Raw genomic sequence first — 72,089 nt, forward strand, 5'->3', positions numbered from 1 at the left:
CCCCACTTCACCGACGGCTCGCGAGGCCTAGATCGGACCCGCCCCGGGCTACGCCGGGCCCGAGGAGGCCCGCGCCTCGCCGCCTGGCTAGATCTTCACCGGCGCCTTTACTGGAGCTCTCCGCCGCCGCATGTCCGCCGTCCTCGCCGCCTCGGCTTCCGCCGGCCACAGCGCGCCATCACCCGTGCTCCGCATCACGCGCCCGCGCGTCTCTACCGCCCTCGCGACCGAGCTCTGCCATTCGACCTCGCCGCTGCTCTAGCAGGCGCTCGCCGGAGCACGCCTGCGCCAGATCCGCTACCCGCGCGCTCCACCGCCGCCGACCTCCACCTCTGCAGCGCCGCCAAGGCCCACCTGCGCCAGATCCGCCCCGCGCCGAGTTCGCCGGAGCCGCTTTCCGGCCGCCGTCGACCACATCGGCTTTTTCCCCTCACCCGCTGAACCGCATGGACCGGCCGGTTCAACTGAACCGAACCGGCCCGACCGAGCCGCCCCAGTTTTCCCAGCTCGTCACCGAACCGGCCCAATGGGCCCTGGGTGAGCACCGACCATCTATCCTCCGCCCGTGTGCCATTTAGTTATCGAGTGCTCGTTTTCAACTTGCCTATTTTTCTCTAAGTTCCAGTTCTGTAACTTTTTATGCCCCTGTTCATCATGCCATAACTCCATGGTCGTAGCTCCGTTTCATGCACATGATATATCAAAATGTTCTTCATGATGTGCTCTTCATTTTGGTCCATTGTGGCATGCTTGTTTCAGTCCATCTTGATGCCCAAATCGTTGATGCAAGAGTGCTATAAATTGTTAGGTGCTGATTCTTAGGAGAGTATGAGCATTTGTCATTTTTGCTACATTTGTTGTGTGCTGCATATGGGCATGAGCTCTACATGTATTTTGATCTATGCCATGCCATCTTTACAGGGGCGCTTGCCGTGTATTTTTATGATCTTTGTGGTGACCAGCACAAGCATGCAAAGTAGCCTTCATGTTATTGATGGTTTCAGGATCTCAGGATTTTGGCTAAGTCTTTGTCTGCTGTTATTTTGATGCCATGTAACCATGTTGCTACAGTGAGATGCATGCTTTATTTGAGTTGCTTAAGTAAGGATGATTTGGACATATGGTTATTCTCTATCCATCCATGCCCCTGTTTGCAATTATGGAGTACCCTAGCATGTCTTAATCTTGCTCTACTTTTGCTATAAAATGTTCCTGGCAGATTGTTTACATGTTAATCAATTTTTCCATGGTTGTTGTAGTTGATCCATGCATGCTATGAACTTGTTCTTGCCATGATTAGTCTTACGAACATGTCTTCTTACTGATGCTATGCTTATCTTGTCATGCAATGCCTTGTGTTGAGTGAATCGAGCTCGCAAAGATGCCTTCATAACTCTGTTTGCCCATGCCCAGTTTTCTGTTAAGTTTGAATCTGTTAACGAAACTTGCTATGTTTACATGGGTGCCATAATATCTTCTGTGCCTTTTTGGCTCTTGATCAGTAAGGGCCTTTTGTTCTATGTTGTGACTAGATTCATGCCATGCCTTTATTTGCTATGATATGTTCCTGTAGCATGTTGTTTGCTTGCTCTAAACATGACTTCCCGATGTTATTCCTGACATGTTAATATTTTCACAAAGTCTGTGATGCTGATATCTTTTGCACTTTTTCCATGCTTGTTTGAACCTGCTCTTGTGTGATTTAGCCGTAGCTCAGTGTTCATATTTTGTCAAGCATCTCAAGTAGATCACTGCAATGTGCTTTGTTGCTATGTTGGAGTGCAGTAACTTAGTTTCTTGTTGCATTCTAGGTGGCATCGTGCTGTTAATCGCAGAATTGTGCCATTCTTGTTTTGCTTGCCATTTGCAAACCGTGCATCCAATTTCGGTGATCTTTATATCGATTTTGACCAAAATCATCTCATCTTTCCAGCGGCACACTTGCTTTTGCCAAGTTGAGGCCTGGTTCAATCTTTCCATTCTGAAGCATGCATAGGCATTGCATATCACATCCCGCATGGCATGTCATGTTTTGCATCATGTTGCTTGTGCATTGCTTTGTGGTTGATTGTGGTTTCCTTTGCTGGTGTTCTTGCCTTGGGTAGAGCCGGGAGACGAGTGCGTGATCGAGGAACCCGTTGAGTACGCTTACGAGGATCAAGCTTTCGTCAACTCTGAGAAATTTGTAGGTAGGATGACCATACCCTCGAAATCACTTCTTTCTTTGCTTGCTAGTTGCTCGCTCTATTGCTATGCCGCGATACCTACCACTTGCTATATCATGCCTCCCATATTGCCACTTCCTATATCATGCCTCCCGTTTGGCTATGTTACTGCTTTTGCTCAGCCCCTCTTATAGCGTTGCTAGTTGTAGGTGAAGTTGAAGTTTGTTCAATGTTGGAATATGGATATTGTTGGGATATCATTATTATATCTTATTTACTTTAATGCATCTATATACTTGGTAAAGGGTGGAAGGCTCGGCCTTATGCCTGGTGTTTTGTTCCACTCTTGCTACCCTAGTTTCCGTCATACCGGTGTTATGTTCCTTGATTTTGCGTTCCTAACGCGGTTGGGTGTTATGGGAACCCCTTGACAGTTCGCTTTGAATAAAACTCCTCCAGCAAGGCCCAACCTTGGTTTTACATTTGCCTAACAACCTATCACCTTCCCTTGGGTTTTGCAGACTCAAATATCTGTGAATAAGAATTGTTGTAGGAATTACCATAATTATTAGAGGAATTACAAGGAAACGACTTAGAAATAAAATTGCCTCTATACGCGTTGTTACCAAAATTTCTCCTACCAACAAAATTCACATCCATAGATTCATTATTATTCTCAATCAAAATAGACAAAGGCATATCATTAGGATCAGTAGGAGCACTCTTATTAGCAAACAATTTCATAAGTTCATCCATCTTTCCACTCAAAACATTAATTTCTTCTATCGCATGCACTTTTTTACTAGTAGATCTTTCGGTGTGCCATTGAGAATAATTAACCATAATATTATCTAGGAGTTTAGTAGCTTCTCCTAAGGTGATTTCCATAAAAGTGTCTCCCGCGGCCGAATATAAAAGATTTCTAGAAGCAAAATTCAATCCGGCATAAAATTTTTGTATAATCATCCAAAGATTCAAACCATGTCCAGGGCAATTACGTATCATTAATATCATCCTCTCCCAAGATTGTGCAACATGTTCATGATCAAGTTGCTTAAAATTCATAATATCGTTTCTAAGAGAGATGATTTTAGCGGGAGGAAAATACTTAGAGAAAAAAGCATATTTGCACTTATTCCACGAATCAATACTATTTTTAGGCAAAGACGAAAACCAAGCTTTGGCACGATCTCTAAGCGAAAACGGAAATAGCTTAAGTTTAACAATATCATTATCCACATCTTTCTTCTTTTGCATATCACACAAATCAACAAAGCTATTAAGATGGATAGCGGCATCTACACTAGGAAGGCCCGTGAATTGATCTTTCATGACAAGATTCAACAAAGCAGCATTAATTTCAGAAGATTCAACATCGGTAAGAGGAGCAATCGGAGTGCTAAGATAATCATTGTTGTTTGTATTGGTAAAGTCACACAATTTAGTATTATCTTGAGCCATCGTGACAAGTAAGCAATCCAACACACAAGCAAACAAGAAACAAGCAAAAAAGGCAAATAGAAAAAGAGAAGGGGAACGGAAAAAGAAGGCGAATAAAACGGCAAGGGTGAAGTGGGGGAGAGGAAAATGAGAGGCAAATGGAAAATAATGTAATGCGAGGGATAAGGGTTTGTGATGGGTACTTGGTATGTCCTGAGTTGTGCATAGACTCCGGCAACGGTGCCAAAAATGGCTCGTTGTTAGGAGTCAAATCTTGACTTGACTTGGCACGAATCTCCCCGGCAACGGCTCCAGAAATCCTTCTTGCTACCTCTTAAGCACTGCGTTGGTTTTCCCTTGAAGAGGAGAGGGTGATGCAGTAAAGTAGCGTAAGTATTTCCCTCGGTTTTTGAGAACCAAGGTATCAATCCAGTAGGAGATCACGCTTGAGTCCCAGCACCTACACAAACAAATAAGAACCTCACAACCAACGCGATAAATGTTGGAAATATGCCCAAGAGGCAATAATAAAATGGTTATTATTATATTTCTTTGTTCATGATAATTGTCTATTGTTCATGCTATAATTTTGTTATCCGGAAATCGTAATACATGTGGGAATACATAGACCACAACACGTCCCTAGTGAGCCTCTAGTTGACTAGCTCGTTGATCAAAAGATAGTCATGGTTTCATGACTATGGAGATTGGATGTCATTGATAACGGGATCACATCATTAGGAGAATGATGTGATGGACAAGACCCAATCCTAAGCATAGCTCAAAGATCGTGTAGTTCATTTGCTATAGCTTTTCCGAATGTCAAGTATCATTTCCTTAGACCATGAGATTGTGCAACTCCCGGATACCGTAGGAATGCTTTGGGTGTGCCAAACATCACAACGTAACTAGGTGACTATAAAGGTACACTACAGGTATCTCCGAAAGTGTCTGTTGGGTTGGCACGAATCGAGACTGGGATTTGTCACTCCGTATGACGGAGAGGTATCTCTGGGCCCACTCGGTAATGCATCATCATAATGAGCTCAATGTGACCAAGTGGTTGATCACGGGATCATGCATTACGGTACAAGTAAAGTGACTTACCGGTAACGAGATTGAACAAGGTATTGGGATACCGATGATCGAGTCTCGGGAAAGTAACGTACCGATTGACAAAGGGAATTGTATATAGGATTGATTGAATCCTCGACATCGTGGTTCATCCGATGAGATCATCGAGGAGCATGTGGGAGCCAACATGGGTTTCTAGATCCCGCTATTGGCTATTGACCGGAGAGTCGTCTCGGTCATGTCTGCGTGTCTCCCGAACCTGTAGGGTCTGCACACTTAAGGTTCGGTGGTGCTAGGGTTGTTGAGATATTAGCATACGGTAACCCGAAAGTTGTTCGGAGTCCCGGATGAGATCCTGGACGTCACGAGGAGTTTCGGGATGGTCCGGAGGTGAAGATTTATATATAGGAAGTCAAGTTTCGGCCATCGGGAAGGTTTCGGTGGTAATCGGTATTGTACCGGGACCACCGGAAGGGTCCCGGGGGTCCACCGGGTGGGGCCACCTATCCCGGAAGGCCCCATGGGCTGAAGTGGGAGGGGAAACAGCCCCTAGTGGGCTGGTGCGCCCCCCATGGGCCTCCCCTGCGCCTAGGGTTGGAAACCCTAGGGGTGGGGGCGCCCCACTTGGCTTGGGGGGCACTCCACGCACCTTGGCCGCCCCCCCCCCTTGGAGATTTAATCTCCTAGGGCCGGCACCCACCCTAGGGGTCCTATATATAGTGGGGGGAGGGAGGGCAGCCGCACCCTAGCCCCTGGCGCCTCCCTCTCCCTCCTGTGACACTCCTCCCTCTCCCTGAGCTTGGCGAAGCCCTGCCGAGATCACCGTTGCTTCCACTACCACGCCGTCGTGCTGCTGGATCTTCATCAACCTCTCCTTCCCCCTTGCGGGATCAAGTTGGAGGAGACATCTTCCCAATCGTACGTGTGTAGAACACGGAGGTGTCGTCCGTTCGGCGCTAGGTCATCGGTGATTTGGATCACGACGAGTACGACTCCATCAACCCTGTTCTCTTGAGCGCTTCCGCACGCGATCTACAAGGGTATGTAGATGCACTCCTCTCCCTCGTTGCTAGATGACTCCATAGATTGATCTTGGTGATGCGTAGAAAATTTTAAAATTCTGCTGTGTTCCCCAAGCCAACAGTGGTATGAGAGCCAGGTTTATGCGTAGTTTCTATGCACGAGTAGAACACAAAGCAGTTGTGGGCGTGGATATTGTCAATTTGCTTGCCGTTACTAGTCTTATCTTGATTCGGCGGCATCGTGGGATGAAGCGGCCCAGACCGACCTTACACGTACGCTTACGTGAGACTGGTTGCACCGATTGACGTGCACTAGTTGCATAAGGTGGCTAGCGGGTGTCTGTCTCTCCCACTTTAGTCGGATCGGATTCGATGAAAAGGGTCCTTATAAAGGGTAAATAGAAATTGGCATATCCCGTTGTGGTTTTGGCGTAGGTAAGAAACGTTCTTGCTAGAAACCTATAGCAGCCACGTAAAAACTTGCAACAACAATTAGAGGACGTCTAACTTGTTTTTGCAGCATGTGCCGTGTGATGTGATATGGCCAAAAGGATGTGATGAATGACATATGTGATGTATGAGATTGATCATGCTCTTGTAATAGGAATCACGACTTGCATGTCGATGAGTATGACAACCGGTAGGAGCCATAGGAGTTGTCTTTATTTATTTATGACCTGCGTGTCAACATAAACGTCATGTAATTACTTTACTTTATTGCTAAAGCGTTAGCCATAGTAGTAGAAGTAATAGATGACGAGACAACTTCAAGAAGACACGATGATGGAGATCATGGTGTCATGCCGGTGACAATGATGATCATGAAGCCCCGAAGATGGAGATCAAAAGGAGCAAATGATATTGGCCATATCATGTCACTATTTGATTGCATGTGATGTTGATCATGTTTTGCATCTTATTTTCTTAGAACGAAGGTAGCTTAAATAAGATGATCCCTCATAATAATTTCAAGAAAGTGTTCCCCCTAACTGTGCACCGTTGCGAAGGTTCGTTGTTTCGAAGCACCACGTGATGATCGGGTGTGATAGATTCTAACGTTCGAATACAATGGGTGTAAGCCAGATTTACACACGCAATACACTTAGGTTGACTTGACGAGCCTAGCATGTACAGACATGGCCTCGGAACACGGAAGACCGAAAGGTCGAGCATGAGTCATATAGAAGATACGATCAACATGAAGATGTTCACCGATGTTGACTAGTCCGTCTCACGTGATGATCGGACATGGCCTAGTTGACTCGGATCATGTTTCACTTAGATGACTAGAGGGATGTCTATCTGAGTGGGAGTTCATTGAATAATTTGATTAGATGAACTTAATTATCATGAACTTAGTCTAAAATCTTTACACTATGTCTTGTAGATCAAATGGCCCACGCTAATGTTGCCCTCAACTTCAACGCGTTCCTAGAGAAAACCAAGCTAAAAGATGATGGCAACAACTATACGGACTGGGTCCGGAACATGAGGATCATCCTCATAGCTGCCAAGATAGATTATGTCCTAGAATCACCGCTAGGTGACGCACCCATCCCAGAGAACCAAGACGTTATGAACGCTTGGCAGTCACGTGCTGATGATTACTCCCTCGTTCAGTGCGGCATGCTTTACAGCTTAGAACCGGGGCTCCAAAAGCGTTTTGAGAGACACGGAGCATATGAGATGCTCGAAGAGCTGAAAATGGTTTTCCAAGCTCATGCCCGGGTCGAGAGATATGAAGTCTCTGACAAGTTCTTCCATTGTAAGATGGAGGAAAATAGTTCTGTTAGTGAGCACATACTCAAAATGTCTGGGTTGCATAACCGCTTGAATCAGCTAGGAGTTAATCTCCCGGATGACGCGGTCATTGACAGAATCCTTCAGTCGCTTCCACTGAGCTATAAGAGCTTTGTGATGAACTTTAATATGCAGGGGATGGAAAAGACCATTCCTGAGGTATATTCAATGCTGAAATCAACGGAGGTGGAAATCAAAAAGGAACATCAAGTGTTGATGGTGAATAAAACCACTAAGTTCAAGAAAGGCAAGGGTAAAAAGAACTTCAAGAAGGACGGCAAGGGAGTTGCCGCGCCCGGTAAGCAAGCTGCCGGGAAGAAGTCAAAGAATGGACCCAAGCCTGAGACTGAGTGTTTTTATTGCAAGGGAAGTGGTCACTTGAAGCGGAACTGCCCCAAATACTTAGCGGACAAGAAGGCCGGCAACACTAAAGGTATATGTGATATACATGTAATTGATGTGTACCTTACTAGTACTCGTAGTAGCTCCTGGGTATTTGATACTGGTGCGGTTGCTCACATTTGTAACTCAAAGCAGGAGCTGCGGAATAAGCGGAGACTGGCGAAGGACGAGGTGACGATGCGCGCTGGGAATGGTTACAAGGTCGATGTGATCACCGTCGGCACGCTACCTCTACATTTACCTACGGGATTAGTTTTAAACCTCAATAATTGTTATTTAGTGCCAGCTTTGAGCATGAACATTGTATCAGGATCTCGTTTAATTCGAGATGGCTACTCATCTAAATCCGAGAATAATGGTTGTTCTATTTATATGAGAGATATGTTTTATGGTCATGCTTCGCTGGTGAATGATTTATTCTTAATGAATCTCGAGCGTAATGTTACACATATTCATAGTGTGAATACCAAAAGATGTAAGGTTGATAATGATAGTCCCACATACTTGTGGCACTGCCGCCTTGGTCACATAGGTCTCAAACACATGAAGAAGCTCCATGCAGATGGACTTTTGGAGTCTCTTGATTACGAATCATTTGACACGTGCGAACCATGCCTCATGGGTAAAATGACCAAGATTCCGTTCTTAGGAACAATGGAGCGAGCAACCAACTTATTGGAAATCATACATACTGATGTGTGTGGTCCAATGAATGTTGAGGCTCGCGGTGGCTATCGTTATGTTCTCACCCTCACTGATGACTTGAGTAGATATGGGTATGTCTACTTAATGAAACACAAGTCTGAGACCTTTGAAAAGTTCAAGGAATTTCAGAGTGAGGTTGAGAATCAACGTGACAAGAAAATCAAGTTCTTGCGATCAGATCGTGGGGGAGAATACTTGACTCACAAATTTGGCACACACTTAAGGAAATGTGGAATAGTTTCACAACTCACGCCACCTGGAACACCTCAGCGTAATGGTGTGTCCGAACGTCGTAATCGCACTCTATTGGATATGGTGCGATCTATGATGTCTCTTACTGATTTACCGCTGTCATTTTGGGGCTATGCTTTAGAGACTGCCGCATTCACTTTAAATAGGGCTCCATCGAAATCCGTTGAGACGACACCGTATGAATTATGGTTTGGGAAGAAACCTAAGCTGTCGTTTCTAAAAGTTTGGGGATGCGATGCTTATGTCAAGAAACTTCAACCTGAAAAGCTCGAACCCAAGTCAGAAAAATGCGTCTTCATAGGATACCCTAAAGAAACTATTGGGTATACCTTCTACCTCAGATCCTAAGGTAAGATCTTTGTTGCCGGCAAGATCTTTGTTGCCAAGAATGGATCCTTTCTAGAGAAAGAGTTTCTCTCGAAAGAAATAAGTGGGAGGAAAGTAGAACTTGATGAAGTATTACCTCTTGAACCGGTAAGTGGCGCAGCTCAAGAAAATGTTCCTGAGGTGCCTGCACCGACTAGAGAGGAAGTTAATGATGATGATCATGAAACTTCAGATCAAGTTGCTACTGAACTTCGTAGGTCCACAAGGACACGTTCCGCACTAGAGTGGTACGGCAACCCTGTCTTGGAAATCATGTTGTTAGACAACGGTGAACCTTCGAACTATGAAGAAGCGATGGCGGGCCCAGATTCCGACAAATGGCTGGAAGCCATGAAATCCGAGATAGGATCCATGTATGAAAACGAAGTATGGACTTTGACTGACTTGCCCGATGATCGGCAAGCCATAGAAAATAAATGGATCTTTAAGAAGAAAACAGACACGAATGGTAATGTAACCATCTATAAAGCTCGGCTTGTCGCTAAGGGTTATCGACAAGTTCAAGGGGTTGAGTACGATGAGACTTTCTCACCCGCAGCGAAGCTGAAGTCCGTCCGAATCATGTTAGCAATTGCCGCATTCTATGATTATGAGATATGGCAAATGGACGTCAAAACGGCATTCCTTAATGGTTTACTTAAGGAAGAATTGTATATGATGCAGCCGGAAGGTGTTGTCGATCCTAAGAATGCTGACAAGGTGTGCAAGCTCCAACGCTCGATTTATGGGCTGGTGCAAGCATCTCGGAGTTGGAACATTCGTTTTGATGAGATGATCAAAGCGTTTGGGTTTACGCAGACTTATGGAGAAGCCTGCATTTACAAGAAAGTGACTGGGAGCTCTGTAACATTTCTCATATTTTATGTGGATGACATACTGTTGATGGGAAATGATATAGAATTCTTGGAAAGCATAAAGGCCTACTTGAACAAGTGTTTTTCAATGAAGGATCTTGGAGAAGCTGCTTATATATTAGGCATCAAGATCTATAGAGATAGATCGAGACGCCTCATTGGTTTTTCATAGAGTACGTACCTTGACAAGATATTGAAGAAGTTCAAAATGGATCAGTCAAAGAAGGGGTTCTTGCCTGTATTGCAAGGTACAAGATTGAGCACGGCTTAATGCCCGACCACGGCAGAAGATAGAGAAAAGATGAGTGTCGTCCCCTATGCCTCGGCCATAGGGTCTATCATGTATGCTATGGTGTGTACCAGACCTGATGTAAACCTTGCCATAAGTTTGGTAGGAAGGTACCAAAGTAATCCCGGCATGGAACACTGGACAGCGGTCAAGAATATCCTGAAGTACCTGAATAGGACTAAGGATATGTTTCTCGTTTATGGAGGTGACGAAGAGCTCGTCGTAAAGGGTTACGTCGATGCTAGCTTCGACACAGATCTGGATGACTCTAAGTCAAAACCGGATACATGTATATTCTGAATGGTGGGGCAGTAAGCTGGCGCAGTTGCAAGAAAAGCGTTGTGGCGGGATCTACATGTGAAGTGGAGTACATGGCAGCCTTGGAGGCAGCACAAGAGGCAATCTGGGTGAAGGAGTTCATTACCGACCTAGGAGTCATACCCAATGCGTCGGGCCCGATGACTCTCTTCTGTGACAACACTGGAGCTATTGCCATTGCCAAGGAGCCCAGGTTTCACAGGAAGACCAAGCATATCAAGCGTCGCTTCAACTCCATTCGTGAAAGTGTTCAAAATGGAGACATAGATATTTGTAAAGTACATACGGACCTGAATGTGGCAGATCCGTTGACTAAACCTCTCCCTAGAGCAAAACATGATCAACACCAGAACTGCATGGGTGTTCGATTCATCACAATGTAACTAGACTGTTGACTCTAGTGCAAGTGGGAGACTGTTGGAAATATGCCCTAGAGGCAATAATAAAATGGTTATTATTATATTTCTTTGTTCATGATAATTGTCTATTGTTCATGCTATAATTGTGTTATCCGGAAATCGTAATACATGTGTGAATACATAGACCACAACACGTCCCTAGTAAGCCTCTAGTTGACTAGCTCGTTGATCAAAAGATAGTCATGGTTTCCTGACTATGGACATTAGATGTCATTGATAACGGGATCACATCATTAGGAGAATGATGTGATGGACAAGACCCAATCCTAAGCATAGCTCAAAGATCATGTAGTTCGTTTGCTATAGCTTTTCCGAATGTCAAGTATCATTTACTTAGACCATGAGATTGGCAACTCCCGGATACCGTAGGACTGCTTTGGGTGTGCCAAACGTCACAACGTAACTGGGTTACTATAAAGGTACACTACAGGTATCTCCGAAAGTGTCTGTTGGGTTGGCACGAATCGAGACTGGGATTTGTCACTCCGTATGACGGAGAGGTATATCTAGGCCCACTCGGTAATGCATCATCATAATGAGCTCAATGTGACCAAGTGGTTGATCACGGGATCATGCATTACGGTACGAGTAAAGTGACTTGCCGGTAACGAGATTGAACGAGGTATTGGGATACCGACGATCGAGTCTCGGGCAAGTAACGTACCGATTGACAAAGGGAATTGTATACGGGATTGATTGAATCCTCGACATCGTGGTTCATCCGATGAGATCATCAAGGAGCATGTGGGAGCCAACATGGGTATCCAGATCCCGCTGTTGGTTATTGACCAGAGAGTTGTCTCGGTCATGTCTGCATGTCTCCCGAACCCGTAGGGTCTGCACACTTAAGGTTCAGTGACGCTAGGGTTGTTGAGATATTAGCATACGGTAACCCGAAAGTTGTTCGGAGTCCCGGATGAGATCCGGAAGTCACGAGGAAATTTGGAATGGTCCCGAGGTGAAGATTTATATATAGGAACTCAAGTTTCGGCCATCGGGAAGGTTTCGGTGGTAATCGGTATTGTACCGGGACCACCGGAAGGGTCCCGGGGGTCCACCAGGTGGGGCCACCTATCTCGGAAGGCCCCATGGGATGAAGTGGGGGGGGGGGGACCAGCCCCTAGTGGGCTGGTGCGCCCCCTCCCCATGGGCCTCCCCTGCGCCTAGGGTTGGAAACCCTAGGGGTGGGGGCGCCCCACTTGGCTTGGGGGGCACTCCACCCACCTTGGCCGCCGCCCCCCCTTGGAGATTCAATCTCCTAGGGCCAGCGCCCCCCTAGGGGTCCTATATATAGTGGGGGGGAGGGAGGGCAGCCGCACCCTAGCCCCTGGTGCCTCCCTCTCCCTCCCGTGACACTCCTCCCTCTCCCTGAGCTTGGCGAAGCCCTGCCGAGATCACCGTTGCTTCCACCACCACGCCGTCGTGCTGCTGGATCTTCATCAACCTCTCCTTCCCCCTTGCTGGATCAAGTTGGAGGAGACGTCTTCCCAACCGTACGTGTGTAGAACGTGGAGGTGCCGTCCGTTCGGCGCTAGGTCATCGGTGATTTGGATCACGACGAGTATGACTCCATCAACCCCGTTCTCTAGAACGCTTCCGCGCACGAGCTACAATGGTATGTAGATGCACTCCTCTCCCCCTCATTGCTAGATGACTCCATAGATAGATCTTGATGATGCGTAGAAAATTTTAAAATTCTGCTACGTTCCCCAAGCCAACAATAAAGGGGTTGTCAATCCCTTCACGGTCACTTACGAGAGTGAGATCTGATAGATATGATAAGATAACATTTTTGGTATTTTTGTGATAAAGATGCAAAGTAAAATAAACGACAAAAGAAATAACTAAGTGTTGGAAGATTAATATGATGGAATATGGACCCAGGGGCCATAGGTTTCACTAGTGGCTTCTCTCAAGAGCATGAGTATTACGGTGGGTAAACGAATTACTGTCGAGCAATTGATAGAATTGAGCATAGTTATGAGAATATCTAGGTATGATCATGTATATAGGCATCACATCCGAGATAAGTAGACCGAAACGATTCTGCATCTACTACTATTACTTCACACATCGACCTCTATCCAGCATGCATCTAGAGTGTTAAGTTCGTAAGAATAGAGTAATGCTTTAAGTAAGATGACATGATGTAGAGGGATAAAATCATGCAATATGATATAAACCCCACCTTTTTATCCTCGATGGCAGCAATACAATATGTGCCGGTTCCCTTTCTATCACTGGGATCGAACACCGCAAGATTGAACCCAAAGCTAAGCACTTCTCCCATTCCAAGAAATATCAATCTAGTAGGCCAAACCAAACTGATAATTCGAAGAGAATTGCGAAGATAAACCAATCGTACATATAAGAATTCAGAGGAGATTCAAATATTCTTCATAGATAAACTTGATCATAAACCCACAATTCATCGGATCTCGACAAACACACCGCAAAACAAGATTACATCGAATAGATCTCCAAGAAGATCGAGGAGAACTTTGTATTGAGATCCAAAGAGAGAGAAGAAGCCATCTAGCTAATAACTATGGACCCGAAGGTCTGAAGTAAACTACTCACACATCACCGGAGAGGCCATGGAGTTGATGTAGAGGCCCTCCGTGATCAATGCCCCCTCCGGTGGAGCTCCGGAAAAGGCCCCAGGATGAGATCTCTCGGGTACAGAAGGTTGCGGCGGTGGAATTAGGTTTTCATGGTGCTCTTGGATGTTTGGGGGATACGTGGATATATATAGGAGGAAGAAGTATGTCGGTGGAGCAACGAGGGGCCCATGAGGTTGGAGGGCGCACCCAGGGGGGTAGGCGCCCCCCTGCCTCATGCCCTCCTCGATCATTTCTTGATGCCCAGTCCAAGTTTCCTGGATCACGTTTGATGAGAAAATCATGTTCCCAAAGGTTTCATTCGGTTTGGACTCCGTTTGATATTCCTTTTCTTCGAAACCCTAAAATAGGCAAAAAAACAACAATTTGGGCTGGGCCTCCAGTTAGTAGGTTAGTCCCAAAAATGATATAAAAATGTAAAATAAAGCCAATTAACATCCAAAATAGATAATATAATAGCATGGAGCAATAAAAAATTATAGATACGTTGGAGAGGTATCAAGCCACGGAGCAGCTACACCCATTGGACAAGGCGACGAGGACACCAAGCGCCAAGGTCATGAAGAAGGAAGGCCAACGAAGCTACAGCCACCGGACGACCGGTCGGGATGGGACGTCCAAAGCCTGAAGCCCCAGCCGAGCCCCAGCGAGCGGACATCCGGCCCGGACTGGACGACCAGCGCCACCGCACCCGAGCCAAAATTAGCGGAAGTCCGAAGTGACCGGACGTTCGGCGTCACCCTCACAGAACGGAAATAGCGGAAGTCTGGCGACCACCGGACATCAGGCCGTCCCGGAGCCACCGGACGACCGCTACACACCGGACGTCCGGTACCTGCCTGCACACAGGATTCGGGCCTGAGGCCCATGTACCCCCTCACTTCGTCCCCATTTGGACTAAGACTATAAATAGACCTCTCGTCGTCCTAGCTAGGGTTAGCGTTGTGACAGCGCATATTAGAGATAGAGCCTCGCTCATCCACATCGGATCTACTCCTCAAGAGAGACCGCGGCCCCTCTACGGAGAAGATCCCCTTGGATTCAAGACCCCCTTTTTGGGTGGCCCCATCAAGACCTCCTTTGGAGAAGAACCGGTTACCGTGTATCGTCCCTTGTTGATCATGGATCATGTATCTCCCTTTGTGTTCATGGATCTAACACATTGTGATCATACTTTTTGGTTTGAGTGTTTCTCTTGTGTTCCCCATTGTGATTTCCCCTCGTGTTCTTCGTGTTCATCACAGGATCCGCTCCTTTCGTGAAAGATCGGCCATCTAGGGTTCCACCCTACATCAAACATGCTGGTAAGCAGTATGGCTATTATCGCCCACAACTCTTTGTGTTCTACTCATGCATATAACATCTACGCATAGACCTGGCTCGGATGCCACTATTGGGGAACACAGTATTTCAAAAAAATTCCTATGATCACGCAAGATCTATCTAGGATATGCATAGCAACGAGAGGGGGAGAGTGTGTCCACGTACCCTCGTAGACCGAAAGCGGAAGCATTTGACAATGCAGTTGATGTAGTCGAACTTCTTCTCGTTCTGACCGATCAAGCACCGAACGTATGACACCTCCGAGTTCTGCACACGTTCAGCTCGATGACGTCCCTCGTACTCTTGATCAAATTGAGGCCGAGGGAGAGTTTCGTTAGCACGACGACGTGGTGACGGTGATGAGGAAGTTACCGACGTAGGGCTTCGCCTAACATTACGACAATATGACCGAGGTGGAAAACTATGGAGGGGGGCACTACACACGGCTAAAGATCAACTTGTGTGTCTATGGGGTGCCCCCATGGCCACGTATATAAAGGAGGGGAGGGAAGAGGTGGCCGGCCCTAAGGGGGCATGCCAGGTGTGGGGAATCCTACTAGGACTCCCTATTCCAAGTAGGATTCCCCTCCTCTTTCCTATTCCTAGTAGGAGGAGGGAAGGAGAAGGAGAGGGAGGAGGAAAGAGGGGGGCGCCGCCCCCTCCTAGACCAATTCAGACCAGCCCATGGGGCGCGCTGCCTCCCCTTGTGGCCCTTCTCTCCTTTCCACTAAAGCCCAATAAGGCCCAATACTTACCATGGAGAATTCCCGTAACTCCTCGATTCTCCAAAAAATACCCGGATCACTCGGAACCTTTCCGATGTCCGAATATAGCCTTCGAGTATATGAATATTTACCTCTCGGCCATTTCGAGACTCCTCGTCATGTCTGTGATCTCATCCGGAACTCCGAACAAGCTTCGGTCATCAAATCACATAACTCATAATACAAATCATCATCGAACATTAAGCGCGTGGACCCTACGGGTTTGAGAACTATGTAGACATGATCGATACACATCTTCGGTCAATAACCAATAGCGGAACCTCGATGCCCTTATTGGATCCTACATATTCTACGAAGATGTTTATCGATTAAACCGCATAACAACATACGTTATTCCCTTTGTCATCGGTATGTTACTTCTCCGAGTTTCGATCGTCGGTATCACCATACCTAGTTCAATCTCGTTACTGGAAGGTCTCTTTACTCGTTCTGTAATGCATCATCCAGTAACTAACTCCTTAGTCACATTGCTTGCAAGGCTTATAGTGATGTGCATTACCGAGAGGGCCCAGAGATACCTCTCCAAAACAGGGAGTGACAAATCCTAATCTCGATCTATGCCAACTCAACAAACACCATCGGAGACACCTATAGAGCATCCTTATAATCACCCAGTTACATTGTGACGTTTGATAGCACACAATGTGTTCTTCCAGTATTCGGGAGTTGCATAATCTTATAGTCAGAGGAACATGTATAAGTCATGAAGAAAGCAATATCAATAAAACTAAACGATCATAATGCTAAGCTAATGGATGGGTCTTGTCCATCACATCATTCTCTAATGATGTGATCCCGTTCATCAAATGACAACACATGTCTATGGCTAGGAAACTTAACCATCTTTGATTAACGAGCTAGTCAAGTAGAGGCATACTAGGGACACTCTGTTTGTTTATGTATTCACACATGTACTAAGTTTCCGGTTAATACAATTCTAGCATGAATAATAAAAATTTATCATGATATAAGGAAATATAAATAACAACTTTATTATTGCCTCTAGGGCATATTTCCTTCACATAGTGCCACTGCACAGGAGTGTGTGTTTGATCGATTCGTCCATTATTCGTAAGTTATGCATGGTTGTGTGCTGTCTAATGGTGGTCGTCGAAGGCTAGCTGGCGACAAGAGTGGTTGCATGGATGCCTGGTTGTCTACATGTGCCGCATACGCTTCAAAGGATCGTCATCCATGAGTTCACATTTTACCACCACGCCTGTGTCTGACCGCCCTGGCCTACCGAAACCCCCTCCATCGCTAGCGTGCGCTTCTCTCCTGAAATGGTCACCGTCTCTATAGAACGTCAATGCCGCATGATGCGACCGCTCACTAGCACTGGCATTGCAGCAGCACGACGGCTGAGAGAACGCCACCCACGCGGCATCCCGGTGCAAGCGACTGCTCCGCGTTAACGACACCACGGCCATCCGTTTGTCCGCCGCCCACATTAATGACACGCGGCTACCGACGAATCTACTCTGGTGCAGCCGTCCATCTGTCTGCCGTGGCTCATTGCCATTCGCCGACTATATTAACTTCAGCCCCAGCTCCCAGCCATAGCCAAAGACCCACAATCATTCTCCTCTGGTCCCTTCCTTCTGTCAACACCACTCCAACCATGGCCTCCTGGCGCTCCAAAGCTATAACACCCCTAGTGTCATGGTACAGTAACCCCTGTTAATGATGCCATGTAACCAAGCTTTACTGAGCTAGCTATCACTTGATCAACTCTGAAGTCAAATTCCAATTAAATTCTCAAGTCAAATTTATTGTTTCTACAAACATTAAAAAAATTGTTGGTTAGGTTGAAAATAATTACAAAGTAATTGTCATGTAGAAACCAATATTATTTGAAGTATTATATTGCCCCTAACCTTTTTAAAACAGTGTCAAAACAACAACATTTAACCCCTTTTCTATTTAAAGGAAATTTAAATGGTTTCCAACCAGCCTCAACCTTTTTGAGCCAACTCAGTATATTGCCAAGTAATTATGTGTCAAGTTTCATCTTTTACAAAAATCATTTAGTATCTCAAAATAATGCAAAACAGGAGCAAAGGCAAACAGTAAAGTAAACTGAAAAAAGGGAAACCTATCACTATGCCTCTGGGCCTTAAGGTAGTAGTTTTGGCCCAACCCACCCCCAACCCTCTCCTACCAGCTACAGGAGCAGCTAGGGCAGCCGTGGCGCCATCTCCATGGCCGGTGCCGCACGCGTCGAGCATCCCCGGCTCCCCTGCCCTATATAGCTGCGCCGAGCCCTCCCCACTTGCCCTCGCGCTCCCCCTCCTCCTCTCCCCCTCTCGCTACACCCCCTCCTCCAGATCCAACCACGTCCGTCGCCGTCGTCGCCATGGTTGCCCTCGCCGGCGTGGCTACCCTCCTCCCCGATGCCTAAGGACATGTCCCTCCACCCCGCCGTGGTCTGCTTCATCGCCTGGAACCACGAGACCAAGATGGAGAGCCCCACATCGTGGGGATCGAGCTCTCCTTCGTCCTTCGGACATCGTCATTCGTTAATGACTCCGGCGCTGTCGATCCTCCCAGAGCCCGCCTTTGCACCCCTACGGGATCTCAGTGAGCCGCCCGTCCAATCCCACTGTCCCTCCCCTTCGTTTGCATGCCGTAGGCCGCCATCACCGTCGTGCTCGAACTCCCGTGTACGCGTACATGCGTGCAGCTACTGCGCTGCTTTGCTTGCGACGCTGCTGCTGCTGTGGCCCGCGCCTGCCGCTGCCGCCCAGTCCTCGCGCCGGCCGTGCCCGAGCCACCCCCGCGCTTGCTCGGCTGCTGCTGATGCTTTACTGTTGTTGCGTCCTCGCTGCTCGCCCCTGATGGCACAGCGTGCCGCTTCCTGCTCACCCACGGCTGTGCCTGCTACTGTCGGCCAGCCTCACCGCACCCATTGAGCCGCACCCCGCGCCCGCCCGAGTATGGCCTCGCCTGCCGTTGCGGCTACCGCGCCCACCCGCGTATGGCGCCCGAGCCATGCCACTGCCCACGCTGCTCGCTGCTCTATTGTACTACTACTATCTACTGTAGCTGCTACTAGTTAGCTTTTGGATTTCTACGTTGACTAAGCCCCTAAACAACCCCTAATCAGTGGTTAAACAGTTGTTAATATGTGTAAAAATAATATGAGTAGGTAGTACACTTGACAAGGCTCAAATGTTTCCATTGGACCAAATCCACTTGTACATGGATTAAATCCTATGAAAATCATAAGTTGCTATCTTGTGTTAAATAGAGAACATTTTTAACCTCTAGCATTTGTGTTGTGTGTTCTGTGTGTGTGTCGTGCGCGTGGCCGGCTGGGTTCTTCCCATTAGTGGCCAGCCCTTCCTGGTTTAGCTAGTAGTTTTAATTAGTGGATAGATTAGCCTATGTGTAGATGACATGTGGGTCCCTTTCAATTAGATTAGTTTTATTTATTTGTTTAGGTACAAACTATGACATGTGGGCCACACCCTGCCCTTTTGACTAGTCAAAGTTGACTTGGTCAACTCGGTTTAAAACAAATTACAATAAACCAGAAATTTAAGAATTTATTTAAAACTTTGAAAAAACTTATAAAATTAACCGTAGCTCGGATCGAAAAACTATGTACATGAAAGTTGCTGAGAACGACGAGATGAACCCAGTTACCCAACCCGTTCGTCCGCCACACGTCCCTAGCATAGAAAACCTGCAACCGTCCCCCTCCGTTTCATCTGTCCGAAAATGCCTAACGCCAGGAAATCTTTTCCGGATGTTTCCCCCCATCACCAATATCGCCTAGTACTGCGTTAGGTCACCCCTGGCACTGTGTTTTGTCTTGTTATATTTTTTTGTGATGCTTGTTTGCCCCGTATTTACTGTTTCTCCCCCTCTTCTTCTCCGGTAGACCCCGAGACCGATGTTGCCCGTGTGATCGACTACGTCGACGATGACCCCTCCTTGCCAGAGCAACCAGGCAAGCAAACCCCCCTTGAGCATTCCGATATCGCCCATTTCTTTCCCTCTCATGCTTGTATTAGAACTGCTACTGCTTTCTGTATGATCCTACTCTGATGCATAGCCTGTTGTTCTTACCTGTTTTCATACCTTACCTGCTTGTCCTAAATTGCTTAGTATAGGTTGGTTAGTGATCAATCAGTGACCCCCACCTTGTCCCAGTTGCCTCGCTTTATGTTTGATGACTCGATCAACGTGATCGATGTCCAGGCCCTGACACCGCACCCCCCCTAGTTGAGTGACTCTGCAGAGTTACCATCGAGTGTCGAGGGTGGAACCTCATACATCACTCCTGATGAGACCTCTGTGGTGTAGCTAATCGGCTGTGGTCATCGAGGGTGATTTCCTCCTTAACCACTTCCGATACGGCTCTGTCGTGCAACCCCTCAAGTGTGAACCTCGAGGGTGGATCCTCTTACATTCACCTTGATGATAACATTGAGTGGAATTCTCAGGGGGTCATTCCTCGGGTTTCACCTTTGGTGTTAGACACATAGTTACTATGGTTACTATGACTTTACAACTGAACCATGTTACTAAAGACGGGTAGGCCCTGAGGGGTACCTGTGCGAGCTTCATAGCGAGTGATGTGGAGATGGGTTGACCTGGAGGGTGCCCGCGAGATACTTATGAAGCATGGCCGGGCATTCTCAGTCCTTGCCGCAAGTACTCGAGATGGGGCGACGGGGTCACATCGATCGTGAGTCTCTTCTCGTTATCGCGTGCTCCTAATCCACTACGATTTGGATATTTGATCCGAGGGGCCTCTGGCCTGATAGCACTAACCATCACGAGGGCATAGTATGGGCGTTCTGCGTCGTATGCATCACCCGAAACTTAATAGACGTCAGCGACTGAGCGGCGCGCACTGGGTTGGACTGGTAAGCACCTACCTTGTTGAAGGAGGTAGCTAGGTCTGCTCACCGGCCGCGTATGCAACGTGCAGGAGTTCCCGGGGAGCTGTCCCATGACCCTTGGGGGCATAGGTTTAGTCCGGCATGCTGACCTCTCTATTAAGCCTAGGTCGGGTTGCGGCGTATTGTTTGGCTGAGGCCGGGCATGCCCTAGGAAAGTGTGTATGGCCGGAGTTAATCGAGCGTGATGGGTAAGTTGGTGCACCCCTGCAGGGAATAAAACATCTATCGATAGCATGTCCTACGGTAACGAGCACTTGGAGTTGTATCCCGATCTATACACTAGAACTGGATACCTGCGATGAGAACTGGATGGTGATGAGAATTGGATTGTGATGATAACTGGATAGTATGGCTCTGGGATTGCTTTCTCGCAGGGAGTCGAGAAAGGATCTCTGGCCGAGGTTGATAGCACTACTACTACTTTACTTTATGCTACTCTACTCCCTCCTGTTGCTGCAAGATGGTGGTTTCCAGAAGATGCTAGTCTTCGATAGGACTAGGCCTTCTCTCTATTCTGGCATTTCTGCAGCCCAGCCCACATATACAACCCATTCCTTTGATACAGATGCATACTTAGTTTAGATCTGATGTAAGTCTTGCGAGTACTTTGGATGAGTACTCACGGTTGCTTTGCTACTTCTTTTTTCCCCCATACCCAATTGTTACGACCAGTTGACGGATCCCAGGAGCCAGACAATGCCACTGATGACTACTGCTACCCCGAGGGTGCCTACTACTACGCGACGACCGCTGACGACTGGGAGTAGTTAGGAGATTCCCAGGCTGGAGGCCTTGCCTTTTCAATCGATGTTGCTTTTGTGCTAGCCTTCTTAAGACAAACTTGTTTAACTCATGTCTGTACTCAGATAATGTTGCTTCCGCTGACTCTTGTGTATTCGAGCTTATGTATTCGAGCCCTCGAGGCCCCTGGCTTGTAATATAAAGCTTGTATTATTTTAATTGGTGTCTAGAGTTGTGTTGTGATATCTTCCCGTGAGTCCTTGACCTTGATCGTACATATTTGCGTGTATGATTAGTGTACAGTCAAATCGAGGGCGTCACAAGTTGGTATCAGAGCCGACTGCCTGTAGGATCCCCCTTTCCAACTCCTCGGACGAAGTTGAGTCTAGTCACTAAAAAACTTTTACTAACATGGCTGTGTGTCTTATGGGCCCACGTTGCCATTGGGTGGTATTAGAATCTTTTACTCCTCGTCTATACTCTGGGACTCTGATCTCTCTTCTTTTCGGGTTAAATTTTTACTAACTTGACATTAGGTTCTCGTAACCACTTCATCCCGGAGAGCCCTTCACCACAGATGACCGACTGTTTCTTCAGAAGACTCTGAAGATACTCCTCGATGAGTCCCGAGACCCTGTGCCCACTTCTTTGCAGTTCCCTACCACTGATATATCCTTATGAATAACTACATACACTTGTCATTCATACAATCATTCCTTGTTGCTCTTGTTATTACAAGATGCCCTAAACTGCTCTCCTTTGTTCCGAGAATCCTTTGAGCTTACTGCCTTGTAGCTCCTTGTCATCTGAATACCCCTACGGATAACCTTGTGCATCTATCGAGTATCCGCTTGTCGGCGTTCTGGGAACGGGGGTCCCCAGACTTGCCTGCCTGCGGCCTGCGGCATGGCTCAAAGGGGGGCCCAGCACGGCCCATCTTCATCAACACAGACCCAAGACCCTCGCGGGGCGGACGACACAGAGCTTTCTCAGGCACGGCCTCGTCAGGCTGGCTCGCGAGGAGGCGGAGAGATCAAGGCGGGGTACCTCATGAGGTGCCCGTGACGCAATCCATGACGACCAAGGGCGCCAAGCGGGTGCCAGCCCGCGCAGTGTCCTCCTTTCTCCTTTGGTACAAAGGGGGCAAGCACAGCCGCAGAGTATCAAGGCGTCAGGCAAAGGTTGCCATTTCGGTGCAACAAGACCAAGACCAGGAGGACTGCAAGATAGAGGTCATCGTGGAGCCCAAGACGGCGTCACCACCAGAGCTTTGTGCAGGCGAAGGCTACTTTTGTCAGGATAGCTGGTACTAGCTATCCCCTTTCAAATTAGCCCGCCATTGTTGGCTCCCTTCCCGCTCGATATTTGGGAAGAGGACCAGGGCCTCTATAAATAGGACCAGCCACCCACGAGAGCGAAGGGGGCTGAGAGGTTAGGGTTTAGAGAAGGGACAATCGAGAAGAGAGAGAGAGAGAGAGAGAGAGAGAGAGAGAGAAGGGTGACTGAACTCCTCCCAGCAGTTCATCCCCCCAGCCAAGAACAGACCCTCGCGAGGCTGTTCTTCCTTGTATTGTTCATCATCATCAGCCCAAGAGGCAATCCACCACACCACACACTGGAGTAGGGTATTACACCACAACGGTGGCCCGAACCAGTATAAACCCTGTGTCTCTTGTGTTGTTCTTTCCATAGCTTAGATCTTAGCGAGGCGGAGGGGTGCAGGTAGGTAGGAGGCGAAATCTCCGCGCGCACCCCAGTGTTTGAACCATCAAGGGTCTGCCGGAACCCAAAATCCGACATTTGGCGCGCTAGGTAGGGGGTGCGCCGGAGTTTTCTCTTCCGCCACCGCCACGGCATGCCTCGCGATGAGTAGCGCGTCGCCCACTCCGGCCGCCGGCGCCAGCACGGGGACCAGGGGGCTTTGAGCCCTGGCCCCAGCCTTGCAACGGGTACGGTGGCCGGACAAGTTCAAGCCAACAACGCCGCCGCGCTACGGCGGCGCGACAGATCGGCTGGCCTTCTTGCTGGCGAGCGAGGAGGCCCTCCTTGAAGCCAGAGGCGACGATAGGGTCGTGGCCAACTGGCTCCCCATGGCCCTCACCGGCGCTCCGCGCACATGGCTGCTCCACCTGCCGGCAGCCTCCGTGGCCTCTCGGGAAGAGCCACGCAGCCTCTTCCCTGCCCATCGCGCTACACCAACCCCCCCGGTCGTCGCGGCCCTCCTGGGCGGCTCGCAGGCACCGCCTACAAGTCACCAGGTCAAGCCGTTCATCCGCCGGGTCAGCGCCGCTTCCACGCGGTAGGGGGCTCTCCCGGACCGGGCGGCGCCCGAGACCGGCCTGACATTCAGCTCGAAGAACCACCCCTCCAACTCGGCCTGCTCGGGTGCGCTCCCATGTTGTGCACCCCCACCATCTGCCAGGTGGCCGTCACCAGAACTCTCAATGATGGCGGTGCGGGCCTCAGCGTGCTCTCGGTCGAGGCCTTCAACCTCCTCTGCATACCCCTGGAACGGCTGCAACCCAGCCGGCCCTTAACAGGCGTTGGGGGCGGATCATCCAGCTCCTTGGGACAGATCCGGCTCCCAGTAACCTTCGGCACCTACAACAACTTCCGCACGGAGCTGGTCGACTTCGACATCGCCCCCATCGGCCTCCCCTACAACGCCATCCTCGGCTACCCAGCGCTGGCCCAGTTCATGGCCGCGACGCACCCAGTGTACAACCTTATGAAGATGCCCGGGAGCAGCGGTGTCCTCACCGTGCACGGGGACACCGGAGACGCGCTGCGGGTGCTCAAGCTCGCCTTCAAGACGGCGGCATCGGCACAGCCCGCCGACTTGGAGACCCCCGAGCCCAAGGGGGCTGCACCCGCCAAGAAGAAACAGTTGTTCACCCAAGACAACACAGAAACCAAGCAGATACCCGTCGATGAGGACGGGTCCACCAACGCCACTTTCACCATAGGCGCCAACCTCGAACCCGAGCAGGAGGAGGCCCTGGTCGGGTTCCTGCGTGCAAACAAGAAGGTATTCGCTTGGGAGCCTGACCAGTTGGCAGGGATCCCTAGGAGTGTAATCGAGCATCACCTCAACGTGTGCCCCAACGTGCGCCCTGTGAAGCAGAAGGCCAGGTGGCAGTCCACAGAAAAGCATGCCTTCATCGTCCAAGAGACCCGCAAATTAGAAGCCGCTGGGGTCATTCGCGAGGTCCGATACCCGGATTGGTTGGCCAACCCTGTCGTCGTGCCAAAGAAGGGAGGGAAGGAGCGCATGTGTGTCGACTTTACCAACCTCAACAAAGCATGCCCGCAAGATCCGTTCCTGCTCCCCCGCATCGACCAGATCGTCGATTCCACCGCGGAATGCGACCTGCTATGCTTCTTGGATGCCTTCTCTGGGTATCACCAGATCAAGATGGCGGTAGAAGACGTCGAAAAGACAGCCTTCCTAACCCCGTGTGGGGTGTACTGCTACACATGCATGCCATTCGGGCTGCGTAATGCAGGGGCGACCTTTCAGCGGCTGATGCACATCACCTTGGGCCCGCAACTCAGGAAGAATGTTGAAGCTTACGTCGATGACATTGTGGTAAAGTCTCGAGAGGCCAGGACCTTGATACAAGACCTGGAGGAAACCTTCGCGAGCCTCAACGCAGTGAACCTACGGCTCAACCCAGAGAAGTGTGTGTTCGGAGTCCCCTCGGGCAAGCTCTTGGGTTTCCTCGTGTCCCACCGAGGCATCGAGGCTAACCCAGAAAAGGTCAAGGCGGTGGAAGACATGAGCCCGCCAAAGACCCTCAGAGAAATGCAGAAGCTCACAGGGCGCATGACCGCGCTAGGGCGCTTCATCTCCAAGTTGGGGGAACGAGCGCTGCCCTTCTTCCAGCTAATGAAGAAAAAGGGGCCCTTTGAGTGGACTGAAGAGGCCGACAAGGCGTTCCAGGATCTCAAGAGATACCTGACCAGCCCACCGGTCATGGTGGCTCCACACCCTCAAGAGCCCCTGGTGCTTTACCTCGCCGCCACTCCCTACTCCGCCAGCGCAGCCCTGGTGGCAGTTAGAGAGGAGCGTCGAATCAAAACCGCGGCAGCAGCCCGGGACAAGGCAGAACAGGAACAAGGAAGGCCCACAGAAACCACCACCGCGGCTGAGAAGGATCTGCCGCCGCAGAGGAGTGCACCGGAGGCGGAGGAGGCCCCTCTCCTAGATGGCCAGTCTCAGGAGGCCTCATTGCCTCAAGAGGCGCCATGGTCTCTGAAGGGAGCCGCCAGCACTGACGCACCCAACCTCGTTGAGCACCCAGTGTACTTCGTCAGCACGGTGTTGCGGGATGCAAGGGCACGGTACCCCATGCCTCAGAAACTCCTCCTCGCGCTACTGGTGGCCTCGCGCAAGCTGCGGCACTACTTTCAGGGTCACCTCATCAAGGTCGTCTCGTCATACCCCTGGAGAGAGTGCTCAGGAGCCCTAACTCAGCTGGAAGGGTCGCTGAGTGGAACATAGAACTGCAAGCATTTCAGCTCGAATTCAGCATGACCAGAGTCATCAAGGGAGCAGCGTTGGCGGATTTTGTGGCAGAATGGACGGAGGCACCATGCCTCAAGGCAGATGAGGATCGGTCCCTCTCCCCGGGAAGCGAGGCGCCAGAAGGCTGGGTCATGTACTTCGATGGGGCGTTCTCCAGGCATGGCGCTGGGGCTGGGGCGGTGCTTATATCGCCCACTCAGGACAAGCTCTACTACATTGTGCAGCTCTGTTTCCAGCAAGGTGAAAAGGTCTACACCAACATAGCGGAGTATGAAGGTTTAATAGCGGGTTTGAAGGCCGCAGCTGCCCTGGGAGTGAAACGCCTCACCATCAAGGGCGATTCGCAGCTCCTTGTCAATTTCCCCAACAAGGTGTACGAGCCGAAAGATGAGCACATGGAAGCCTACCTTGCGGAGGTCCGCATGATGGAGAAGCAGTTCTGGGGGTTGGAGTTGCAGCATGTGCCCCGTGGCACCAATCAGGAGGTCGATGACATCGCCAAACGGGCGTCCAGGCGGTTACCTCAGGATCCTGGCGTTTTCGAGGAGCGGCTCTTCAAGCCCTCGGCCCTGCCGTCAATGTCAAACACGGCTCAGCCTCGGGAGGAGCTCCCCCAGCCACCTGCCAGGGGAGCTCCGGCCTATGGCCCGGCCTTAGGAGCACGCCTGCTCCTGACGATAGAACCTCAGGAGGGATGCTGGATCACGGAGCTCCGGAGTTACTTAACACAAGGGACCTTGCCGAAGAAGGAGGAGGAAGCGGAGCGAGTGGCACGCCAGGCCACGGCATGCTGCATCAAGGATGGAGAGCTCTACCGGAAGCGACCAAACGATGTATCCCTGCGCTGCATCTCCAGGGAGCAAGGGAAGGAACTGCTGGAAGATATACACGGCGGAGACTGTGGACATCATTCATCATCACGGACCCTCGTCGGCAAGGCGTTCCGCAGTGGGTTTTATTGGCCCACCGCGCTCAATGACGCCGTCGATTTAGTGAAAGCTTGTGAGGCCTGCCTGTTCCGCGCCAAGCAGATCCATCAGCCAGCAGGAGGCCTGCAGACTATACCCCTTTCGTGGTCATTCGCAGTCTGGGGGCTGGACATCTTGGGCCCGTTTCCTCGGGTGCCAGTGGGCTACCGCTACCTCTATGTCACCGTGGACAAGTTCACCAAGTGGGCTGAAGTACAGGTTGTCCGCACCATTCCCGCGGGTTCCACGGTCAAGTTCATCAAGGGCATCGTGAGCCGGTTCGGGGTGCCGAACCGCATCATCACGGACAACGGTTCGCAGTTCACCAGTAACCTCTTCAAAACATACTATGCTAACCTTGGAACGCAGATATGCTACGCTTCGGTGGCGCACCCCCGAAGCAACGGTCAGGCCGAGCGAGCCAACGCAGAGGTCCTGAGGGGCCTCAAGACCAGGATGTTCAAGAAGAAGTTGGAGGCCTGCGGCAGAGGTTGGTACGACGAGCTTCTGTCCGTGTTGTGGTCCATCTGCACAACCGCGACCAAGCCGACTGGAGAGACCCCGTTCTTCCTGGTCTACGAAGCCAAAGCGGTCCTCCCTCACGAGGTCTGACATTGCTCCGCGCGGGTCCTGGCATTTGACGAGGCGCAAGAGGACGCCATGTGGGGGATGGACCTCGTGCTGGGGGAGGAACGTCGCCGAGAAGCCGCGCTGCGAGCGGTGAGGTACCAACAAGCACTCTGGCGATATCACTGCCGCAACATCCGCCCCGGAACTCTTGAGGTAGGAGACCTCGTGCTCAGGCGGGTTCTCTCCAGGGAGGGGCTGCACAAGCTCTCTCCCACGTGGGAGGGCCCATTCAAATTTGTTCATGTTTCCAGGCCCGGCTCCGCGTGCTTGGAGACTCAGGAGGGGGTGCCGGTCCAGAACGCATGGAACATCCAGCACCTCCGGAGGTTCTACCCCGAAAAAGGCCCAGAACTTGTGAAGAAGGTGAATGCCTGTGAAGCTGTCGCGTTTTGGAAAAGGCCCAGAGCCTGTGAAGAAGGCGAATGCCTGTGAAGCTGTCGCGTTTTGGAAAAGGCCCAGAGCCTGTGAAGAAGGCGAATGCCTATGAAGCTGTCGCGTTTTAGAAAAGGCCCAGAGCCTGTGAAGAAGCCGAATGCCTGTGAAGCTGTCGCGTTTTGGAAAAGGCCCAGAGCCTGTGAAGAAGGCGAATGCATGTGAAGCTGTCGCGTTTTGGAAAAGGCCCGGAGCCTGTGAAGAAGGCCAACGCCTGTGAAGCTCGTCGCCCGTGACACTCTCACGTAATAATGAGTTGGGGCTGTACACGCCCCGGAGTCTCGGGAGCGCCGACCTCGGGCCCTGGGGCTCCCTCCCACGCCCAGTGGCAGCACTTAGCTCCCAGCTGGTGAGAAGACGTCAAAGACTAGATTAGGTGCCGGACGCGGCTTTTCATTTGCTTTCCGCAGTTGGCTTGTTCCTTCTCATTCGAGGTTTTATTGAAGTTGTTGCCATTTTTGGCTTGTGGTTCTTCGACTTTTCACTCTCCTGCCTCGATTTCTCTTATGCAAGGCCTCGCGAGGGGGGGGGGGCAGCCGAGCGCCCTCGCGAGTGTTCCTCTCCTAGTCGTTCAAAGGGTTCGCGACCTGGGCCCATTACGGGAGCACCCCTCCAGTCCGTGCCCCACGGGCACCGCGACACGAACACAGGGCCTGGGTCGGTCGCCCCCCGCGGCTGGGGCCGGGAACTATCCACACGCGGGCACGTAGTCGGAAGGTACGATAACGGAAGCAAAATGATGATTAACAGCAATAACCCAAACACGCCCCCACGGGGCTCCACACTACTGTCTTTTTACGCAGGAAAAAGGAAAAGAAAGAACAAATCAGGCGCAGTTCGCCTCACACCGGCCCGCAGGGAAGACCCGAGCTACCTCCGGGGCTCAGGCAGACTCCCTCTCGTGCTTCACCGAGGCGCGACGGCGGGCGGACATGCTACCACCTCCCAAGCAGATACGACGGCATGGAGGCTGACCGCGGCCACCGCTAGAAGAGTCGCCGCCTGAAGAAGAACTAGAGAAGCTTGGGGAACCCTGAGCACCGCCAGCCACGCGAGCGCTGCCCTCTCCATCATTGCCGGAGCTGGGTTCCCGGCCGCGGTCATCACCCTCGGGGCAGCACCCTGCGTGGCGACCATCTTCCCCAAACACCCTCACGTAGAGGGTGGCATCGCCGTCGAACTTGAAGTGTAGGGTGCACCGACGGCTCAGGCCACGCGCGTGGGCAAATGTCTGCCAACCGCGGGCCAGGGCCAGGCTCCCGGCTGCGGAGACCTCTAGTGAAACCCATGAGGCCCGGCTGCAGCAGCCGTCGGCCTGAAGCCAGAGGCCGCCCGGGGGCTCGCTGAGGAGGAAGCGAGGAAGTGGAAGCCGGTGCTAGTCGGCTCCGCCGACCACACGACGAACTCCGGCAGCACCTCAGCAGCGCGAAAGCGCGGCCTAGGGGGACGCGCAGCCGAAGCGCGCCCCCCGGCCGCAGCAATCCGCCCATCGCTGTGCTGGAAATCATCTCCACGACCGCGGGGAGCTGCCGTGGTGGCCACAGGATGTTTGCGAGGGCACCGTCGGCCGCGCTTGGGCGGGGGAGAGGCAGGCTCAACCTGGCGAGCCTTCCACTTCTCTGCGGCCGAGAACCTCCTCGACGGGGCCATGAAGAAGAAGGAGAAGCAAGGGGGGATGAACTAGAAGGGCGCGCGTCGATCCGTACTTATAGCTGGCGAGGGCCAACCGACGGCCCCCACGATCGCAGGTAATTATGACCCGCTGTGCATGCAGGGACTTGTCCAATCCGTGCAGTTGCCGAGGCGCCATGGGGAAGTGGAGACACCCACGTCCAATCAACCGCCATGCGGCGCCCAAGACCGCAGGCTGTTAGGGCCCGTGGCGCTTCGCTCTTGCCCTTTCGCCTCCCTGCACGGCAAGCCCGGGCGCGCCTTGGGCCCGGGGGCTACTGTCGGCGTTCTGGGAACGGGGGTCCCCAGACTTGCCTGCCTGCGGCCTGCGGCGGGCCTCAAAGGGGGGCCCAGCATGGCCCATCTTCATCAACACAGACCCAAGACCCTCGCGAGGGGCCAAGCCTCGCGGGGCGGACGACATGGAGCTTCCTCAGGCACGGCCTCGTCAGGCTGGCTCGCGAGGAGGCGGAGAGATCAAGGCGGGGTACCTCATGAGGTGCCCGTGATGCAAGCCTTGACGACAAAGGGCGCCAAGCGGGTGCCAGCCCGCGCAGTGTCCTCCTTTCCCCTTTGGTGCAAAGGGGGCAAGCGCAGCCGCGGAGTACCGAGGCGTCAGGCAAAGGTTGCCATTTCAGAGCAACAAGACCAAGACCAGGAGGACTGCAAGACGGAGGTCATTGTGGAGCCCAAGACGGCGTCACCACCAGAGCTTTGTGCAGGCGAAGACTACTTTTGTCAGGATAGCTGGTACTAGCTGTCCCCTTTCAAATTAGCCCACCATTGTTGGCTCCCTTCCCACTCGATATTTGGGAAGAGGACCAGGGCCTTTATAAATAGGACCAGCCACCCACGAGAGCGAAGGGGGCTGAGAGGTTAGGGTTTAGAGAAGGGACAATCGAGAAGAGAGAGAGAGAGAGAGAGAGAGAGAGAGAGAGAGAGAGAAGGGTGACTGAACTCCTCCCAGCATTTCATCCCCCCAACCAAGAACAGACCCTCGCGAGGCTGTTCTTCCTTGTATTGTTCATCATCATCAGCCCAAGAGGCAATCCACCACACCACACACCGGAGTAGGGTATTACACCACAACGGTGGCCCGAACCAGTATAAACCCTGTGTCTCTTGTATTGTTCTTTCCATAGCTTAGATCTTAGCGAGGCGGAGGGGTGCAGGTAGGTAGGAGGCGAAATCTCCGCGCGCACCCCAGTGTTCGAACCATCAAGGGTCTGCCGGAACCCAAAATCCGACACCGCTCATCCTCAGTCGACTCATGTACTTCACAAAAGTCTTCGTAGTACCATTCGTTCTTGTGAAAATCCTCAACAGCCTATTGTTCTTGAATTTCTTACTTGCTTGCATTATGGTTAATACCATAAGTCTAGTAATCTTATTGTCAACCTTTGTCATTATCATTTTGAGTTCATTGATACAATATGTTGCGAATGCTCGCAATCCTCAATCAGATCCTAGAATTCATCCTTCCGGCACAGAAGTCATTTTAACATGTGTTGAATCTCGATCAATCAAATCGCCATCGATTGTACCCCTAAGGCTATTCTACCTATCCATCCCTAATCAGAGCATTGCTTCTAATCCCTTGTCTTGGAATTCTTAATCCCTCTTGCAATTGAGCTTTGAGTTAGTTAGTTGTTTCTATAATCTGATCTCCTTGCATTCTTTCTTCCTCTGGTTAAATATTGATGCTCACATCAGATCCCTTGTGGACCACCAGACCCCTTTTTCGGATTTTATCCGACAACGTCCTTCATATTCAATAAGGTTTGAGCCTTTCCTCGGATACATAATGCTTTTGGTAAATTGTATCCTCCGCTTTCTCAAGCATGCTCTACTACCGAGCTTGTGTTACTTATTCTTGGAATTTATGATATAGGTTCCTAAGATGCCCGATGGGTTGAACCTATGCCTTCCCTAATCAGTGTGAACTCGAAAGTTATGCGGGTTATACTCTACTGGCTTTTCGTTAGATAAAATTTCAATACTACAGCTTCATCAAGAGCGAGAAGTAAAATGAAATGTTATGCATTGTAGAAGTGGAGTCGACCCTGAACCTTTGTGTTCATGCCCACGGACATGGTGTGGAACTTATCATGTAAGCTTCTTGCAAGGATATTTAGTCATTCGAATAATTCTTCCGGTATCGTAAATTGGATCCCTTACAGTTATGGTCCCGACCATATTTCCTCCTTGACCCCATTTACTGGGTAAGTTAAATTACTTATCCTCTACAACTCATTTCCACCGTCCAACCTCTACTCTGATTTACCTTTTGGCATTGCACCTACTACTTGATACTGGGAAGCTTTATGCCCCATCACATCATTCCTAGCCTGATCGGCTATATTTTTATCTTGTCAACTTTTTAACTGTGCTACCTGGTCCTTATGCCTGGAGCAACTTCCGACAATGAGCTAAGCTTATGTCGATCTTCCTCATCTTATCATTTCACCTCGAACAACAAGCTTGACTTTGAGCTTGTGTCAAATCCGTGGTTGTCATGGCCTTTCACTTCATCCTTCCTTTTCTGCTCGGTGGCATCTTCTTAGAGTCTCTCAAAAAAATTTGTCTTGATCACCGTCAACACTTTTGCTTCGTCAGAGATGTCAACTGAATTCATGGCTAGAAATACCATCCTTGCCTCTCGATGACTTGCGTCAGCTTCAACAACATTCTTGTCTTCCCCCCCCCCCAACACAAACTTGATCATATTAATTTTGGGAATACATCCTTTTTGACATGTCGATGGATTGCTACTGAGCCCGTCGTCCACACCCTCATCTTTTCCCTACTAAAGTTGTATGACTTATTTTCTAAGTTGTTTCCGATGGATCCTTGGTGTATCCAAAGTCTGACTTTTGCTTGAAACCATGTCAATGCTATCTCGAAACACGTCTGTGGTAATACGATCTCCAATTAGAATGTTTGAAGCACGATATTAAATTTTCTTTATCAATTATCCAAACACCGTTGTATGGGTAATATCATGAAATTTTTCCCCCTTACCTAAATGGTTTTATACTTCTATCTTGTCTTGGATATCATCCTCTGCTTGTCCTTGGGAAGGATATACTCCTGATAATTGTGTTTAAACACATTTTCCTTTCCATTGTTCTGATTAATATATTGACCATATTTTTTTCCTTTCCATTCTTTTGTTTAACCTTTCCGGTAAACTAACTTATCTCAGTAGAGATAATTTCCTGCTTAGGTAAGCACCTCAATGTATAACTTTGTCAGTAAAGACCCTGTTACTATTGTTGATGACATTCCGGTAGCCACCGATGGACGAGAACTTTGCCTAATGGCCTGCCTCATTCAACGAGCAGGAAAATGGTTCTCTTCGACCCTCGCCCTTGGTACCGACGTTGTTGCCGACATAACTGACAGGTTACACCCTGACATGCCTTGCTATCATGACCGTACAAGATATCAGCACCCTTCCTACTTTTTAACGCACATGGTGGGCCCATAACCCATGGTTCCACAGGATCGAAACCTGACTCTCCTGCACCCCCTGTTTCTAAAGGTTATTCCTCACGCTTGGCTTCGTATCCTGTCACGAGCCACCTTCCGAGAGATGATATATTCCTAGTGCTATGAACCCCTTTCTCACACTCTGTTCAAGTATCAATCGTTGTTCATTCAGTTGAAACTTCCTATTGTACCTTGATACTTTGCTCTCGATGTTTTATTAAGTTTCAACTCGAGAGATACTTCTGCCTCATTCCCTGAATTGTTCACCAGATAATTAACCCTATAAGGGTCAGTTCTCCCGAAATTACTCTTTACTTCCTCACTTAAATCTCGGGACGAGATTTCTTGTAGTGGAGGAGATTTGTAACACCCCTAATGTCATGGTACAGTAACCCCCTGTTAATGATTCCATGTAACCATGCTTTACTGAGCTAGCTATCACTTGATCAACTCTGAAGTCAAATTCCAATTAAATTCTCAAGTCAAATTTATTGTTTCTGCAAACATTAAAAAAATGTTGGTTAGGTTGAAAATAATTATTAAGTAATTGTCATGTAGAAACCAATATTATTTGAAGTATTAAATTGCCCCTAACCTTTTTAAAACAGTGTCAAAACAACAACATTTAACCCCTTTTCTATTTAAAGAAATTTAAATGGTTTCCAACCAGCCTCAACCTTTTTGAGCCAACTCAGTATATTGCCAAGTAATCATGTGTCAAGTTTCATCTTTTACAAAAATCATTTAGTATCTCAAAATAATGCAAAACAGGAGCAAAGGCAAACAGTAAAGTAAACTGAAAAAAGGGAAACCTATCATTATGCCTCTGGGCCTTAAGGTAGTAGTTTTGGCCCAACCCACCCCCAATCCTCTCCTACCAGCTACAGGAGCAGCCAGGGCAGCCGTGGCACCATCTCCATGGTCGGTGCCGCATGCGTCGAGCATCCCCGGCTCCCCTGCCCTATATAGCTGCGCCGAGCCCTCCCCACTTGCCCTCGCGCTCCCCCTCCTCCTCTCCCCCCCTCTCGCTACACCCCCTCCTCCAGATCCAACCGCGTCTGACGCCGTCGTCGCCATGGTTGCCCTCGCTGGCGTGGCTACCCTCCTCCCCGATGCGTAAGGACATGTCCCTCCGCCCCGCCGTGGTCTGCTTCGTCGCCTGGAACCACGAGACCAAGATGGAGAGCCCCACATCGCGGGGATCGAGCTCTCCTTCCTCCTTCGAACATCGCCGTTCGTGAACGACTCCGGCGCTGCGATCCTCCCCGAGCCCGCCTTTGCACCCCTACGGGATCCCAGTGAGCCGCCCGTCCAATCCCTCTGTCCCTCCCCTTCGTTTACATGCCGTAGGCTGCCATCACCGTCGTGCTCGAACTCCCGCGTACGCGTACATGCGTGCAGCTGTTGCGCTTCTTTGCTTGTGACACTATTGCTGCTGTGGCCCGCACCTGCCGCTGTCGCCCAGTCCTCGAGCCGGCCGTGCCCGAGCCACCCCCGCGCTTGCTCGGCTGCTGCTGATGCTTTGCTGTTGTTGTGTCCTCGCTGCTCGCCCCTGATGGCACTGCGTGCCGCCACCTGATCGCCCACGGCTGTGCCTGCTGCTGTCGGCCAGCCTCACCGCGCCCATTGAGCCGCACCCCGCGCCCGCCCGAGTATGGCCTCGCCTACCGTTGCGGCTGCCGCGCTCGCCCGCGTATGGCGCCCGAGCCATGCCACTGCCCACGCTGCTCGCTGCCCTATTGTACTACTACTATCTACTGTAGCTGCTACTAGTTAGCTTTTGGATTTCTACGTTGACTAAGCCCCTAAACAGCCCCTAATCAGTGGTTAAACAGTTGTTAATATGTGTAAAAATAATATGAGTAGGTAGTACACTTGACAAGGCTCAAATGTTTCCATTGGACCAAATCCACTTGATACATGGATTAAATCCTATGAAAATCATAAGTTGCTATCTTGTGTTAAATAGAGAACATTTTTAACCTCCAGCATTTGTGTTGCGTTTTCTGTTTGTGTGTGTGTGTCGTGCGCGTGGCCGGCTCGGTTCTGCCCATTAGTGGCCAGCCCTTCCTGGTTTAGCTAGTAGTTTTAATTAGTGGCTAGATTAGCCTATGTGTAGATGACATGTGGGTCCCTTTCAATTAGATTAGTTTTATTTATTTGTTTAGGTACAACCTATGACATGTAGGCCACACCCTGCCCTTTTGACTAGTCAAAGTTGACTTGGTCAACTCGGTTTAAAACAAATTACAATAAACCAGAAATTTTAGAATTTATTTAAAAGTTTGAAAAATCTTATAAAATTAACCGTAGCTCGGATCGAAAAACTATGTACATGAAAGTTGCTCAGAACGACGAGACGAACCCGGTTACGCAACCCGTTCGTCCGCCACACGTCCCCAGCATAGCAAACCTGCAACCATCCCCCTCCGTTTCATCTGTCTGAAAATGCCTAACGCCGGGAAAACTTCCCCGGATGTTTTCCCCCTTCACCAGTATCGCCTAGTACTGCGTTAGGTCACCCCTGGCACCGCGTTTTGCCTTGTTATATTTTTTGTGATGCTTGTTTGCCCCGTATTTACTGTTTCTCCCTCCTCTTCTTCACCGATAGACCCCGAGACCGATGTTGCCCGTGTGATCGACTACGTCAATGACGACCCCTCCTTGCCAGAGCAACCAGGCAAGCAAACCCCCCTTGAGCATTCTGATATCGCCCATTTCTTTCCCTCTCATGCTTGCATTAGAACTGCTACTGCTTTCTGTATGATCCTACTCTAATGCATAGCCTGTTGTTGTTACGTGTTTTCATACCTTACATGTTGTCCTAAACTGCTTAGTATAGGTTGTTTAGTGATCAATCAATGACCCCCACCTTGTCCCAGTTGCCTCACTTTATGTTCGATGACTCGATCAACGTGATCGACGTCCAGGCCCTGACACCGCACATCCCCCCCCCCTAGTTGAACGACTCTACAGAGTTACCATCGAGTGCCGAGGGTGGAACCTCATACATCACTCCTGATGAGACCTCTGTAGTGTAGCTAATCGGTCGTGGTCATCGAGGGTGATTTCCTCCTTAACCAACTCCGATACAGCTCGGTCGTGCAACCCCTCAAGTGTGAACCTCGAGGGTGGATCCTCTTACGTTCACCTTGATGATAACATTGAGTGGAATTCTCTGGGGGTGATTCCTCGGGTTTCACCTTTGGTGTTAGACACACAATTACTATGGTTACTATGACTTTACAACTGAACCATGTTACTAAAGACGGGTAGGCCCTGAGGGGTACCCGCGCGAGCTTCATAGCGAGTGATGTGGAGATGGGTTGACCTGCAGGGTGCCCGCGAGATACTTACGAGGCGTGGCCGGGCATTCTCAGCCCTTGCCGCAAGTACACGAGACGGCGCGACGGGGTCACATCGATCGTGAGTCTCTGCTCGTTACCGCGTGCTCCTAATTCACTACCATTTGGATATTTGATCCGAGGGGCCTCTGGCCTGATAGCACTAACCATCACGTGGGCATAGTATGGGCGTTCTGCGTCGTATGCATCGACCAAAACTTATTAGACGTCAGCGACTGAGCGGCGCGCGCCGGGTTGGACTGGTAAGTACCTACCTTGTTGAAGGAGGTAGCTAGGTCTGCTCACCGGCCGCGTACGCAACGTGCAGGAGTTCCCGGGGAGATGGCCCATGACCCCTGGGGGCATAGGTTTAGTCCGGCGTGCTGACCTCTCTATTAAGCCTAGGTCGGGTTGCGGCGTATTGTTTGGACGAGGCCGGGCATGACCCAGGAAAGTGTGTCCGGCCGGAGTTAATCGAGCGTGGTGGTAAGTTGGTGCACTTGGAGTACGGTAACGAGCACTTGGAGTTGTATCCCGATCGATACAACTAGAACTGGATGCTTGTGATGAGAACTGGATGGTCATGAGAATTGGATTGTGATGATAACTGGATAGTATGGCTCTGGGATTGCTTTCTCGCAGGGAGTCGAGAAAGGATCTCTGGCCAAGGTTGATAACACTACTACTACTTTACTTTATGCTACTCTACTCCCTCCCGTTGCTGCAAGATGGTGGTTTCCAAAAGATGCTAGTCTTCGATAGGACTAGGCCTTCTCTCTATTCTGGCATTTCTGCAGCCCAGTCCACATATACAACCCATTCCTTTGATACAGATGCATACTTAGTTTAGATCTGATGTAAGTCTTGCGAGTACTTTGGATGAGTACTCACGGTTGCTTTGATACTTCTTTTTCCCCCATACCCGATTGTTGCGACCAGATGACGGATCCCAGGAGCCAGACGACGCCACTGATGACTACTGCTACACCGAGGGTGCCTACTACTACGTGACGACCGCTGGCGACTTGGAGTAGTTAGGAGGCTCCCAGGCAGGAGGCCTTGCCATTTCGATCGATGTTGCTTTTGTGCTAGCGTTCTTAAGGAAAACTTGTTTAACTCATGTCTGTACTCAGATATTGTTGCTTTCGCTGAGTCTTGTGTATTCGAGCTTATGTATTCGAGCCCTCGAGGCCCATGGCTTGTAATATAAAGCTTGTATTATTTTAATTTGTTTCTAGAGTTGTGTTGTGATATCTTCCTGTGAGTCCTTGACATTGATCATACACATTTGCATGTATGATTAGTGTACGTTCAAATCGAGGGCGTCACAAAAGCTCTCTTGGATGTACTGTCACAGGAGCAAACGAAGGACATCGGCGGCTCCGCTCCGGGCGCGCTCCAAAGCTCTCTTGGACGTACTGTCGCAGGAGCAGACGAAGGACATCGCCGGCTCCCCCTCGGCCGTCCTCCGCCGCCACGACCACGAAGCCGGCATGCATGCGCGGGCACAACCGGCAGGGAGGAAGAGTAGTACATGGTAGGTCGCCGCCACTCTGGTCCCAGGAAGGCCACCGCTCCTCCACTCAGTCGACGCCAAGCTTGGTGTGGTAAACATCGGTGGCAGATTAGCCGCTTGACGGCGACGTGGAGGCGGAAATCTTCGGAACCTTGTGCTCCGGAGGAGGAGGTTATCGAGGTGGAGCTGGACAAAGCCGAGGCGGATGAGGAGGAGGCAAAGGCAAAAGTCGAAGCGTCAGTTCTCGGGGCTCATGGCCGGACATGGTGGTCGGGCGTCGGCGATCATTTAAATTAGGTTTATAGTAGGTTTTAGTACGGCTTGTGCGAAATATGTAATGAATTTAGTCCAGTTTATAGGAAAAGTTTTCGAAATGTAATGAATTTCATCCGGTTAATTTGAAATTTTCTTTGTTTGCATGAATTTTGTCTGGTTAGTTCATATAGTTGTCGAAAGGTATGCGGGCAGCATTGGATGGCATCCTCTGGCATCAGTGTCCTCAGACAGATGCTGGTGTAAATTTGTGGGTCGGCACTAGAGATGCCCTAACTATCATGCTACAATCGCTAATTGTGCTCCATTATTTCGCAGGGAATAGTTATCCCTCGATCAAAATCAGATCCGCCGTGTTCCACACTCCTCCCACGTAAGTGTAGACTTTTGCTTACTGTAGATCGTCATATCACTCAAACTAGCCCGCCTAACGCGCGGGAAAGCCCCGCCCTCATCATTTTGTTCTGGATTTCTATCGATCGATCGCATGAAAATATTACGCTTTGCAAGTTCCAAAGGGAAAGGCGGGACACTTAAAGCACGTCGTGTTCGCATCACACCCCCAATAGTCTAGCTCGCACGCCGCTCACCAGAGGGGACACATGTGTCTTGCATTTTCATTGACATGTGGGACTACAATTGAGTAAACCGTCGATAGCCAAAATCTAATCGCTCAGCGGGTGTCGACTGAGAAGAGAGATACAGGGGAGGGAGAAGAGATCGCCTGCCCGCCATGCACAAACTCCAAGAAATATGGTGATAATGTGAGGTGGGCCATGCAGGAGTCCGGACCGCTTCCAAGCCCGCTTCTGACCGTCCTGGCCCACCAGAAAACCCCTCCCCCTCCCGCGCGCTCTCCCCCCTTAGACGTCGGCTGCCCGCATTCACAGCAAGTAGTACTAGTACAATATTGGGCTATACGCCCGCTTATGTGGAGGAGAGAGAGGCATTGACAAAGTCAAGGGGTAGGCTATGCAAGAGCCCGTGTCTACACGTGCTCCTAGGTATAAAAAAACTAATTCTAAAAAAAAGAGGTATAAAAAACAATTGTGTCGAAAAAATGAAGGTAAAAAATATTTGAGAGGAAATAGATAGAGAGAAAGTGAGAAAAAGTTGTAACCTTATAGCCAACCTTATAGTCAACACTATGGTACATGAGGAAGGAGGGAGTTGTGCACATGCCAAGTTCTCTGGGCTGCCATGTTTCACACTCCTCCATCGTAACAGTGGAGACAATAGCATTCATCAAAAATAAACAATGAATACACGTTGCTCATCCTCGATATCGTAAATAATACTTTCATTCGCCGAAATGTGGGACGTCGACCATCCTGGTCCACCTGCCATGCACAAAATTATCCTGGTCCACCCCAGTCGAAGCGCAGGCCCAACCTTTCCCACTGTAAGTTGGTCGGACGAAGGAACCATCATGACTTCGTTGAATTCCGCTTCTTCAAGAAAACTTACTATACTTGCAATACTGCTACCACACGCGAAGACTGGACGACACTGTAGCGCATCATATCACTGAAACCCACTAGGAAAAACTAGCCCGCCTAGGATTTGTACTCCGTCCATTCCAAAGTTATCACAAAGTTGAGTCATCTATTTTGGAACGAAGGGAGTACGTCTCTGTACTGCTATGATTTTGTGTTCTCAAAAAATATCCTTTGTCAATCTAATGATTAGGAGTAGAAACAGGGTTTTTCTCTCTCTCTAGGTCTCTCTCCACCCCACAACCCCTCTAGCACATGTACACACTCTCTGTAGCCACTCCGAAAGTATGATGTCACTACACATTCACTCTTCCAACAAAAAGATTACACATTCACACATACTACAAGTACGTGTCAATTTTGATGGCTATTAATGTGAGGCCTCCTTTGGTTTAAAGGAATCTTGTAGGAATTTCATAGGATAGGGATTTCTATAGGAAAAATTTCTGTAGAGCCCTTTGGTTTATAGGAATGGAATCATATTCCTATGGAGGAATTCTTCCTATCCTCCACATTTCATAGGAAAATAAACATTAGCCTAGACTCAATGGAAAAAATCCTATGATGTGAATCAAAGGGCATCTCCTTTCCTATTCCTACTCTTAGGATTTAAGATACATGTCATCTCATTTGCTATGACTTTCCTATCGCTATGATTTTCCTACCCTATGAACCAAATGAGGCCTGAATGTATCTGTGAACCAACTCTTGGAATTTGATGTGAATTAATGTAAAATTATGACTATTGTCTGATCGATAGCTAAGCCTATAATTTTAGGAGATTGGGCTATTGGCCGATCGACGGCGGATTAGACCTATAAGCGTACCACGAGCTCATCATCCCCAACGTTTCTCTTCGGTGAGTGCAAGTACTATAGCTCGCACAGTAGCTAGCCTACTAACACCAAGAATCATCAAACAATCCCTGCTGATATGATAAACAGCTCAACATACATCTAACCATGCCATATATTACATCAATAGTTGGTGAGGATACATCTGTTTCCATAACTCGGAGAGTGTTCGCATGATTCACTATTAAACAAAAGTAGCAAGTACCGCCCACATAAGACAGTGCACTAGCCCTAAGATGGTTTGATAACACACATCGTTCTGGTAATTAAACACAATGCAAACTACCTTGAAGGATTAGCGCGACCAACTATTTATTGTCATCGATCTCTCAGGCAATGACCACATCATGGACAGCGGCATGGGAATCGATCTCTGGGGTGATGTCCACAGGACGGACAGCGGCATCAAAATCGATCTCCGGGGTGATGTCCACAGGACGGACAGCGGCATCAAAATCGATCTCCGGGGTGATGTCCACAGGATGGACCACGACATCGAAAACAATCTCTGGGGCGTTGTCCATAGGACAGACCATGAGATCGGAATCATCAAGGACGCCCACCAGCACCTGCACAACCCTAACATATTAGCAAGCACATCGCAAATAATCAAAAACCACAACTATGGTAAGCCATTTTTTTTACCTTGTGCAGCTCACCGGCGGATCCCATCCCTCCGGGGGCCATCGCCTTGCTAGGGAAATACTACTTCTCAACGGCGACTATCTCCTCAAACTCGGCCTTGAGCATCTCATAGGTGGCCAATAGAGTTTCTGGGGTAGGCACGATGGCGCCCGTGCTGTTCTTCCAGCTTTCTTTGAGGAGTTCGTCCGCCAATGTCGTAAACTCTTTGGCCAGTGCTTGTCTCTTGGAGTTCTTCGTCTCCATGGGTTGGCCCACCAACATGACCAACTCATCGGTTGGTGCTCGCTTCCTTGAGATCTCTGTCTCGAGTGGGTTGTCCACTGGCAACTCTTTGCCTAGTGCTCCAGGATCCACCAATAAACTGACAAACAAAAAGCAATTGAAAGGAAACCACAATCGCAATGAAAGCGGGAAAAGAATAGGCTGTGAGAATCAGTCGGTGCTTCGCAAAAAGAAGATTCTTGGAATGAAAATATAGTAGCATCGCTGATTCGCCCATCTTTCCTTCGTCGGTACAGAAGAAAAATGGCAGAAGTGAGTAGCTTGGAGTGAGGTTTTCTTCAAGGGCAGAAAGGGCTTCAACGAGTGTTCTAGTGAAATGATGGTTGCTTCGTCCAGTCCAACTTCGAGGCCACTTTACTGCTGGTAAAGGTGTGGGTTTTGTGATATGACGGGTCATGACGGCCACACCGGGGTGACCGATGAGTCTCGACTGTAGCACCTCGCTGTTATTTGGTGGATGGCACGCAGGCCCGGATGATTTGATGTCCCGCATGTAGATAAAACGGCTAGTCATATACAGTATAGTAGTTTGGACAACTGACGAGGAGCTCCGTCCAGGTTTATTGGTCCCTATGATAATCTGTGCCAAATTTTGACTATAAATTTAACTAACCAAATGTTCATGCATGTCACAAAAAATTACATCATTGAAAACTATGTTCAAATACAAATCGAAGGATATTATTTTTGTTAACATGCAATAACAGTTTGTGAGTTAAATCTTTAGTCAAAATTTAGCACAAATTACAAAGGGGCCCAATAAAGATTGTACTCTCACATTTTGTTTTGAGGATACTCCCACATATAAAATATAAATAATAATGCATGTTGGGGCAGCCCACGTTTCCGATAATTTTAGCCGTGGGCTTGTTTACAAATTTTATGAGGCGGTGGTTGTTCACTTAATAGAGGGTCTAGTACCAGACTTGAATGATACAAAGTGCGACCTGGCACACCATAAGGGCATCTTCAATGCAAAACGCTTAAGTAGATGCTTATGGAGTAAAAAGTAAATATTATTCAATTAGGAAATTCCTAGGTGCTTTACCTCTCAACGCGAGATGCTAACAGCTGGCGCTAATTGAGTGCTAATTGAACAGCCCACTCGCATGTTGCGGGAGAGAAAAGTACTAAGCGATCAATGCCTATATTTCGCCAACGTAGCGTCTAGCGCTAGGATTCCAAGGCCTAACTGCCAATTGACAGGGAAATCAGTAGGAAATCGATCCTGGCGCCGTCCGAAGCGCCCAACGTTGGAGATGCCCTAACACCACTTGGAATAAGCGGTTAGCTATCTCAAAAAACAATCAACAACAAAACGGCAACCTGGCATGTACAAAATTTTAAATGATTTGTCTTCATGGAGTGAAAAAAGAAAACTACCCCACTATATGTATATATATAGGTTGGAGCCTCCGCGCTTGCTTGCTAGGGTTGCTCTATTCACACACTCTCATCCTCTCTAGATCTAAGAAAGATAGCGGTGGTAACACTATCTTTCTATCCTCAGCGCTGGTTACAGATCCGGACGTATCCTCCTCTGTCGGTGAAGGGAAGGAGGGGTAGTGTTTAGGCCGTCATCGACAGCGAGGGAGGAGACCCACTTCCGGCCACAACGTTAACTCTGGCCGAGCGCTGGCATGGGAGGTCCTCCGATCCCTTCGTCGCTGCCCTAGTGTGGGTGCATCCGGCCTCCTACCGCCCACCTATCCACATCCCGACGACCTTCAGGTATATCTTCCTTCGAAACCGGCCTAGCTCTACTTCCCCAGCTCACTGTGTCACTGCATGTGCATCATTTTCTACCTCTCAGCCCCTCTTGACCGAATGGTCCAACGTCACCTAACTTTTTTTATTGTTAGAGGTAAAGCTACTTCATGGAGTCAAATCTTGTACTTTGTTCAAACAAGAAATAAAGGGAGAAATTTAGTATGTACATCGGACTTGGTACAAACAGGAAGGAAAGGGGGTGAATGTAGTATAGACTGGTCATCCAACCAGTCTCTTGGTCGAAAAGGGAAATATAGGGGAAATGTTGTACATAGTGGTATGACCAGGACTAGATTTGCTATCCACACATAGGAGTAGGTGGCTAGAGTGAACAAAAATGGGACCAACCCAGATATGTTTCTTGGATGTTTGTTTCTCGGGGCAACAAACTCTGAATCACCACTTTATGCCCCAGTTTAGGTACATGGTGCTAGACTGCCGGTGCACCCACTGTCCCATGCCCTTATAGAAAATATTTAGCTGTTCTTAATCTAATGTGAAAGGATCGATATGGTTGACTAGAGGGGGGGGTTGAATAGGCAACTAACAATTTGTAGCTTTTCTTTAACAATTTAAACTTTGCATCAAAGTAGGTTGTCTAGATATGCAACTAGGTGAGCAACCTATATGATGCAACAAGGATACGAACACAAGCAAGCAAGAGATATGATACAAATAAGCTTGCACAAGTAAAGGCACGAGATAACCAAGAGTGGAGACGGTGGAGATGAGGATGTGTTGCCGAAGTTCCTTCCCATTGAGAGGAAGTACGTCTCCGTTGGAGCGGTGTGGAGGCACAATGCTCCCCAAGAAGCCACTAGGGCCACCGTATTCTCCTCACGCCCTCACACAATGCGAGATGCCGTGATTGCACTATTGGTGCCCTTGGAGGTGGCGACCGAACCTTTACAAACAAGGTTGGGGCAATCTCCACAACTCAATTTGAGGCTCCCAACGACACCACGAAGCTTCACCACAATGGACTATGGCTTCGCGGTTACCTCAACCGTCTAGGATGCTCAAACACCCAAGAGTAACAAGATCCGCAAGGGATTAGTGGGGGGAATCAAATTTCTCTTGGTGGAAGTGTGGATCGAGGCCTTCTCAACCACTCCCGAGCAAATCAACAAGTTTGATTGGCTAGGGAGTGAGATCGGACGAAAATGGAGCTTAGAGCAACAATGAAGCTTAGGGTTGGAAGAGATGAGTCAACGGGGAAGAAGGGGACCCCTTATATAGTGTAGGACAAAGATCCAACCGTTACCCACCTACCAGCCCGCGGCCAGCGGTACTACCGCTCCAGGCCAGCGGTACTACCACAGGGCCGCGCGGTACTACCGCTTGCTTCCAAGTGGTACTACCGCACGGTCATGCGGTACTACCGTACAGGCCCGCGGTACTGCCGCAACCCCAGCAACAGCAAGGTTAGATCTGACGCACAGGAGCTGAGGGCGGTACTTCCGTGAGCGCGGTACCATGCGGTACTACCGCAAGGCAGAAATCCCCTAGCCAGGGGGGAGGAAACATCCGTGGCTACTTCTGGAAAGAAACGGCAGAAGCAAAAAGCTGACAAAGTAGTACGGCCAAGGGGCGGTACTACTGCCTGACAACATAGCATGGTACTACCGCGGAGCGAAAGCGGTACTACCATGGTAGGTGCGGATGTAAATAATTACATCCGCCCATACTACTGCGAAGGAGCGGTACTAGCCTGGTGGGCAGCGGTAGTGCAGCTCCAGGGGAGCGGTACTACCATGGGCACCTGCGGTACTACCGCGCCACCGCACGGTACTATCGCTGGTGCCTACGGTACTACCGCTCTCCTGGGAGCAGTACTACCACGACCCAACTCAGCAGCCAGAACCAGGGAGGCGAGAAAGCAGAGGAAGCTCCAAGGGAAAAGGAGAGGACAAGAAAGAGACGTGTACGTGATGACTCCACCCAAACCTTTCCGACGCGGACCCCCTCTTAATAGTACGGCTTTCCTACGACTCAAATCCACCAAAAGAAACATAGAAAAGATGACGTCTTCAACAGTCTTTGAGGGGCACCCAACCGTCTTGTGCCTAGCGATGAAATGTCTGGGATACTCAAGGCACACGATTAGTCCGCAAACGCGTTGTCATCAATCACCAAAACACCTTAGGGATAAATATGCCCTTACAATCTCCCCCTTTTTGGTGGATGATGACAATACAGGATTTGCACAAGGGAAATAATATTAAGCAACCGCAAACCCCTCCTCTCTAGAATATAGACGGGCTCCCCCTAGATGTGTGACACCTAGAAGAGTGCTTTGGACTGCAAGGCACACATACTAGGATCAAAGCTCCCCCTATATTATAGAGACAAGGCATATCTAGTAATAGGAAGGCTATCACTAGACAAGATATCACAAACATAAGTTAACTAAGATAGATAGAGTGCATATGTCTTACACCATATGTAGGATAGGTCTCGAAGGCACAAACCAAACAAAAGCAAACGAGGCAAACGAGGTTCAAACGACAAAGCAAACAAACACAACAAGCACAACACAACGCAAATCCCTATTCTCTCTCCCCCTTTGGTATCGAGATGCCAAAAAGGCAGAGAGGACACCTACACACACGGGGTGGCTCAGGCAGAGAACTCGTCCCACTGCTCCTCGTGCTCCTCGTTATACTCAGCGGCGGGGACAGGCTCCTCGATGTCTTCCTCTGAACCGGTCCACTTGTATCCCTACTTCGACATCCAGGCAGCCTCAAGCGTGATGACGTCCTCAGAACCGCCAGACACATCCTCTCCAAAGAGCCTCATAACCTTCTTGTCACGGCGGCGACTCTCCTTGTCAGCCACGTGAGCCCTGTACTGTCCCTTTGCCTGCATGCAGAAGAGATTCTTCATCTTGTCCTTTAGCTTCTTGGCTCACGACGGCTCAGAAGAAGGAGCCGTAGACCTAGCAGCACGATCCTCAGCAACATGCTCTGCACCAGCCTCCTCCTCACCAATAGCCCTCCTAGCAGAAGAAGCCTCAGCACGGGTGGTAGTGTTGGCCCAATTGGGCTTGACGCGGAGGCTGATGGACTCATGCCGAATCCAGTCTGGAGCAAGGAACTCATCACCAGGGTACATCTTCTCCCAAGTGGTGGAGAGCAGCAGAAACAGGTATGGTCCATAGATAGGTACCTTGTGAGTGAACACCGAAAACCGAAGGTCACACCACATGATGTGTGAGACATCAAGTGGCTGAGTCTGAGATGAACGTGCCTCTGCACATAGGAGCAACATGTCCACTAGATAGGCATGAACCTTGTCCTTGTCGCCAATGCGTGGGAATAGAGTGTTGCGGAAGATGCGATGCATGATATCCAGAATGGAGTTCAGCACTCAAGTTGACTTGCCATTGGGGAGCACCTTCTCAACAAGGAATGGCTGAAGCAGGTTCTTGTTGGCAGACTCAGAGTTGGCGTGGGGGCGAACACCAACGGGGGTGTGAAGCGCGTCATCAGGAATGTGAAGCAGATCCATGAACTCCTTCCATGTAGTAGACATCTACGGCCGTTGGTCATCCAGGTCATCCTCCGCTCATCCGCAGGATGAAAGTAAACTGAGGCAAAGAACTGACAGATAAGCTCAGGGTCATAGTCAAGGTGAAAGAAGATCACCGGCTCAATAGCAAACTGCTCCACCAAGTCCAGAGCCTCTCCAAAATAGTCACGAAACTTGTCCTTCCGCATGTGATTCATGTCTATCCACTTGACATCCATGAAGGTATTCTGCTTGTTCTTGATCACATCCAGATAGATGAGAGCCTGTTGCTTGGTCCAGAACAACTCAGTGCCTCTGAGAATAGCCCAAGGATTCACATAGGGATTGTTCCTCCGGCGTTTGACATACTCAACGACTGAAATCTCGTCCATGCCCTTAGCAGGTTCCTTTTGCTTGCTGGTGGTGGTCTTGACATTGCGCTTGGGGGCATTGGAGCCCTCTGGGGCTTCATCTTGGGGGTTGCGTAGATGCTTGGAGCCAGTGTCACGACTGGGATTGGAACGGCGAGAGCCACCACCTGAGACACAAAACGCAAAACACCCACGACAAATAAGAGGGATCAATGCAAAGACCACAACAAAGCAAAAGAAACATGCAGAGAGCACACAAGATAATTGCCTACAAAGAGATTTGACCCCTACGGTAGTACTGCCAAGCGCTGCGGAACTAAGATCGTAGTACCGCTCTTAGTCGTGGTAGTACCGTGTAAGGTCATGGTAGTACCGGGTCTAGGAGCGGTAGTACGAGCTTAGTGCCTCAGCTAGCGCGGTAGTACCGCGTCTGATGAGCGGTAGTACCGCACGAGCTAGCGCGGTAGTACCGCACCTGATGGGCGGTAGTACCGCACGAGCGGTAGTACCGCACATGAGACACAGTAGTACCGCACCGCGTCAGATCCGAACAAGTTCAAATCTGAGAAAAGCCCGCGAAACCGCGGCGGTACTATAGCTGGACAAATCTACCACAAGACAACATATCAAATATGATTCTTACACAACACGACTCTCCTACATCCTACTCTTGCATAGATTTGGCCTAAAATCTCAAGAACAACAAGCATCTCCCCAAAAACCTAGAAGCGAGAGAACAACCAAGAAAAAGAGGGATTTGGGTAAAAACCTTGGTCCATGGCAAGAGGAAGTGGTGGGGAACGATCCCACCGGTCGGAATCCGAGGAGAGTGGCCGGAGACGGAGATCCGGCGAGGACCTCCGGCGCCGTTCTTGAGCAAGAGAGAGAGAGAGAGACGCGGGGAGAGAGACGAGTGAATGGGTATGGGGAGTTGGAACTCCCCTACCCGAGTCATAACCCCCACGCTCACCCGACGGCGCGGTAGTACCGTGCCTCATCGCGGTAGTACCACTCTGCGGAAGTATCACACCTGAGCGGTAGCACCGCGCTATGGCGCAGTAGTACCGTACCTCTCAAAGCGGTAGTACCGCGGCAAACCGCGGTAGTACCGTGGGCTCAAGAAGATGCACGTTTCAAGCACACGAAAAACGGGGTCTTTGCACAAACACTCCGAGGCAACACGACACCACAAGACCACGCTACACACAAAGGCAGAAAGGCAAATGACAAAACGAAACACCCACGAGACACCACCTCTCCAAAGAGAGGGCGGTGGTCGTAGCCACCTATGTTTGAGTCAATTGGTATGGCACCGCGAAGAATTATCCTTGGGTCCATGACCAAAACTCGTCTTTGAAGCACAAGTACCATCAAACATGGCTAATGTGAAAGACTTGATCAATTTATGCATAATGGGGGGAGGGAGAGTTCATTGAGAGAACAACACTCCCCCTATGTCCATGCCTACATCTAAACAAGACAACACGTTGAGTATGGTGGGGTGTGCAAGGGTTCAAGCAACATTGCTCGAATCAATGATATTTAGCTCATGCCTTAACTCGCGAAATCTTGCTTCATCCAAGGGCTTCATGAAAATATCTGCAAGGTTATCATGAGTGTTGACATAGTTGAGCTCGATCTCTCCTCGCCTAATGTGATCCCCGATGAAGTGATACCGGATCTCAATATGCTTCGTCTTGAAGTGTTGCACCGGGTTGAGAGAGATCTTGATGGCACTTTCATTGTCACACCAAAGAGGCACTTTGTCACAAATGACACCGTAATCCTTTAAAGTTTGCCTCATCCATAAGAGTTGTGCACAACAACTACCGGCCGCCACATACTCCGCTTCAGTGGACGAGAGAGACACACAACTTTGCTTTTTGGAAGACCAACTTACCAAAGAGCAACCAAGGAATTGGCACCCTCCGGAAGTGGACTTCCTATCCACTTTGTCTCCCGCCCAATCGGAATCCGAATATCCTACAAGCTTGAAGTTTGCTCCTCTTGGATACCATAAGCCAAAGTTTGGGGTATGAGCCAAATATCGAAAGATTCGTTTGACCGCCACATAGTGACTTTCCTTAGGTGCGTCTTGAAACCGTGCACAAATTCCCACACTCAACATGATATCCGGTCTAGATGCACAAAGGTAGAGCAAGGAGCCTATCATGGAGCGATATACCTTTTGATCCACCGCTTTACCATTGGGATCTATGTCAAGTTGGCACTTGGTGGGCATTGGAGTGGAAGCCGGCTTGACATCACTTAGCTTGAATCTCTTGAGCATGTCTTGAGTATATTTGGCTTGGTTGATGAAGGTTCCTTCTCTTATTTGCTTCACTTTGAACCCTAGAAAGAACTTCAACTCTCCCATGGAAGACATCTCGAACTTTGAGGTCATGAGAGCGGCAAATTCCTCATTGAAAGCTTTGTTAGGGGAACCAAAGATAATATCATCAACATATAATTGGCACACAAACAACTCCCCTTTGACCTTCTTAGTAAAAAGAGTGGGGTCGATTAGCCCAACTTCAAAACCACGGTCTTGTAACAACTCGGTAAGGTGGTCATACCATGCACGTGGGGCTTGTTTAAGGCCATAGAGTGCCTTATCGAGTTGATACACATGATCGGGAAAGTAGGGATCCTCGAACCCGGGGGGTTGCTTGACATAAACCAATTCATTAATGGGACCATTAAGAAAAGCACTCTTCACATCCATTTGTTGTAACTTAAAGTTATGATGAGAAGCATAAGCAATCAACATGCGAATAGATTCAAGACGAGCAACGGGAGCAAAGGTTTCACCGTAGTCGATACCCTCGACTTGGGAGTAGCCTTGTGCTACCAAACGAGCCTTGTTGCGAATGATAATCCCATGGGCATCTTGCTTGTTCTTAAATATCCACTTGGTTCCAATGACATTGTGGTTCCCCGTCGGTCTTGGCACCAATCTCCACACTTTGTTGCGCTCGAAGTTGTTGAGTTCTTCATGCATGGCATTGAGCCAATCCGGATCTTCTAGCGCCTCATAGACCTTGTGGGGTTCGACACAAGAGACAAACGCGTGATGCTCACAATAGTTTGCTAATTGTCTACGAGTGCTTACCCCCTTTCTTAAGCTTCCAAGCACATTCGTCATGAGATGATCCTTGGTGGAGAGCTTGGAAGCAACCTTGGCGGCACGACGCTCCAATTCCTCCTCGGGGGTGAGACGAGGAGTGGTCACTTGATCATCTTGAGCGTCGTCTTGAGCTTGTTCTTGTTCTTGAACTTGCTCGGAGGAGAGAACTTGACCTTGGGCATCACTTGATGTGTCAACACCGTCTTGAGCATGATCTTGCCCTTGGTCATGTTCTTGAGGATGAGGGCCTTCATGTTGTTCTTCGGAAGCGTGTGGGCCTTGGGTTGGTGATGGCTCCACTTGAGTGGAGCATTGTCCTTCTCCTTCGGCCACAAGGGGTTCCTCAATGGGTAGGATAAAGCCAACACCCATTCTTCTTATGGCTTGAGGAGGAATTTCATCACCTACATCACAAGTGCCACTTTGCTCGACTTGGGAGCCGTTATTCTCATCAAACTCCACGTTACATGTCTCCTCAATAAGTCCCGTGGATTTATTGAGGACACGGTAAGCATGAGAGTTTGTAGCATAACCAACAAATATGCCCTCATAAGCTCTAGCCTCAAATTTAGACAACCGAACACCTTTCTTGAGAATGAAACACTTACACCCGAACACCCGAAAGTACTTGAGGTTGGGCTTGTTACCGGTGAGTATCTCATATGGAGTCTTGTTCAAGCCCTTGCGGAGGTAGAGCCGATTGGATGCATGACACGCGGTGTTGATGGCTTCGGCCCAAAAGTTGTACGGAGACTTGAACTCTGCCATCATGGTCCTTGCCGCATCCATCAACGTCCGGTTCTTCCTCTCCGCAACACCATTTTGTTGAGGGGTGTAAGGTGCGGAATATTGATGCTTGATCCCCTCATCACTAAGAAACTCATCCAAGGTGTAGTTCTTGAACTCAGTGCCGTTGTCACTTCTTATTGTCAAGATCTTTGCATTGTGTTGACGTTGTGCTTCATTTGCAAAGTCAATGACGGTTTGTTGGGTCTCGCTCTTCCTCTTGAAGAAATACACCCAAGTGTATCTTGAGTAGTCATCCACAATCACCAAGCAATACTTCCTACCCCCAAGACTATCGAAGGATGGAGGCCCAAAGAGATCCATGTGAAGGAGCTCCAAAGGCCTCTTTGAGTAAATGATAGTCGTGGGAGGGTGAGCCTTCTCATGTAGCTTTCCTTCGATACAAGCACTGCAAGCACGATCTTTAGCAAAACTAACATTCGTTAGTCCACGGACATGGTCCCCCTTGAGAAGACTTTGCAAAGATCTCATATTGACATGGGCTAGACGGCGATGCCAAAGCCATCCCACATCAACTTTAGCCATTAGGCATGTCGCGGTCTTAGTGGGTCGCTCCGAAAAGTTAATCACATATAGACCGTTCTCGACATGCCCAACAAAGGCTACTTTAAGAGTCTTGCTCCACAAGAGGGCCACGGTATCGATATCAAAGAAAGTGGCAAAGCCCATGATTGCAAGTTGACGACGGAAAGTAAATTGTATGCAAGGGACTCAACAAGCATGACCTTCTCGATCGTGAGATCATGAGAGATGACCAACTTCCAAGTCCCAATACCTTAGAGGATGAGGCGTCACCCCACTCGACATTGGTGGGCATAGATGGAATCTTGTGCATGTCCACCACCAAGTCCTTGCTTCCGGTCATATGATTTGTAGCTCCGCTATCGAGCAACCATGATCCCCCACCGGAAGCAAACACCTACAAGAGATTAATGCTTGGTTTTAGGTACCCATTTTGTAATGGGTCCTTTGATGTTAGTAACAAGGGTCTTTGGAACCCAAATAGACCATTCAATGTATTCATGAGGAGAACCAACGAATTTGGCATAGACATGCCCATCACTAGCACGACATAACACATAAGAAGGATTAAAGTCACCGGCTTTGATGCGAGGAGTGGCATTGCCCTTTTTGACAAGCCACCCTTCGCATTGTTCTTCTTCTTCTCCTCGGAGGCACTCTCTCCCTCCTTCACAAAGGTTTGCATGAGAGGAGGAGGTCGTTTGGTCTTGTCATTCTTCTTCTTGTTCTTGGACTCGGGCACGTACCCAACCCCTTCCTTGGCCACAACTCCCTTTTGGTTGATCAAGAGGTCGTTGAGGTTCTTCTTGCCTTGTATGCAAGTCACAAGACCTCTCTCAAGTTGCCCCTTTAGCTTAGCGTTCTCCTCAACGAGATGCACATGCTCACAACATGGGTTAATAGCATTTGCATTATCAATTAACATCATACGAGGAAAAGTGGCTTTTTCCTTGGTTAGCTTTTCTTGAAGTTGATCATGAGACTCTTTGAGGCTAGCATGAGCACCCTTAAAGACCATGTGAGCCTTGTCAAGTAGATCACACTCCTCTTTGAGTCTAGCAAGATCAACCTCAAGTTCGGCCTTCTCGGAGTTTAGCACACGAGAAACAATGAGGACATGATCATAATCTTTCTTTAACTTAGCATGATCAACTTGTGTGACTTCTCAAGAGCCAAACGAAGACCATGCTCTTCCTCAAGAGCATTGGAAAGATCCGAAATCTCATCGGTATAGTCACGACTATGCCCTTCCATCTTAGTGATGGTATTTCGTGAGCCTCGATCATGTCATTGGCTTCACCAAGTTGTTCCAAGAGAGCAACGAAGTGCTTCTTGGATTTTCCCTTAAGTTTGCCCATAAAAGCCTCAAACTCATTTGCCTCCACATTAGCTCCCTCAAGTTCATTAATGCTACCCGTCGGAGAAGGATGATTAATGATGGTAGTTTTGATGTTGGGGGTTACCTTGTTGGTGGCTTTAGCCATAAGGCACTTGGCGGTGATGCTCTCATTGGGTGAGTCGAAGAGAGACACCCATGGAGTCGTCGCAATGACAACGGAGGCCATGGCAACCAACTCATCACCTTCATCATCGTCATCATCCTCATTGTACTCTTCTTGTATCACCTATGCCTTGGGAGGAGTCTTCTTGGTGAAGTTGCTCTTGTTGGGGAACGACTTGGCCTTGTCCTTTCGGATGAGCTTGCCACCATTGTCTTCCCTCTTCTCATACGGGCACTCCGCAACAAAATGACTCACGTTGCCACAATTGTAGCAAGTCATTACATGTTGCTTGCTCTTCGTGCCACTTGAGTTGTTCTTGTTAAAGTTTGGCCCCGAGTTTTTCTTGCTCCAAAATTGCCTTGAAGCGAGTGCCATGTGTTCATGATATGCAAACTTTGTATCCTCGGGGTTGCTCTCCTCTTCTTCCTCTTATTCTTCTTCAACGGTGAGCTTGGCCTTCAATGCAAGGTTGGGCTTATTTGCCCTTTGAGAACGAAGCACCGCATTGTCGGCGGTCTTATCCAAAATGTTCATGGCCACAAACTCATCCAACACTTCGCTTGAGGACAAAGTGTGGAAGTCCGGTCTTTGACGAATGACGGAGGACATGGCCTTGTGGTAGGGCATCATTGCCTTGAGGAATTTGCGCTTGATCCAATTGTCATCCGTGTCCTTGCTCCCGTGACCTTGTAGTGAGACCACGAGTTTGGTTACTCTCCATAAAGCTCACGAGGTTCTTCATCTTCTTTCATTGCAAACTCATCGGCCTCATCTTGCACCACTTCATAGTTGGAGCGTTGAACGCTTGCGCTTCCCCGGTAGAGAGAGACAACACAATGCCATGCGTCTTTGGCCAAGGCGAAGGGCCAAAGATGAGGTAGGTCTTAGGGTGGGATTGCATCTTGAATGATGAAGAGAGCATTCTCATTTAATTGATTATCCGCGGCTTCTCGAGGAGTGAAGTTGCTTGGATCATGCGGATAGAAACCTTCTTCAATGATTCTCCAAAGATTAGTGTTCACATGATTTAAATGATGTTTAAAGCGGTAAACCCAAGAATCAAAATCCTCATTTTTCACAATCTTAGGGGGAGGACCGGCATGATTCAAATGAGTGGAAGGAACCGGTCCACCATAAACAAGTGGTGGTTCCACATGAGCAAAGATACCGGTGCCATTTTTACCACTAGAAGAAGGAGCCTTTTCAATACTAGCTTCCCCCTTGTCGGAGATAGCATCCGTCACCTTCTCGGTGGGATCACCCACTTTCAACGGTGCGGTGGATAGTTTAAGCCCCTCAAGGAATTTAGTAAACATGCTTTCAACCTCGGTCGTCATGGAGGTTTTCAATGTCTCCAAGGCCACATTGAACTCCTCACGAGAGACCGAGGTTCCCCCATCGCCCGTAGACGAGGTCGGATTCACACCTGAGTGTTCCTCCACACCGTCTACGGTATTAACCATACTCTTCGGATGGTAAAGTCCTTAATAAAGAGACGAGGCTCTGATACCAATTGAAATGATCGATATGATTGACTAGAGGGGGGGGGGTGAATAGGAAACTAACAATTTTTAGCTTTTCTTTAACAATTTAAACTTTACATCAAAGTAGGTTGTCTAGATATGCAACTAGGTGAGCAACCTATATGATGCAACAAGGATAGGAACACAAGCAAGCAAGAGATATGATACAAATAAGCTTGCACAAGTAAAGGCATGAGATAACCAAGAGTGGAGACGGTGGAGACGAGGATGTGTTGCTGAAGTTCCTTCCCTTTGAGAGGAAGTACATCTCCGTTGGAGCGGTGTGGAGGCACAATGCTCCCCAAGAAGCCACTAGGGTCACCGTATTCTCCTCACGCCCTCACACAATGCGAGATGCCGTGATTCCACTATTGGTGCCCTTGGAGGTGGCGACCGAACCTTTACAAACAAGGTTGGGGCAATCTCCACAACTCAATTGGGGGCTCCCAACGACACCATGAAGCTTCACCACAATGGACTATGGCTTCGCGGTTACCTCAACCATTTAAGATGCTCAAACACCCAAGAGTAACAAGATCCGCAAGGGATTAGTGGGGGGAATCAAATTTCTCTCGGTGGAAGTGTGGATCGAGGCCTTCTCAACCACTCCCGAGCAAATCAACAAGTTTGATTGGCTAGGGAGTGAGATCAGGCAAAAATGGAGCTTAGAGCAACAATGAAGCTTAGGTTGGAAGAGATGAGTCAACGGGGAAGAAGGGGACCCCTTATATAGTGTAGGACAAAGATCAAACCGTTACCCACCTACCAGCCCGCCGCCAGCGGTACTACCGCTCCAGGCCAGCGGTACTACCGCAGGGCCCCACGTTACTACCGCTTGCTTCCAAGCGGTACTACCGCACGGTCATGCGGTACTACCGTACAGGCCCGTGGTACTGCCGCAACCCTAGCAACAGCAAGGTCAAATCTGACGCGCAGGAGTTGAGGGCGGTACATCCGTGAGCGCGGTACTACCGCGCCGCCATGCGGTACTACCGCAAGGCAGAAATCCCCTAGCCAGGGGGAGGAAACATCCGTGCCTACTTCCGCAAAGAAACGGAAGAAGCAAAAACCCGACACTGTAGTACTGCCGAGTGATACGTCTCCGTCGTATCTACTTTTCCAAACACTTTTGCCCTTGTTTTGGACTCTAACTTGTATGATTTGAATGGAACTAACCCGGACTGACGCTGTTTTCAGCAGAATTATCATGGTGTTGTTTTATGTGCAGAAAACAAATATTCTCGGAATGACCTGAAACTCCATGGAACATCTTAGAAAAAACAATAAAAAATCCTCGCCAAAGATGAAGACCAGGGGGCCCACACCCTTCTCACGAGGGTGCCCCCCCCCTAGGGCGCGCCCCCTACCTCGTGGCCCCCTGGAAACCCTCCGACGCCAACTCCAACTCTATATATTTGCTTTTGGAGAGAAAAAAATCAGAGAGAAGAAATCATCACGTTTTATGATACGGAGCCGCCGCCAAGCCCTAAAACCTCTCGGGAGGGCTGATCTGGAGTCCGTTCGGGGCTCCGGAGAGGGGGATTCGTCGCCGTCGTCATCATCAACCATCCTCCATCACCAATTTCATGATGCTCACCACCGTGCGTGAGTAATTGTATCGTAGGCTTGCTGGACGGTGATGGGTTGGATGAGATTTATCATGTAATCGAGTTAGTTTTGTTAGGGTTTGATCCCTAGTATCCACTATGTTCTGAGATTGATGTTGCTATGACTTTGCTATGCTTAATGCTTGTCACTAGGGACCGAGTGCCATGATTTCAGATCTGAACCTATTATGTTTTCATGAATATATGTGAGTTCTTGATCCTATCTTGCAAGTCTATAGTCACCTACTATGTGTTATGATCCGGCAACCCCGAAGTGACAATAATCGGGACCACTCCCGGTGATGACCATAGTTTGAGGAGTTCATGTATTCACTATGTGCTAATGCTTTGTTCCGGTTATCTATTAAAAGGAGGCCTTAATATCCCTTAGTTTCCAATAGGACCCCGCTGTCACGGGAGGGTAGGACAAAAGATGTCATGCAAGTTCTTTTCCATAAGCACGTATGACTATATACAGAATACATGCCTACATTACATTGATGAATTGGAGCTAGTTCCGTGTCACACTATGTTATGACTGTTACATGATGAACCGCATCCGGCATAATTATCCATCACTGATCCGGTGCCTACGAGTTTTCCATATACTAGTTCTCGCTTATTTACTTTCCTGCTGCTACTGTTACAATCACTACTAAATACCAAAAACATTACTTTTGCTGTCTTTACTTTTGTTGCCGCTACCACCACTATCATATTACTGTGCTACTAAACACTTTACTGCAGATACTAAGTTTCTAGGTGTGGTTGAATTGACAACTCAACTTCTAATACTTGAGAATATTCTTTGGCTCCCCTTGTGTCGAATCAATAATTTTGGGTTGAATACTCTACCCTCGAAAGCTGTTGCGATCCCCTATACTTGTGGGTTATCAAGACTAATTTCTGGCGCCATTGCTGGGGAGCATAGCTCTATTCTTTGAGTTACTTGGGATTTATATCTGCTGGACACTATGAAGAACTTGAGAGACCCAAAAACCAAGATCTATCCCTCAACTACGAGGGGAGGTAAGGAACTGACATCTAGCTCTGCACTTGATTCACCTTCTGTTATGAGTAAGTTAGCGACACCTACACCTGCTTCTGCTATTCGTTCTGATATGTCGCATGTTATTGATGATGCCACTTCTGCTATGCATGATACTTATGATGAAACTACTTCTATGCCTGATACTACTGTGCCCTTTGGTGAATTTCTTGATGAACAAATTGCTAGGGCTAGAGAAAAAGAAATTATTGAATCTGAATACGATGATGATAGTGATGATGAAAATATGCATGTTATTCCTAAGGGTTATCTTTTTGATATGGAATCTTCTGCCGCTATTTTAGCTTGCAAAGATAGATATGAGCTTAAGAGGTTATTAATTAAATGGAACAAAGAATCACTTAGAGATAAAATGAGACCTGACCCTGCTTTTGCTACTTCACCTATTTGTGTTCCTGATAAGGATTATGAATTCTCTGTTGATCCTGATATAATTACTTTGGTTGAATCTGATCCGTTTTATGGCTATGAATCTGAAACTGTTGTGGCACATCTTACTAAGTTAAATGATATAGCTGCCCTGTTCACTAATGATGAGAGATCGCGTTACTTCTATATACTCAAAATATTTCCGTTCTCATTAAAGGGTGATGCTAAGATATGGTTTAATTCTCTTGATCCTGGTTGTGTGCGTAGTCCCCAGGATACGATTTATTACTTCTCTGCTAAATATTTCCCTGCTCATAAGAAACAAGCTGCTTTGAGGGAAATATACAACTTTGTGCCAATTAAAGAAGAGAGTCTCCCACAAGCTTGGGGGAGGCTTCTCAAGTTACTTAATGCTTTGCCTGATCATCCTCTTAAGAAACCTGAAATACTTGGTATCTTTTATAATGGACTAACTGATGCTTCCAGAGATTATCTGGATAGTTGTGCTGGTTCTCTTTTCAGGGAAAGAACACCGGATGAAGCTGAAATTCTATTGAATAATATGTTGACAAATGAAAATAATTGGGCACCTCCTGAGCCAGCTCCTGATCCATCTCCTGCTCCAATTACTAAGCCTATTCCTAGACCAACTCCCAAGAAGAGAGGTGTTATATTTCTCAATCCCGGAGATATGCAAGAGGCAAAGAAATCTATGAAGGAAAAAGGTATTAAAGCTGAAGATGTTAAGAATTTACCTCCTATTGAAGAAATACATGGTCTTAATATACCACCTATTGAAGAAACATATGATCTCAATTCTTTATTTACTGAAGAACCTCCTGATCCCTATATCCTGACACAGGTAGTAAAGGTAAATTCTCTCTATAGATATGATAAAGCTGAAGTTCCTCCTACTAAAATTGCTAGTCAATCCTTGGATGAGTTTGATAACTTTATGTTTAAGCAAGACGACTTCAATGCTTATTTTGGTAGACAATTAAAAGAAAATGCTTATATGATTAGACGCTTGGGTGATTATATGGCTGCTATTAAAGGTGAACTTAAACTTGTTAGCAAACATGCTTCTATGGTTACCACTCAAGTAGAACAAGTACTTAAGGCTCAAAAAGAAGTGCTTAATGAAATGAATAGTAAGAAAAATGATTATACTGTTAGAGTGGCTACTAGAACTGGTAGAATGACTCAGGAACCTTTGTATCCTGAAGGCCACCCTAAGAGAATTGAGCAAGATTCTCAAAGAAATAATATTGATGTTCCTAGTTCTTCTAAAAAGAAGAAGACGAAAAATGATAGAACTGTGCAAACTTCTAGTGAACCTATTGCTGAACCACCTAATAATCCAAATGATATCTCTATGTCTGAGCTAAAACACAATCTGGTAATGAACATGAACCTAGTAAAAATATTAATGATGATGTTCATGATGATGCTCAACCTAGTAATAATAATGATGTAGAAATTGAACCTGCTGTTGATCTTGATAACCCACAATCAAAGAATCAACGTTATGATAAAAGAGACTTTGTTGCTAGGAAACATGGTAAAGAAAGGGAACCTTGGGTTCAGAAACCCATGCCTTTTCCTCCGAAACCATCCAAGAAAAAGGATGATGAGGATTTTGAGCGCTTTGCTGAAATGATTAGGCCTATCTTTTTGCGTATGCGATTAACTGATGTGCTCAAAACAAATCCTTATGCTAAATATATGAAGGATATCATTACTAATAAAAGAAAGATACCGGAAGCTGAAATTTCCACCATGCTTGCTAATTATACTTTTAAGGGTGGAATACCAAAGAAACTTGGAGAACCCGGAGTACCTACTATACCTTGCTCCATTAAAAGAAATTATATTAAAACTGCTTTATGTGATCTTGGAGCCGGTGTTAGTGTTATGCCTCTCTCTTTATATCATAGACTTGACTTGAATAAGCTGACACCTACTGAAATATCTTTGCAAATGGCTGATAAATCAACTGCTATACCTGTCGGTATTTGTGAGGATGTGCCTGTTGTGGTTGCAAACGTTACTATTTTAACGGACTTTGTTATACTTGATATTCCCGAGGATGATAGTATGTCTATTATTCTTGGAAGACCTTTTCTTAATACTGCAGGGGCTATTATTGATTGCAACAAAGGCAATGTCACTTTTCATGTCAATGGTAATGAGCATATGGTACACTTTCCGAGGAAACAACGTCAAGTTCATAGTATCAACTCTATTGGAAAAATTCCATCGATTATATTTGGAGGTTTTGAATTTCCTCTTCCTACTGTCAAGAAGAAATATGATATTCTTATTATTGGGGATGTGCATATCCCCGTTGAGGTAACTTAGTGTTATTCAAAATTTCTCCTGTTTCATGATTATCGGAATGAGTTTGTTAACAAGACTTGATCAACCTTGTTAGTGGATTCTTTTTGATGAGCATGAGATGGATGAAACTAGAAGCACAACCTTCTGTACCCCACTTTTACTTTCTATTATTTAGATTAAATAAAGTAAAAATAGTATTTTCAGTCTGTTTCCTGGCTTATCCATGCAATATAAAAATATCCCGAAAATAAAAGTCCTCAGAATTCCATGCCAATTTAATATGATTTTTTCGGGAATATTTGAGGATTTATTGTGCAAAAATTACCGCGGGAGGAGCTGCCACCTGGCCACGAGGGTGGTGTGCCCCCCCTAGGGTGCGCCCCCCTGCCTCGTGGGCCCACGGTGGCCCTCCTCCACTTATCCCAGCACCCATATTCTTCCTCTATCTCACACAAACCCGAAAAACCAACTCAAGCACGAGTTCCAGCCACTTTTGCTGTGATTTTCGATCTCCTTGCTCAAAGCACCTCTTGCAAAACTGCTTGGGGAGATTGTTCCTTGGTATGTGACTCCTCCATTGATCCAATTAGTTTTTGTTCTAGTGCTCTATTCTTTGCAAATTTGTGCTGCATAGGTGACCATGTTCTTGAGCTTGCATGTCAAATTTATATGGTTCCAAGTAGTTCTAATGCTTGATATAGGCTCTAGGCACTTGTAGGAGTAGTTGCTATCAGTTTTATTGAAGTTGGTTTACTTTTATTTTGAAGTTACTAAAAATTTCAGAATTTTTCAGAGAAAAACAATATGTTTAGGAAGATGTTCCAAGGTGGTTCCTCTAAGAAGCAAGGACCCAAGATTGCTATGCGTGATGCTGACGAGGATCCACCAAGAGACGCTCCAGTACGGCCTTGCGAATGGCCGTCAGAAAATTTTATGGACCATGCGGGAATTAAAGAAGAATTCAAAGCATATTTGTGCAATGCCGGTCTAGAGGATTTTGAGGCTAACAAATGCCCCCAGTATTATGATCTCACAAGTTCCTTTGTGAGGAGGTTTGAGTATTCATCTTCACGTAATTCTCCTTCAGTCATGTTTGATCTTTATGACAAATCTTATACAATGGACCTAGAGGATTTCACTTCTGCTTGCGAACTTCCATCATGGGGTAGTGTTAGGGATCCCCCTAAATCTGAATTTAGAAACTTTCTTGCTAGTATAACTGTAGGGGAATCTAGAGATATAACACAGGCTACCATAGGGAGCATTCACTTTCCTGCTATACATTATTTTGCTCTCTTCATCGGTAGATGCATAAATGCTAAGGATGAAGCATGCCACATGTGTGTCCCTGATCTTAGCATTCTTAGGAGTGCTGTGTTAGAAGACCAATCTTATCATATGGGAGCCATTGTAGCTCGTAGGTTGCATCATAATAGACATAATGGAGATTTCTTTGGAGGAATTTATGCAACCCGCTTAGCTCATTTTCTTGAGATAGACATTCGTGAGGGCGATATGGAGTTGCCTCCTGCATATTTAGATTATGAATCTATGGCTTCGCACCAGTTTGTCAAGAGGCCTGAATCACCTCTCTTATATCGTTTAATTTTTGATAAACGACGTGTTTTCCGTATTACTCTCCCTGCTCCTGCCTTCTTTGATTCACAGACAAAAGGAAGATATGTTATTACCAGAGAGGAGGTAGAAGAGTACGAGAGGAGAGCGGAGGCAGCTCGACTCCACGCTGCAGCACAGCAGGCGATAACCGTTGCACATCAGTATGATCCCAACTATTCCTCCTCATCAAAGTACGACCCCAACAACTATTATTACGGATATCCGCCAGGCCAGCCGTGGCCATAGACCAACTTAGGCAAAAAGCCTAAGCTTGGGGGAGTACGTATTTCTCACCGACATTACATTTATGTTCACACACACTCATTGCTAGAGGTCGGTGCTCATACTTTTTCACTGTAATATCCATGCTAGTTTATTTTCTTTTTCCTTCTTTCTTCTTGTGTGTTTATTAAACCTTAAGAAAAACCAAAAAAATTAGTAGTAGTTTATTTTTTTTCTGCTGTAGTAGTAATAATTAAAAAGAAAACCCAAAAATATTTCCTGTTCTTCTTTTGCTTGTTGGGAGCTTTCCCGTGTAAATAGTTTTATTTCTTTTCTTTTCTTTGGGGGTCAGTAGGAGAAGACCATAATTAAATTGTTGAAGTGGCTCTTATATGCATTATTGTTGATTTAACCCAGAGCCCATGTTGCCTTGTCTTCTCCTGTTTATTGAATGCTCGCAGATTCCAGCTTAGTCCAATGCATGTGCACCCTTATTATTATTCACACCGTTCGGTCGTGCAAGTGAAAGGCAATTATGATGATATATGATGGACTGACTGAGATGAGAAAAGCTGGTATGAACTCGACCTCTTTTGTTTTTGTAAATATGATGAGTCCCTCGTTCTTGATTCAGCTTATTATGAATAAACATGTTTGCAATGACAATTAGAGATCATAGTTGCTTGTACCATGCTTGATTAGCTATGAGTTATAATGGTTTACCTTGTATGCCAACATGCTATTGAGATGATTATGATGTGGTATGATGGGATGGTATCCTCTTTTGAATGATTTAAGTGACTTGACTTGGCACATGTTCACGCATGTAGTTGAAACAAAATCAACATAGCCTTCACGATATTTATGTTCATGGTGGATTATATCCTACTCATGCTTGCATCCAATGTTTATTAATTTTAATGCATGTACATGGCTGTTGTCGCTATCTAGTTGGCCGCTTCCCAGTCTTTTACTAGCCTTCACTTGTACTGAGCGGGAATACTTCTTGTGCATCCAATCCCTTAAACCCCAAAGTTATTCCAGATGAGTCCACTATACCTTCCTATATGCGGTATCTACCTGTCGTTCCAAGTAAATTTGTATGTGCCAAACTCTAAACCTTCAAATAAACATTCTGTTTTGTATGCTCGAATAGCTCATGTATCAACAAAGACTGTCCTTATCTTCCGTGTTAGGCGGGTTATTCTCAAGAGGAGTGGACTCCGCTCCTCACTCACGAGAAAATGGCTGGTCACCGGGATGCCCAGTCCCATGCTTTATGCAAAATAAATCAAAATTAATTGCAAACAAAACTCCCCCTGGGACCTGATGTATGTTGGAGGCACTCGTTGTTTCGAGCAAGCCATGGATTGATGCTTGTTGGTGGAGGGGGAGTATAAACTTTACCATTCTGTTTGGGAACCGCCTATAATGTGTTTAGCATGGAAGATATCGCCATCTCTTAGTTGTTACGTTGACAATGAAAGTATACCGCTCAAAATACAATTTATCTCTATTGCAAAACTGAGCTCTGGCATCTCTACAAATCCCTGCTTCCCTCTGAGAAGGGTCTATCCATTTACTTTTATGTTGAGTCATCATCCTCTTATTAAAAAGCACTAGCTGGAGAGCACAGCCGTCATTTGCATTCATCACTGTTAATTTATATTGGGTATGACTATGATTGGATCTCTTTTAGCATGAATTACAATGTCTAGTTAGTCCTTGATCTTCAAAGGTGCCCTGCATTTATGTTCTGCAGTCTCAGAAAGGGCTAGCGAGATACCATCTTGTTATATCATATTATGATTGTTTTGAGAAAGTGGTGTCATCCAAGATTTATTATTATGACTTGCTAGTTGATTATGCTATTGATATGAGTAATCATGAGACCTGAGAATTATTGCAAATGTGGCTAGTTATGATATATGCTGAAAACTTGAATGCTGGCTTGACATAGTTACAACAACAAGAGCAAACAGAGTTTGTATAAGTTTTTCTTTCTTTCTTTCAGTTTGTCAACTGAATTGCTTGAGGACAAGCAAGGGTTTAAGATTGGGAGTTGATACGTCTCCGTCGTATCTACTTTTCCAAACACTTTTGCCCTTGTTTTGGACTCTAGCTTGTATGATTTGAATGGAACTAACCCGGACTGACGCTGTTTTCAGCAGAATTACCATGGTGTTGTTTTATGTGCAGAAAACAAATATTCTCGGAATGACCTGAAACTCCACGGAACATCTTAGAAAAAACAATAAAAAAATCCTCGCCAAAGATGAAGACTAGGGGGCCCACACCCTTCTCACGAGGGTGCCCCCCTAGGGCGCGCCCCCTACCTCGTGGGCCCCCTGGAAATCCTCCGACGCCAACTCCAACTCTATATATTTGCTTTCGGAGAGAAAAAAATCAGAGAGAAGAAATCATCGCGTTTTACGATATGGAGCCGCTGCCAAGCCCTAAAACCTCTCGGGAGGGCCGATCTGGAGTCCGTTTGGGGCTCCGGAGAGGGGGATTCGTCGCCGTCGTCATCATCAACCATCCTCCATCACCAATTTCATGATGCTCACTGCCGTGCGTGAATAATTGCATCATAGGTTTGCTGGATGGTGATGGGTTGGATGAGATTTATCATGTAATTGAGTTAGTTTTGTTAGGGTTTGATCCCTAGTATCCACTATGTTCTGAGATTGATGTTGCTACCGCGACCCAACTCAGCAGCCAGAACCAGGGAGGCGAGAAAGCGGAGGAATCTCCAAGGGAAAAGGAGGGGACAAGAAAGAGACGTGTACGTGATGATTCCACCCAAACCTTTCCGATGCGGACCCCCTCTTAATAGTACGGCTTTCCTACGACTCAAATCCACCAAAAAGAAATGTAGAAAAGTCACCGTCTTCAACAGTCTTCGAGGGGCACCCAACCGTCTTGTGCCTAGCGATGAAATGTCTGGGATACTCAAGGCACACGATTAGTCCGCAAATGCATTGTCATCAATCACCAAAACACCTTAGGGATAAATATGCCCTTACATAATGCCTCTGGTAAAGTGAAGCCATGCCATTGTTATAAGCCATGACAAGTTTAGCCAATTGTTTTTGCCAATAATTGTTTGAGGCTCTGACTGTTTCCTCTATAGCTTTTTGTGCAAGCAGGGATATCCATTTCACCTCATTGTTATTGCGACCTTTTGGTGCACTACACAAAACACTTCTTAAAAGAAGTGACTTTTGTGTTGTTTAACTGGAATGTCAGAATGGAACCGTTGGTTCATTTCAGTGGAACTACACGAAGGGAGATCTGTGGTCCAATCTTCATCATCCATATTGGCACCAGAACATTCCTTTAGGTAATAATAATATTTAATGCATGTGTTCATCTCTATTTTGCGACTGCCATGATAAAATAATGCTATTGTTTACTAGTACACTTGTACTCCCTCACTGACAAAATCAATTCTAAAGTAGAAGGCCAATCATGTACTTGGTTTCACCAACTGGTGAGGAGAAAGAGAAACTGAGCATGAAGAGGAAGATGAAGAAGAATAAGAAGGCGGAAATTAAGAAGATCACACGATGGTACTGTCCTATGTTATCATGACATCTTGCTAGTGGTATTGTATTATTGTGTTGCTACTAGTCTTAATTTACTTGGAAGACTAGAAAGATGCCCGTGCATTGTACGTAACATCAAGATGCATTTGTATGAGTAGTTTATCTTGTGAGAGAAAAGGATGAACGAGGGAAGGCCTTATTTGAAATTGTGGAGAGGGGTGTGGGTATCTTATTGCAAAATTGCCATAGTTTTCTTCCTATCCGTCAGATATAAATCGGACGGCCTATAGGGCAGGATGGCAGGCACACCATCATCACCAACTCTGTTTTTTATAAGAGTAGAGTAGAGATAGATAGAGAAATGTAGCAAAGTAGTACTTGGGTTGATGACACATCATACTAATTAACTGGATTCTGGATGCATGTGTGACCCAGCTCTACATGATCAAAAGTGTCAAGGTGATCTTGCTGAAGCCGAGGCCTCAGTCAAGGCCATTGAAGGGCTCCAGCAGCGTATCCCTTACATGTGAGACGATCCTCCAGGGAGCCCTTCCACTTCTGTTGTCTCTCCTACATGGTCACTTAATTAATTAGGAGTACTTAAGTAACACTAATTTATTGCTGCCTAATTTTCCCGTCGGAGTTAAACAAATCTTTAGTAGCACCCTATGTTGAATCATGTACATGTGTATGTGTGTATGTGGAGGTGAATTATGTGGTGGAGCAGGGAGGGAATCTTGGTAGTGTCATGACATAATAATGCTATTGTTTTGCATGTCAATTTATTGCCATTGGTTCAATGAGGCAATGTTTTTCTTATTGTCCATCATGAATTTGATGCTACTGTAAAGTAATATGCTAATGTCTTTCTATCCTTTCTCACTAAGATAATGAAGGTTTCACCTTGTTCCTACTTGTGCAAACAAGGATCATGTTGTGCCAATCGTACATTTTAGTGGAACTATACAAGAGAATAAAATGAACTGTATCCCAGCCAATGCTTTAACTCTGTTGGAAGTTCTTGATAATCTTTCAATATAATCTCACCACTGATAAATAAGAGTGATTTCAACCATACATTGGAAGTGCACAAAAATATATACTATTGAGTGGTTCCAGTGAGTGCTTAATCATCTCTTCTGTGACTACTTGAATAAGCTTTTTTGCTTTGGTTGGTACCGGCCTAATGTAACATCCCAAATTTTTAGATTTGGAATGTTAATAGGATCATTATTTTTTTCATCATGATTTCTGTGCATTTTTGAATTTTCTGAATATTCAAAGAGTTTTTCAACTCAAGGCAAAATATTTGGAGTGGAGATAACATGACTTCTTCGTTGTTAAATATAGTTAGAAAAGGTTTATAATATTATTTGGATTATATTAGGATTTTTTAATGCTCTTTATATGCTTGTATTGCATAAAATATTTTTAAGTGCATTTGCTTTTAAAAATGTGCATGGTATTTTATATTAGTATTAATATTTTAATGTGTGTTCTGATATTTTTATTTATCTATACGCTATTTTTTTAGCCAATAATTGTCCTGTGCAGTATAAAAGTTTTAGACAGTTTTTACTGTTCATTTGGGCTCGCAGTACGTAGCCGTTCCTATCCGCTGCTCACCTGAGCGCAGCAGAGCAGCAGGGCCGAAGCCCACTAGCACCGCAGACTGAAGCCACCGCGCAGTTTTTTTCCAACTGTCCCACTGACGCTTGGGCCCGCCAGGTCGTCTCTTTCCTCGGGACGAACTCCTGTTCCTTCACGAGTTCTTCTCGCAAATATTCCCCATCTTCTCCTCTGCCTTTTTTGGCAAAATTTTGTCTTCCTGTGCTGTTTCGCTGCGCCCCAATCTCGCCGGAGTTCAACCGCTGTTGACCTCCGCCATCGCCGTTTCCGTCGTCGATAGAGGGTCCCTGAACCTGCCCTCCCCTCTGTTATCTTTGCTTTGATATCCTCTATCTCCCTCATATCTTGTTTTGCACAGGGGAGCAACCAACCAAGCACTTCGACCTCGCTCCGCCGAACACCGCCTCCGCCCATCCCCTCACCTGCGTCGGGGAGCAACCAGAGGAGCGCCGCCGCCCACGCCCGAGACCGCCGCCGTTTTCCTCTGTACACGGTGAGCACGAGTGCACAGGAGATCCTTCCAGCCAATCACGAGTTGACACTTTGCATAGCTACAGTAAACAACACAGTAACAGCTGCAGTAATTTCAGAATAGAGTTTTCTTTTGTTTTATTTTCAGATTTTTCCTCTAACTTCTTTTAGCTATATCTTTTAGTCTACATATCCAATTTAGGTGATTCTTTTTCCTATGCACTCACAAAAACCAGTACTTTGTCACAATACCAACTTTGCACATGTTTGCACTTTTTAAATTTGAATTTTCTCAAATTTGAATTTAATCTTCTGGAGGCCATATCTTTCAAACCGTTGATCCAAATTAGTTGATTCTGTTTGCATTGTGATCCTACTAGCATGTAGATAAGATATACCTACTGCTATGTTCTGTTATTTAAGTTTTTATTTGGATTCCTTGCTGTTGACTTTATTGTGGTGTTATGTGAGTACGGTTTATTTATCGGTGCCTTCGTTAATCGTATAGATTGTCCGGAGTGTGAAGTGGATCGGAATTAATCGTTAGAGTACTTCAACGGCATTTCAAGGCAAGTTTACACTTCTAGTTTTGCTCATCCTATATTCTACTGTGCATGTGTGGTTTTTATGCTATGATATATGTTTGGTTTGATATGTGTATCCCGTGTGGTCATGTGTTGGTATGGATTGTGTTATGTGATGGTGTGTTCAACTTGCTATGGTAAACGTGGGTTTGTGTCGAGTATTCCCTGAAAGCGGTGAGTGTTTATAGCCACAGGCTCGGGATTATTAACCAGGTGAATGCGTCACTCGCAGAGCGCTCTATTGTCCCTAGATAATGCACCACTGACAGAGCGCACTTGAGGCGAGGTATACATAAATCAGGTTAATGCGTCCTTGGCAGATCGCTCTATTGTTCCTAGAGAACGCGTCACTGACAGAGCGCACTTGAGAGATACCTCTGAAGTGCTTCTCATGTTTATTTAGAATCTTTGGGTTATCTTGGCGAGTAAATTAGGGACTGTTGTGAGTTCAGGTAGTGGAGGTAGGTGAAGACATTCTTCTCCAAACTAACTTGTGTGTTTTGTTTGTCATACATTGCTTTGTGGACGTTGGTTTGCTATATCATATAGTGTGATTTGCCAATACATTCAATGTATTGACCCTTGTGGCTGCAACTTATCATGTTGCAGGATTTTCAGACGATCAGTGAGATACAGTAGGGTCGCGAGTCTTCACTCAACATTTTCTCCAGTGGATATTGATGGGACCCATTGTTTGTTATGCTATCATTCCGCTGTTATTATTGAATAAAGCTAGCTATGTGCTATTCAGTTTGTAATAATTAATAAATTCTGGATCATACATTGTAATAAATGATGCACTTGTTATTTGATATTCATATGTACTGTGGCTAGCAAGTCGATCCAGGGATGAGCATAGTGAGCACAAAGACATCGAATCTTATCAGGTTCGGGTCGTTACACCTAAGGCCTTCATCCATATTAGTTTGTTGTCATCTCTATTTGTATCGTGCTACTGTGTTGCTACTGTCATGAGAAACTCCTTTATCTTTGCATGTTAAAGTTTTGCAACCTATGATACATGACAATACTTTGAGGGTTGAGATAATTGGCACTGATTAAATAAACTAATACCTCTATTTAAGCAAGACTACTATGTTGCTAACTTTACCCATTAAGATAATGAGGGTGCTTCTATTTGTTATTGTATGTTTCATCAACTAGTCTCATTATTGCAGTAATCTCACTCTCTCAGTATATGTGCCAACAGGGATGCTCAATTTTGGTGGAACTGCACACAAACTTTGGGTGCTTCATTGCCTCAACTGCTTCCTTCGTTTCTTGTCAGTTTCTTATCTCGGCTTCCAGTCAAAGGAAATAGTAATTGATATGCTACCTCATAAGGTTGGTACCGGTCTTTATCCTGATTATTGTGCTTGTCATATGTATTGGTAATTTGGTATTATGCTACTGTTTGCCGATTTCATAAAGGAGTAACTTGGAGCCTGAACTCGTAGGCAAATCATTACATTAGGCGATTTTAGTAGAACTGCACAAAAAGATCTGATGGACAAATACATATGCTGATGCTATGTACTCCAAAGTTCACTCAGACAAGCATCGATGTTGATAAGAAGATGTTCCTATATTCATTCGAGTATCAACCGGCATCAACCAGTTGTCAAACTCCAAGTATTAGGAGAGTGAACGCCAAAAATATTGCTTGGCGCATAGCCCAGAAAAACACAGTCCAGTCTTTGGTCCCAACTTGTGCCTTTTGGTTATTGGCACATATGGTAGCGAACTGTATGGCATGGAGTCTAAAGATTCCAGAAAAGTTGGTTGACGCGTATATTCATCTGGCACTTAATTAGTCTACATGCCAGGGATGCTCCATTTCAGTTAAACTGCACAAAAAATTTGGGTGGTTCATTTTATCGACCGCCTCCTTTCTTGTCTGCAATGTAGAATTTTGGCGAGCTACAGGACCAAGATGAGCCAGTAAACTTGTTGGATAAAAGTACTGGCCAAGTTTCTCAAACCTCCCTCGGCATCGAGGCCACTATCTCGAGGATAAACCTACAAGCAAAGTTCAGATTGTCTGTGCTGCCTCTTATGTACTCAAAAGTTTACTTGTACAAGCATTAATTTTAGCAAGAAGTACTTCCGACTGAACATCATTTACCAGTATGTACCCTATGTAATTAAAGTTTGTGCATGGATGATATTGGTTGTGATCTCAATCATTTGGATGCATAAACATACTGAACATGTGTATATCTAAATCTTTTTGTGAATTATCTATGAATATTGTCTTGTGATTTATCAACCATTTGGATGCCTAGACATGCTGAACTTGTGTATATATTAATCTTTTGAGTTGTTGATTGTGAATGTTGGCTATGAATATGAATGTGTCCTGTGAACTTGAGTTTGATACGAATGTTTACCTCTCCTGTTGTACTTGTGTGTGAACTTGTTAGTATGTCTACTCTAGGATTTGTGACGTGTGGGTGTCAGTGGCACACCTTCTTCCTGAGAAGAATTGCACCTTCTTGTTAGGATGTTTTTTCTCTGTCTTCCCCCTCCCTCGCTCAATCCCTGCCGTAATGTTTTCGGCATCAAAACAAACATAGTACTTGATGTCTACTATGCAACTTTATTCTTGAAGACACGTGTTGCGCCTCCAAACGTAGAGTTTTGTAGGACAGTACTAATTTTCCCTCAAGTGGATGACCTAAGGTTTATCAATCTATGAGAGGTATAGGATGAATATGGTCACTCTCAAACAACCCTGCAACCAAATACAAGAAATCTCTTGTGTCCCCAACACACCCAATACAATGGCAAATTGTATAGGTGCACTAGTTCGGCGAAGAGATGGTGAAAAAAGTGTAATATTGATGCTAGATATATATTTTTATAACCTGAATAAATGAGAACAGCAAGGTAGCAAACAGTAAACAGGCACAAAAATGGTATTGGAATGCTTGAAAATGAGGCCTAGGGTCCATACTTTCACTAGTGCAACGTCTCAACAATGCTAATATAATTGGATCATATAACCGTCCCTCAATGTGCAACGAAGAATCACTCCAAAGTTCCTATCTAGCGGAGAACATAAGACATAATTGTTTGTAGGGTACGAAACCACCTCAAAGCTATTCTTTCCAATCAATCTATCCTAGAGTTCATACTAAAATAACACGAAGCTATTCTTTCCGATCGATGTAACCAAGAGTTCATACTAAAATAACACCAAAGAAAATTCAGATTCATAATATTCAATCCAACACAAAGAAGTTCAAAGAGTGCACAAAGATTTCTACCGGAGAAACAAAGACAAGAACATGCATCAACCCCTATGCATAGATTACCCCAATGTCACCTCGGGAATCCATGAGTTGAGTGCCAAAACATATATCAAGTGAATCAATACGATACCCCATTGTCACCATGAGTATTCAATTGCAAGACATATATCAAGTGTTCTCAAATCCATAAAAGTATTCAATCCGTTAACAACAAAATCTCAAAGGGAAAAACTCAATTCATCACAACAAGATAGAGAGGGGAAAACACCATATGATCCGACTATATTAACAAAGCCCGCGATACATCAAGATCGTGACATCTCAAGAACACGAGAGAGAGAGAGAGAGAGAGAGAGAGATTAAACACATAGCTACTGGTACAAACACTCAACCCCTAGGGTGGACTACTCCCTCCTCATCGTGGTGGCCGCCGGGATGGTGAAGATGGCCACCGGAGATGATTCCCCCCTCTGGCAGGGTGCCGAAAAGGGTCTAGATTGGTTTTCGGTGGCTACAGAGCCTTGCGGCGGCGGAACTTCAGATTTAGGTTAACCCTGAGGGTTTTTAGAATATTTGGAAATTTATAGGGTAAAGAGGGGGTGCGAG

The 72,089-nt window shown here is 47.2% G+C and overlaps 1 protein-coding gene across 2 annotated transcripts; it reads left to right on the top strand.

Annotated features, from left to right (window-relative positions):
- Positions 1–18,142: 18,142 nt before the first annotated feature.
- On the top strand, positions 18,143–37,814 carry LOC123109553 (uncharacterized). Of its 2 annotated transcripts, none has more exons than XM_044530409.1 (3): positions 18,143–18,436; positions 19,743–19,811; positions 37,515–37,814. In XM_044530409.1, the coding sequence occupies exons 1-3, from the start codon at positions 18,250–18,252 to the stop codon at positions 37,607–37,609; spliced, it is 351 nt and encodes a 116-aa protein (XP_044386344.1). In that variant the 5' UTR covers positions 18,143–18,249; the 3' UTR covers positions 37,610–37,814. The 2 variants fall into 2 exon arrangements, with proteins under 2 accessions (XP_044386344.1, XP_044386341.1); XM_044530406.1 differs by lacking the exon at positions 37,515–37,814 and adding an exon at positions 21,442–21,701 and having other exon boundaries at positions 18,152–18,436.
- The last annotated feature ends 34,275 nt before the right edge of the window (positions 37,815–72,089 follow it).

The sequence above is a fragment of the Triticum aestivum genome, chromosome 1A (assembly GCF_018294505.1).
Source record: "Triticum aestivum cultivar Chinese Spring chromosome 1A, IWGSC CS RefSeq v2.1, whole genome shotgun sequence".
Lineage (NCBI taxonomy): Eukaryota > Viridiplantae > Streptophyta > Magnoliopsida > Poales > Poaceae > Triticum > Triticum aestivum.

What these genes read in the sequence shown, in the direction of transcription:
- LOC123109553 (XM_044530409.1), top strand. Translation starts at nt 18,250, where the DNA reads ATGCCTAAGGACATGTCCCTCCACCCCGCCGTGGTCTGCTTCATCGCC. An exon ending in TGCACCCCTACGGGATCTCA is followed by an intron (nt 18,437 to 19,742) that starts GTGAGCCGCCCG and finishes CTTCTCCGGTAG; the next exon opens with ACCCCGAGACCGATGTTGCC. An exon ending in CTCCTTGCCAGAGCAACCAG is followed by an intron (nt 19,812 to 37,514) that starts GCAAGCAAACCC and finishes TGTTGCGACCAG; the next exon opens with ATGACGGATCCCAGGAGCCA.